This window comes from Lathyrus oleraceus, chromosome 2, assembly GCF_024323335.1.
Source record: "Lathyrus oleraceus cultivar Zhongwan6 chromosome 2, CAAS_Psat_ZW6_1.0, whole genome shotgun sequence".
NCBI lineage: Eukaryota > Viridiplantae > Streptophyta > Magnoliopsida > Fabales > Fabaceae > Lathyrus > Lathyrus oleraceus.
The window spans coordinates 12465039-12537127 of record NC_066580.1 but is presented as its reverse complement, the minus strand read 5'-3'; the positions used below and the strand labels follow the sequence as shown (position 1 = coordinate 12537127).

Sequence of the window (72089 nt, the reverse complement as noted above, 5' to 3'; positions counted from 1 at the left end):
TATGGGAGCTTCTTATATAGGAGACTTACATGGTGTTGAGGAGCTCAGAGGCACGGGTTGCTTATGAGATGCTAAAGATTCTCCTAGCTTATGAGTCCTCTTATTCTTCTTCTTCTCAGAGGGATCTCTCTTCCTCTTCATAAAATTTGGTGGCTGTTCTGGTAGCACGTCCAAGGTGAACCTAAAAATGTCTATTCCTTGGGCCTCTAGATCCTAAAGATAATGGGTGATTACCTCTGAGGGATCAATCTTAGAGAAGAGATACATCATGTTGGGTATCTCCCTCTGATCTTTCAGAGCTTCCCAGGATGTGTCCATAGTGGGTTTGACTCTGACTCTGTTAATTAAACCAATGCTCTTCAGGTTCCTCCTGTTCAGAGGCTTCCCCACATCCACCATGACATCTTCCATCATGTTGAGAGATATGAGATGGTCCACCAACCCACTCTCTATGAGAACATCATAAATTAGTATCCCTAGAGGGATGCAATTTCTGGGCTTCATATTATTTCTAGTATCTCTAACGAAGTCCCTCAAATACTTGAAGAGGTGGGAGGGAGGATTCAGCTTCAGCCATTTGTGCAGACAGTATAGAATGCACTTCTGGTATGTATTGATGTAGTCAGAGGAGCTGGATGCTAGACGATGGTGGATAGTTCCCAGAATGATCTTCAACCAAGCTCTCATATTTTGGTGAAGTTCTTTGTTCTTTGAACTTCTCCCTTTTGGGTTCTAAGAGAAAATAGTAGGGATGATTTTCTAGGACCTATACTTTGCCATAGGATTGATATTATATATCCTTTTTCCCCTACTGTTTCCATGTTCAAAAGCTTAGCAATTGACTTCTCCGTGATCACAGTCTTGATCCCTAGAACGTAGGATACAATGCAGTGGTCATCGCAATTAGCGAACTTTTAGAATTCCTTCACCAGGAATGTATAAACTGGACCGTAAAGTTGTTTGAAGTATTTTACCCACCCTTGGTTCTCCAGTTCTTCAGTTAGATCAATGCCACTCCTCTCGAGGTTGTCAAAATCAACCAAGAGTTCACACAAAACTTCCAGTTTTTCAAAATGGGTGGCAAGATTTATGTGAGGAGGGCGATCAAGAACATGATGTTCTTGATATGAAGTTGTTGAAGGTGTAGCAGTTGTAACCTTTTGTGAAGCTTCAGCTGGTTGCTCAACATCAATCATTTTGTTGAGAGTATTCGAAAACCTGTCGTTGTTGAGGACTCATGTTGCAGTTGTTGTAAGAGATGAGATGCAAAGGAGATGAAGTTTCAAGGAGGTTCAGGTTGCAAGGAGGTTGAAGTTGCAAAGAGAATGAAGGAAAGGGTTTGTGTACGTTGTGAGAGTGAAAAGTGTGAAAGTGGGAATTATGGTAATATATATACACATTCAAAGCACATGCAAAATGACAATGTTAGGGGACAAAAGTAATTATGATTGCTAAAATCTTAGTTGACAAACGTGGGGAGAATTAAATGCATCTAATGATGGTTGTCTAATCTCAAAAATATGCACACTGCACGAGGAGGTCTCAATAGTTTGGCTCTTGAGTTCTGAGCTAGGCAATTGTCTAGAAGATCCAAAGCCACGCATTTGAGAGACCACGCTTTGATGTTTCTGGAGTCAATAGTACTAAAAGGTTTCTGACTCAGAAGGTTTCTAATCCAAATGTCATCTAACTTGTAGAAGTATCAGAACTAGAACCAAATAAACAACATATGTTTAAGTCAGAGTTTGTTTTAACATTAGAGAGGAGGCACATGTTTAGATTCATTCTGGGCAATCTGCCATATTTAAATATTTTAGAATGAAAATAAATTTATCTTCATCTAAGGATTTTGTGAAGATGTCATCCCATTGATGGTATGTATCTATGAATTTTAAAATGATTATCCCTTTCTGAACATAGTCTCTGATAAAATGATGTTTAATTTTTATGTGCTTCGCTCTAGAATGTAAAATTGGATTCTTACTTAAGCATATAACAGTAGTGTTATCACAAAAGATAGGGATGTTACTCTGATAGATCTGAAAGTCCTCAAGCTGATTTTTCATCCAGAGCATCTGAGTGCTGCACAGTGAAGCTGAAATGTATTCTACTTCTGCAGTTGACAGTGCAATGGTTTTATTGTCTTTTGCTTTCCCATGAGATGAGGTTTCCTCCCAGAAACTGATAGTTCCCAAATGTGCTTTTGGGTTTCAACCTGTCTCCGGCGTAATCTGCTTCACAATACCCAGAAAGCCTATACTCTGACATTTTCTTATACATCAGACCAGGGTTAGGTGTTCCTTTCAGATATCTCAGGATTCTCTTAATAGCAATTAAGTGAGATTCCCTTGGGTGTTACTGAAATCTAGCACAAAGACATACGCTGCATAATATATCTAGACGCGTAGCAGTCAAATAGATAAGAAAACCTATCATACCATAATAGAGTTTCTGACAAACCTTTTGACTCACCTCTTCTTTCTCCAGAATGCAAGTAGGATGCATGAGAGTCTTTGTTGGTTTGCTTTCTGACATGTCAAATTTCTTCAGAATGTCTTTTATGTATTTGCTTTTATATACATATGTGGCTTCGGATGTTTGGTTGATTTGAATCCCCAGAAAGTGTTAGAACAAGATTTTGTGTCTACAATTCATCTCCAAGGTTTTGATGATAACAAAGGATGAAACAAATTGGTACCATAACAAATTTATCTAAGTTTGTAGGACTCTAAGAGAAAAAGGATCAGATAGACAAATATCTGACATCATGAAAGTCCAGAATAGTCAACTTAGAATAAATTGAAGCAGACACTCTGACTCTGAAGAAAAGGAAGTTCACACGGTTTGACGGTAGTAGACTCAGGCCCTCTGAATATGAAGAGTTCCACACAGCTAATCTGATGATTTGTACTCTGAATAAGGCTCTACAGAAAAACATATCAAGAACTTCTGAAGTAAATCTACTCTCAGCAACTATCTAAAGTATACACGCTGAACAAGAAAATCTGAACTCCACGTACTCTGAGTTAAGGTCAACCACAAAGACTTAGCTACGAAGTCTTTCTACTTTTGGTATGAATCCTTATTTGGAAAAGATTAAACACTCTCCAAAATTGCTATGGAAAGGACAACGGACTTAATGCCATTAAAATTCCATCATTGGCAAGATATTCATGAATGCCTCAGCTAACGGTCTCTTGTTCAAATCACTATATAAAGGCAGGATCATCATCATACAAGGCACGAAGCATACACACAAGAATACTGCAAACAAAAATTCTATATTCTCTTACATTCTTGTTCAAATCTGTTCACACGAGTTATTGCTCAAAGTGTGAAATATTTCAGTTCTTATATTGTGTTACTACTGCTTACCTAGAAGTACTAAACACTTCATTGTATTTTCAAAATAGTTGTTGAACATTTCCTCAAGTGAATTATGAAGTCTATAAACTTGAGAGGGCTAAGAGATATTTACTGTCTTAGACGTTTTTGTTGTAATATCTCTAGATTATTGAATTAAGTCCCTGTTGAAGGCGAGATCACCTTGGTCGGGTGGACTGGAGTAGCTTTGAATTTCAAGCGAACCAGGATAAACTTCTGTGTTGATAGCTTTATCTTTCATGTGCGTTTTATTTGCAAAAGTTTTTATTATCTGGGAAAAAAACTCAAACCCCCCTTTCTTGTTTTTATCTACCTTCAATTGGTATCAGAGCTTCGGCTTTGTCATTGATTTTCAAATCAAACACTTAATAGTGTAGAGAGATCCAGCGTGAGAGAAACATTATGGCTAACACCAATGAAAGAGACAACTACAATGCCAAACCTCCAGTGTTTGATGGAGAAAAGTTTTATTATTGGAAAGATATAATCGAAAGTTTCTTTATGGGTTATGACGCTGACCTATGGGATATAGTTACAATCGCCTATGTACCACCTGTATCTGATGCTGGTATTGCTATTTCCAGAAATAAAATGACTGATGATTAGAAACGTTATTTCAAAAATCAGCACAAAGCAAGAACAATACTACTGAATGTCATATCCTATAATGAATATGAAAAGATCACCAACATGGAAACTACTAAAGAAATACTTGACTCCCTAAAGATGACCCACGAAGGCAACTCTCAAGTCAAAGAGGCAAAGACTCTAGCTCTAATTCAGAAATATGAAGTTTTCAAGATGGAGGACGATGAAGTAGTAGAGGTAATTTTTTCTAGATTTCAAACTTTAATTGTAGGACTCAAGGTTCTGGACACGGGCTACACAACTGTAGATCATGTCAAAAATATTTTCAGAAGCTTGCCAAAGAAGTGGAGACCTATGGTCAGTGCCTTAAAACTATCAAAAGATCTGAACAACATAAGCCTGGAAGAACTCGTCAGCTCCCTCAGGAGTCATGAGATAAAACTTGAGGAAGATGATCCCTAAAAGAAAAGCAAATATGTGGCTTTGAAGTCTAGATCTGAGAGACGCAAACCAGAAAGGAACAAAGCTCTCCAAGCTGAAGAAGAAGAAAATGATGACTCTGAAAAGGATAATTCTGATGATGAAAAAGAGTTATCCCTCTTAACCAGAAGAGTCAAACATCTCTGGAGAAAAAGAAATAACAACTTCAGAAGACCAAGACATAAGGGAGATTGCTCAGAATCAACTTCCAGAGGCAAACCAAACAAAGAGGTAACATGCTATGAATGTAAAGAACCAGAACACTATAGAAACGAATGCCCAAAGCTCAAGAAAGACAACTCCAAAAAAGAAGTATTCAAGAAAGATTCCTTTAAAACCAAGAAGGGACTCATGGTCACTTGGGATGACTCTGAATATGATGCCCCGGAATCAGACTCTGAAGAAGAACAGACAAATGTGGCATTCATGGCTACCACATCTGGAAGCTCATCAGAAAGAGAATTTGATCTTGAAGAGGTATTTTCTAATCTCTCTCATTCTAACCTTGAATCTTGTTTATCTGAATATCTAAGCTCATATCAGAAACTTCGACAAAAATTCAAGGCTTTAAAGAAAGTCCTTGAAGGAACCATTAAAGAATGTGATAAGCTTGAGATGGAAGTTTCTAAATTAAAAGACAACATTTTGGTTTTAGAAAGAGAAAAAGAATCTTCAACTAAACAATGTTTAAAACTTGAAGAAGCTTTATCTTAAGCCCCTAAAACTTCTAACACAATCATATACAAATATGAAAAAGCTTTTCAAAAGTTTCTGAAAAATGGGCTAGAAAGAAGCAGAATGGCTTCTATGATTTATGGAGTTAGTCAGAATAAGAAAAGAGGAATAGGATATGACTCTGATGAAGACGAGAAAATACCTTATGCAGATGATAAACCTAAATCCCCTTTTTCTTATCACTACACACATGCACAAACACAAAATTTCACTAATGCAAGAAAACCCAAAGTTTCCAGAAACTCTGGGAGAACTAATCACAGAGGACCCAAAAGATTTTGGGTACCAAAGGATAAAATAGTCTATGTTGCAGATATCCTATGCAACAGAGTTAAGACACCAATCATGGTACCTGGACTATAGATGCTCGCGACACATGACGGGAAGAAAGCATATGTTCCAAATCCTGGAACTTAAAGATGCTAGCTTCGTAGTTTTTGGAGGAAATCAAAAAGGAAGAATCAGAGGCTCCGGAGCAATTGAGTCAAAAGTGATCATGGTGGATAATTCAAAAATAAGTTTTTTGAAGAACTTTTTGATTCAAATGGAATATCCCATGATTTCTCCTGTCCTAGAACTCCACAGCAAAATGGTGTTGTAGAAAGGAAGAATAAAACTCTCCAAGAAATGGCCAGAACCATGATCAATGAAACAAATATGGCTAAGCACTTTTGGGCTGAAGTAGTAAATACAACGTGTTATATTCAGAATAGAACCTCTGTAAGACCTATTCTGGAGAAGACTCCTTATAAACTGTGTAAGGGAAGAAAACCTAACATTTCTTATTTTCATCCCTTTAGACGCTCTTGTTTTATCCATAACACTAAAGAACATCTGAACAAGTATGATTCAAAAGCACAAAAAGGTATTATATTAGGATACTCAAAGCACTCTAAGGGCTACTGAGTATACAATACAGAAACTAAAATTGTGGAAGAATCAATACATGTCAGATTTGATGATAAGCTTGACTCTGAAAAGTCAAAGCTAGTTGAAAAACTTGCAGATCTGGAAATATCACTTGCAGGTTTTGACGAAAACACTAAAGAATCTGAGGAAGCTGAAAGGAAAAACCCAGAAACAACTAAAATCTCAAATGTACAGAAAAGATCAAGAACCCGTCAAACCATCTTTGAAGAATTGATTCTGGGAAAAAAGGATGAACCTGTCAGAACAAGGTCTACATTCAAAGTATGTGAGGAAACCCCTCTGGAATTAGTGTCTCTGATAGAGCCTACATCCTGTGATGAGGCACTTCAAGCTAATGAATGGATTCTGGAAATGGAAGAAGAACTTGATCAATTTGCAAAGAAAGACGTCTGGGATCTGGTACCAAAGCCAAAAGGAACCCACGTTATTGGAATAAAATGGGTGTACAGAAACAAACTAAATGAAAAAGGAGAAGTGGTCAGAAACAAAGCACGACTGGTAGCACAAGGTTATAGTTAACAAGAAGGCATTGACTACAACGAAACCTTTGCTCCAGTCGCCAGGTTAGAATCTATTTGTTTACTTGTATCGTTCGCTGTAAATCATTCCATCAAATTATATCAGATGGATGTCAAGAGAGCATTTCTGAATGATTCTATCTCGGAAGAAGTGTATGTTCACCAACCTCCAGGCCTTGAAAACTCTAATTGTCCAGAACAAGTTTTTAAACTGAAAAAAATATTTGTATGGTATAAAACAAGCTCCTAGAGCTTGGTATGAAAGACTAAGCACCTTTCTTCTAGAACATGATTTTATTAGAGGCAAAGTTGACTCTACACGCTTCTGTAAAAACATCAGAAATGATCTCATGATATGTCAGATATACGTTGATGATATAATTTTTGGTTCAGCTAACCCTTCTGTTTGTCAAGAATCCTCTGAGTTAATGCAGGCTGAGTTTGAAATGAGTTTGATGCAAGAACTAAAATTCTTTTTGGGAATTCAAATCAACCAAGCTTCAGAAGCCACATGCGTATATCAAAGCAAATACATTAAAGACATTCTGAAGAAATTTGAAATGTTAGAAAGCAAACCAGCAAAAACTCCCATGCATCCTACCTGTATTCTGGAAAAAGAAGAAGTAAGTAAAAAGGTTTGTCAAAAGCTCTATCGTGGTATGATAGGCTCTCTTCTCTATCTGACGGTTACACGCCCAGATATTCTCTTCAGCATTTGTCTTTGTGCCAGATTCCACTCAAATCCAAGGGAATCTCATCTAACAGCAATTAAGAGAATCCTAAGGTATCTGAAAGGAACACCTAACCTTGGCCTGATGTATGAGAAAACATCAGAGTATAGGCTCTCTGGATATTGTGATGCAGATTATGTTGGAGATAGATTAGAGCGAAAACGCATATCTGGGAACTGTTAATTTCTGGGAAACAATCTAATATCTTGGGCTAGCAAAAGACAGTCAACCATAGCACTCTCTACTACAGAAGCAGAATATATCTCAGTTTCATTATGCACTACTCAGATGCTCTGGATGAAGAATCAACTACAAGATCTTCAGATATATGAGAGTAATGTTCCTATCTTTTATGATAATACTGCTGCCATATGCTTAAGTAAGAACCCTATTCTATATTCCAGAGCAAATATAATAGAAATAAAACATCATTTTATCAGAGACTGTGTTCAGAAAGGGGTAAGTTCTTTAAAATTCATAGATATAGATGATAACATTGAATCACAACGCGTATTTGACTCGGATTACACATGTTTATTAGGTTTTTTTTATCATTTTGCTTATGTTATGCTTTTTTTTTGTGTTGTTTTCAGGTATTTAGCTCTTTCAGGACCTTTGTAGAAGAAACGAAGCAAAAAGACCAAAAAATTAGGGTTTTCGGAAAATATTGTACTCGTGGCGTTCTGCATAGCGGCCACTATAGGAGAAGCCATGACACATCAGCCCTCAACCAGGAGGAAACTGCCACGATCCCATGAACTTCCCCATTTACTCACATGGCGGGCGCCCTGGAGGGGTGGCGGGCGCCACCTTTGAATTCCACATTCCCACGCAATTGAAGGGCGTCCAGGTCTTTGCATGTTGTTGAGTTCCTCTATAAATAGGTCGTTCTAGTTCACTTCCAAATCATCCAACTTAGTTTATAACACTAAGACTATAATATCATCTGTAAAAGCGGTAATCTGTTACATCGAGGGGTTATCGCACCTTAGTGTAATTCAGTTGGAGCACTTTGATTTTGCCGTCATCTTTATTTTCAAAGTCAAAGGTTCATTTACTTCCTTGTACCAGATTTAAAACCTCCGTTTGGAGCAGGTTCTAATTTATTCGCCTTTTTATTTTACTTTCCATGCCTTACTTTATTTAATTCCTTGCCATGCTTTACTTTATTTAATTTCCTGCCATTGTTTTTACTTTATTTAATTTTCTCGCCATTATCTTTATTGCTCGTTTTAATTGTTTTACACGCTTTACTTGTTCTTCACGCCTTACATTCTAAACATCTTTTCATCATGTTCAATATTGTTGTATTTGTTTGTGTTACCATGTCTGGCTAAATCTTTCAGAGGTTAGAATGTAAGGATCGCGGTTAAAGAGATGTTTCACATATTGCATATGTAGAAATACTTTAGGGGCTATTTTGATTTTTAATTCGAGTTTTCTGAAACAAACTTGCTTAATTTTAACTACTCAAGGAGTGCGAAAGCACCCTGGCTTAGTTAACTAGGAATTTTTATCACTTTAAGGAAAAATGATTTTTGAAACTGTTTTCGCACGCGTTGATGGATTTAAAATCAGGAAACTCCTTGGGTAAACTTTCTGAATCAAAATCACTTTTCAACTAAGCTTACGAGTCTTATTTCTTAAAAATAGGTTTACTACTTTAGCGTCTTGCACACCTTTTATAAGTGACAATAAAAGGCCTTAATTTAAGGGTAAACTCAGTTCTAAATACACGAAAGCGATAGTTCCTGTTAAATGGATTCTTTTCAAGAGTAGAAAATATTTCCCCATAAGTAGTTCTATTTAGACAATCGAAGCATCGTTTAACTAACGTGAAATACATTCAAGCATATCTTTATCTACACTGTATTTATCATTTTCTTTATTTGCTGTTATTTTGCGACATCAATATCTCATTTGTACCACCTTAGATAAACATCGTAACAATATTAATCGATAGATTGACTATTTGGTCTCTGTGGGATCGATAATCTTTTATATTACTCTGACGCGATTCGTGCACTTGCGAATATAGCGATCAAGTTTTTGGCGCCGTTGCCAGGGACCAACTTCGTCAAATTTCGTACCCTGTTGTTACACCGTCTAGACTAAGGCATTATTAGCCGGTAAATGCGAAGAACCCGTAGTACTGGAAATTTAGTAGATCCTTTAGCGGAACCCGAACGTTACACTCGTACACCCCTCTTACTCGTCCGAATTAAGAAAGTTATGGCCGAGAATCGTGACCGGAGGCCTCTTAAGGAATTTGCCCAACCCTCTGATGAGGAACCTAGTTCTAGTATAGTAAACCCCCTCATCCCTGCCAACAATTTCGAACTAAAACCATCTTTACTGCAATTAGTGCAACATAACCAATTCGCGGGTCTCGCTACTGAGAACCAAAATCAACATTTAAAAGTCTTTATCCAACTGGTTGACACCTTTAAATCCAACGGTGCTTCACCTGATGTGATTCTTTTAAGATTATTTCCTTTCTCCCTCAGAGATAGAGCACGTTCGTGGTAAGATTCACTTCCAGCTAACTCAATAACTACCTGGGAAGACCTTAGAAGAGTATTCCTTGCTAGATATTTTCCCCTTAGTAAGACTGTTGTCCTTCGAAACCAAATAACTAGATTTACTCAAAACCAAGGAGAATCACTTTTTGAAGCTTGGGAGAGATACAAGGAGTTGTTAAGAGTCTATCCACGCCATGGCCTAGAACAATGGCTGATCGTTCATACCTTTTACAATAGACTCCATTATAACACAAAGATGAGCATCAACACTGCCGCTGGTGGCGCGTTAATGAATAAACCTTACCCTGAAGCTTGTGACCTAATTGAGGATATGGCCGAAAACCATTACCAATGGGGAACTGAACGAGCATCAGTAGAGAAAAAGGAGACCCAAGGTGGAATACATGAGATAAGTTCTATGGATATGATGCAAGCGAAAATGGACGTTTTAGCTCTTAAGGTCGAACATATTTCTACAAACTCTAACACCGCAGCGGTAGTCCACACAGAGTGTGAACTTTGTGGATCTAAAGGACACGAATCGGCGAAATGTAACCTTTTGAACGACCTGAACACCGACCAAGTGAATTACGCCCAAGGTAACCCATTTTCAAACACTTACAACCCTGGATGGAAGAATCACCCGAATTTTTCCTATAAAAACCAGAACCCTATCCAAAATTTTGCACCTCAAAGACCACAAGGTTTTCAAGCCCAAAAACCAAATCAACCTATGCAAGTTATGCCCCAGAAGCCTAACCTTGAGAAGATCATGGAGAACTTTATATCAGGCCAGACTCAGCAAAATAAAGAATTCCTAAACCAGAGCATTCACGTAAACAAACTGATAACGCAATTAGGGACTAAGGTTGATCAGATAATTACTCACAATAAGATGCTTGAAACCTAGATCTCACAGGTAGAACGAAACCAAGCCCCGCAAACTACACCTGGAGGACAATTCCCTGGACAACCTCAACTCAACCCTCGAGGGCAAGCTAACACTATCACAATACGAAGTGGGACCGCTTACGGAGGGCCTTATAACCCAGCAATGAGCGAGTCCAAAGCTTCTAAAGAAAATATACCTACCAACCAAGGAGGGGAACCAGTGGAACCCGAAAAACAAACCGACCAAGAAGGAGAAGCCAAGGATAAAACTTACAAACCACCACCCCCGTACAAACCACCACCCCCATATCCGCAAAGACTTAAACAAACCAAAATCGACAACCAATACCAAAAGTTTATGAAAGTAATAGAGAAGCTTCATGTAGAGATTCCTTTCACCGAACCCATCACCCAAATTCCATCTTACGCCAAATTTCTCAAAGACATCTTAACCAACAAGCGTAGGCTTGATGATTCAAAACCCTTGGAATGCAACTTTATTTCCGAGAATAAACTTGCTAAGAAGGAGAAAGACCCTGAGAGTTTTTTTATACCTTGCATTCTAGGGAGTCATGAGATCGACAAAGCTTTCCTAGACTTAGGCTCTAGTGTGAGTTTAATGCCCTTAGCTATGTGTACAAGGTTAAACGTAGGAGAATTACAACCAACTAAGATGTCCCTCAAATTAGCCGATAGATCTGTTAAGTATCTTGTAGGCATATTAGAAGACATCCCCGTTAGGATCGGTCAACTTTATATCCCGAAAGACTTTGTGGTCAAGGATATCGAGGAAGACGATGATATCCCTATCCTTTTAGGTAGACCATTTTTATCAACAGCCGGAGCTATAATAGATGTTAAAAAAGGAAAATTAACTTTCAAAGTAGGAGATGAAAAGATAGAGTTTATTCTTTCGAAGTTCCTGATGGCACCAATCATAGAAGACGCATGTTACGCGATTGATATCATAGATGAATGCATAAGCGAATTTGATCAAGAAGAACCTATGATCGAACCTTTTTCGAACCCGAATGAAAAGGATGACGAGCTAAAGGAAACGGAACCTCACACTAACGAATGTTTGGCCCTTACTCCAGACCTTTCACCAAACTCTCAAAAACTAGCTCAAGAACTTAAGGAATTGCCCAAGAACCTAAGATACGAGTTTTTGGATAAAGAAATGAATCGCCCAGTAATAGTTAGTGCCACCTTAAACCAAGATGAGACAAACCAACTCTTGAATGTTTTACGAAGATACCCCTCCGCCTTAGGATACAACATCTCTAATTTAAAAGGTATAAGCCCATGCGTGTGTATGCACAGGATCTCGCTAGAGGAGGATTCAAAACCTTCCAGAGAACATCAGAGAAGAATCAACCCTGTAATGAGTGAGGTGGTAAAGAAGGAAGTCCTTAAACTGCTAGAAGCTGGTATAATCTATCAGATCTCCGATAGTAAATGGGTAAGTCATGTACATGTGGTACCCAAAAAAGGAGGCATCACAGTTGTGCAGAACGAGAAAGGCGAGCATGTGGCTAAACGTATAGAAGACGGATGGCGTATGTGAATAGACTATAGGAAACTCAATAAGGCAACTAGGAAAGACCATTTCCCCCTTCCATTCATAGATCAAATGCTTGAGCATCTTTCCAGACACTCTTACTTTTGTTATCTGGATGGATATTCTGGATTTTTCCAAATACCCATACACCCCGAGGATAAAGAGAAAACAACTTTCACATGTCCTTACGGAACATTTGCTTATAGACGAATGTCGTTTGGACTCTGCAATGCGCCAGCTACTTTCCAACTTGTATGATGTCAATCTTCGCATATTTTCTCAACGGAATTATGGAAGTGTTCATGGATGATTTCTCGGTATGTAGGTTTAACTTTGAGAATTGCCTCATTAATCTTGAGAAAATCCTAGAAAGATGCGTAGAAGTTAACCTTGTATTAAACTGGGAGAAGTGCCACTTTATGGTTAAAGAAGGCATAATGTTAGGACATATAATATCTGAGAGAGGCATTAAGGTCGACAAAGCAAAGATAGAAGTGATAGAAAACCTTAACCCTCCTAAGACTGTTAGAGAAGTCCGAAGTTTTCTTGGACACGCGGGTTTTTACCAACGCTTTATCAAAGATTTCTCTAAAATAACATAACCCCCTGACCGCCCTTCTGATGAAAGACGTGGAATTCATTTTCAATGAAAAATGTATCGAAGCCTTTAATCATTTAAAACAAGCGCTAATTTCAGCACCCATTTTACAAACTCCGGATTGGACTCAACCTTTTGAAATAGTGTGTGATGCTAGCGATTTCGTTGTAGGAGCTGTTTTAGGACAAAGAAAAAATAAGAAATTACATGTGATATATTACGCTAGTAGAACCCTAGATGCCGCTCAACTCAATTATACGACAATAGAGAAGGAACTCCTAGCTGTAGTTTTTGCAATTGATAAATTTAGGTCATATCTTGTCGGATCTAAGATTATAGTCTATACAGACCATGCAACTATCCGTTACCTTCTAAGTAAAAAGGATGTGAAACCTAGGTTACTCAGATGGATCCTTTTGCTACAAGAGTTCGACTTAGATATCCGAGACAAAAAAGGAACAGAAAACGTAGTTGCTGACCATCTTCCCAGACTAGAGCATTTGAAGCCAGACCATTTACCTATAAATGATGATTTCATCTATGACATATTGATAGCCAAGTTAGATACCGTTCCCCTTAAACCTGATAGAGATAACTTTGGAATAGTTTCAGAGATTAGCAGAGTACCATGGTACGCTGATTTTGTGAATTATCTAGCCGCTGATATCATACCACCTGACCTAAATTATCAACAAAAGAAGAAGTTCTTTAAAGATGTAAGACATTTCTATTGGGACGAACCACTCCTTTTTAAAAGAGGAACATATAACATCTTTCGACGTTGCGTCCCGGAAGAAGAAGTTAGAAATATCATAGAGCATTGTCACTCTTCACCCTATGATGGACATTCAAGCACATCCAAGAGATATGCTAAGATCCTTCAAGCTGGTCTTTATTGGCCAACACTATGGCGTGATGTTCGTACTTATATTGTCCAATGTGATCGGTGCCAACGTGCTGGAAACATCTCAAGACGCGACGAAATTCCTTTGAAGAACATCCAAGAAGTGGAATTATTTGATGTTTGGGGTATTGATTTCATGGGACCATTTCCATCTTCGATGGGAAACAAGTATATTTTTGTAGTCGTCGACTATGTGTCCAAATGGATAGAAGCTATAGCCTCACCCACTAACAATACAAGAGTAGTCATCAAGTTGTTTAAAAACAATATTTTCCCCAGATTTGGAGTACCACGACTTGTCATAAGTGATGGTGGATCACATTTTATATCCAGGGTATTCGATAAACTCTTAAGAAAGTATGGAGTAAAACACAGAGTAGCAACACCATATCATCCCCAGACTAATGGTCAAGTGGAAGTATCAAATAGAGAAATTAAGCAAATCTTGGAAAAAACTGTGTCAATATCCAGAAAAGATTGGTCTGAAAAGCTAACAGAAGCATTGTGGGCTTACAGAACTGCTCACAAAACCCATTGGAACTACACCATACCAGTTAGTCTATGGAAAGTCATGCCACTTACCTTTTGAACTTAAGCACAAAGCATATTGGGCCATAAAGACCCTGAATTTGGATTACCTAGCATCTGGAGAGAAGCGAATCCTCGATATCCACAAATTAGAGGAACTCCGCCAAAACGCTTACGAGAATGCCATTATATACAAAGAAAGAACCAAAGCATGGCATGCCAAAAGGATTATGAAAAAGGACTTTAATATAGGTGACTCTGTTCTCCTTTTCAATTCCAGATTACGACTTTTTCCAGGTAAGCTGCGTTCGAGATGGACAGGCCCCTTTAAGGTTTCTAAAATCCTCAAATCTGGAGCAGTTGAAATCCGGAACAATTCCTATAATCCGTTTGTGGTAAATGGACAAAGACTGAAGCAATATCAAGGAGGTGACATTCCCACAGAATGTTGTGGCCATACTCTAATCGACCCTCCGGTTCCTACCTCTGATATATAAAGTTCAAATCGTCAAGCTAACGACGTTAAACAAGCGCTGCATGGGAGGCAACCCATGATTTCTTTTTCCTTTACTTCACTTTTACTATTTCGATTTATATTTTCATATATATATATATATATATATATATATATATATATATATATATATATATATATATATATATATATATATATATATATATATATATATAATATATATATATATATATATATATATATATATATATATATATATATATATATATATATATATATGTTTAGACTAACAGTTGCAATAATTGCGATTTCAAGTGTCCTTTGTTTTTAACCTAACTTTTTAGGATGGAGAATTTCGACACTATGCTAGTGATCTTTCGTGACCCAGTATAGGAGCAATGCTACGCCATGCTTTCCCAGCGTCCAATGATGCCCACCAGATATCCTGATTCAAGCTGCATGGAAGCATTAGGCATTGAGCCTAGTGTCAGGCATTCGTGCAGTCAATTGCAATGGGATGAGTATACTGAAGTGATGCATATGACTTACAGGAACCTCATTTTAGAGTTCTTGAGCTCGCTGAACTACGAGCCCTATGTTGGTCACGCTAGTGATGGTGGCTACATTAATTTCAAGATGTTTGGGACATAGTACACCTTCAACCACAAGTGTTTCGGTGACTTACTTGGATTTCAGACCACTTATGATGCCTCATCTGAGCTCCCCATGAGCTATTTCCTGAGTAGAGACATTGAGAAGTTCTAGAGTGACATTACATGTGAAGGTAGCCCTGACCCTTCCACCCAAATCTCTTACAAGATCCATAATCCTGCTTTCAAATATTTTCAAATGATTATTGCCCACACCTTCCTGGGGAAGAGTGACACTAATACACACGTAAGCGCTGAAGAGGTTTTCTTCATGTACTATACCACTCAGTCACGCCCAATAGCTTGCGGGGATTTTCTGATCGAGAGTCTCTATCTTAATGCTCGCTCTGCTGCGAGTCTTATACATGTTGGAAGCACGGTAACCCATATAGCTCCACCCTAGGACTTGATAGAAGGTTATTTCACCTAATATCTTACTGCAGTTATACTTTGATGGATATTGACTTCTGTCTGGACGGTGGCCTCATGAGGAGATCTTCTTTCCACCCAGATCAATACAGGCTCTTGATCGAGGGTAAGACTATCCACTACTTTACTTTACCAGACCCTCAGGTAACTTGTGTTTATAATCAGGCCAACTGGGCCTATGCCATAAAAGGCCAAGACGAGACAGTAGATGAGCAGAGAATCCCACCTGAAGCAGAGCATCATCCAGCACCTACCACGATCAAAATCCTCACCAATAATCCAAATCTTCAGAGTCCAAGCATGCATTCTGAGCTTGTTAAGCTTCGTATGGAGATAGCCCAGCTCCGCCAGGAGCTTGCTGACGTTGCTTTGCAGGTCGAAGTGTCAGATGCCACACATGCCACTGAAGCCGATATACTGAACAATGAGATCGCTGACCTTAGACACCAGATTGCAGAGCTCCGAGGATCCGAAGTTGAGGAGACTCCATTATTCCCTGGACATTGATGATATCACCGACCGAGAGACGTCGTTTGCTTTACTTATTTCCCATTATTAGACTTATTATGTATTCTTGTTTTTTCTTCTTTTTGACTTTATCTCGACCTGTGAGTTATTACTATCTATTCATATATATATATATATATATATATATATATATATATATATATATAGATATATATATATATATATATAGATATATATATATATATCTATATATATATATATATATATATATATATATATATATATATATATATATATATATATATATATATATATATATATATATATATATATATATATATATATATATATATATATATATATATATATATATATATATATATTATATATATATCTATATATATATATATATATATATATAGATATATATATATATATATATATATATATATATATATATATATATATATATCTTATATATATATATATATATATATATATATATATATATATATCTATATATATATATATAATATATATATATATATATATATATATATATATATATATCTGTGTGTGTGTGTGTGTGTGTGTTAGTTACTATATTATGTTTTTTATTTCCTTTTTTACTTTACTTTACTTTTTTATTTTGTCATTTATCAAGCTTAATCAAAATCAAAAAGGCAGCATGTTATGGAAGCCTATGTACACCCCCTTTGCAAAATGAGAAAAAAGTTGTAGCCCAAGAGCAAGGAACAAGCCCAGCCCAAACAACAAGTTCGGACTCATGGCGGGCGCCATGGGGTCTGTACCATTTACGGGACAAAATCCCTAAATCCCCCATTTTTGCCTTCTTCAACCTCTCAAAATCCATTTTTTCCTCCTTCCACCTCCATTGAAGTCCACGAAAATTCTCAACTTCATCATTCTAACTCCAACCCATTATCATTCCCAAACTTCACTCATCAATTTCCTCCACCAAAAACCCACTACAATCCCATTTTCACTTCCTTACCATAAAAACCCATTTTCTCTTCACTCACCATCAATGGCTGGAATAGAATTCAACAATATCATCCTTCGCGGAGGGAAACCTGGAGAGCGTCAGAACAAAATTTTACAGAAGTTGCAAACACAGGAAATTCTCGCCACCAGGTATGTAGATGAGGATTGTTTGTATACTTTAGGGATGTATCATAGTGTTTTTCATATGCTAGATAATTTAGGACTGCATGAGATTTTTGCTAATAAGGAACCCACCTATGATAGGATGACCAGAGAATTTCTGAGTTCCCTAATTTACACCGTTCATCCTGGCACTGCTAGCGCGGTTGGTATCGTATGTTTTAGAATGTTCAACGTTGAATATGAGTACACTACCGACGCCTTAGCAAGTATGTTAGGAATACCTTACGGAGAGGGTGCCATTTATGAGACACCCTTAGATACAAAATGGGCACTCGAAGCATTTAACTTTTGGAATAAATTATCGAATGTGGATGCCACTTCTTTTGAAGGAATTTTAGCCTCCACTATTCATAACCCAACCATCTGTATTTTTCGATATCTTTTGGCATGTACTATTTTTGGTCGGGAAAATTCTAATAAAGTAAAGAATCAATCATGTTCCTTTTATAGGGTTGCCTTACTAATAGAAAGATCAATCATGTTCCTTTTATGCTTGCACATATGTCCGCCATTTTGAAAAAAGGAGGAACCATTTCTTTTGGTGGATTAATTACTTATTGCTAGAGCACTAAATCTCAACGATGAGTTAGCTACCTTAGAATCGCTCCCTCACCGCACCATTAACTTGAAATTTTTGAAGGATATGAAATTGTGCAAGGTGCGGCGAGCAGGCGGTTATAACCTCATGATCCATGGTGTAGTTATACCGAGTGTTAGTTTACCTTGCTCTCAGCGTACAGATGTGCAACATGCAAGGAACTGGACATATGATCTCGATGCTCCACCTTTTACCGGTCCTTTGCCACCTAATGTCCCTATGGACGATGGGCAAGGGACCGATGATGAGTATGACCGGCGTGACCAGTCCCCTGCTCATGATATTCCTACACACACTGCATCACCTACACACACTGCACCTTCTTCTTATGACCATTTTGGAGGTACCACTCCAAGTTTTTACATCACTGAGGAGATGTGGCGCGGGCACCTGGCTCGGGAAGAAAGGCGTGGCGGCCTTCTAAATATCATACACCAACAATTGACTGATAATATAAGTTTTATGGTAGCCTCCCAGCAGCGCACTGAGCAAGCACATCAGACTATCACTGAGTCCTTGCTTGTGATCACTAATGAGCAGCATCGCCAGTAACAGGCTAATCACCGGCACTTCGCACTTATCGAGGCCAACCAGGGGTCTCTCTTAGGTCGCTCAAGGCAGCTGCAGGAAGGTCTTAGCTGTCGTAGCAGGAGTCGTCGACCCAGGCATCCTGACTAGGGCGGTGACGGTGTCGGTGATCATCCATAGTTCTCTCTCTTTCAGGTTACTCCTACCCTATCTCATATCGAAACATTGAGGACAATGTTCGGTTTAAGTGTGGGAGGAGATTTTTATCGCTTTCCTTTATTTTCAGTATGTTTTGTGTGTTTTAGTTGTTTGCTTTTCTTTCAATAAAATAACATGTGTTTGACGAGTCATCTGTGTGGTGTATCCGTACTTCTCCCATTTTTTTAGCCTTACCAAAAAATTTGTGAGCAAAGAAAACAATGTATTTTGAATATTCAGGCTATAAGACACGTTTATGACAGGATGTAAAAGATTTGGGAAAACTTTTTCTAAAAATCGATATCGTCTTGACACCGTAGGCTTCATGATTATAAGAGTCGATCCCGATACCCCATATGTTGTGGCCCTAATTTTTGTTCCAAATAAGTCCTTAAGTAGTTTATCCTTGCAGTCAGCTCTGACTTAAGCATGCTCTACGTAGGGGACCGATGAAAATAAGTGAATGATCATAAAAATTTCTGCTTTGTTCTCTAGTTGTATGAAATTTCGAGCTAGGTGACTCTCACACAGCCATTTAACCCAGCAAAATAAAGAGGTTTGCGAACCATGCAGAAAAATAAAAAATATATAATAATATGCCCATTGTTGGTTGGTTCAGAGGTATCTGGTGCTGAACTTGGTAGGGTGGATTATGATCCAATCCCCCACAACTACAATTGGGTTAAATAAAGGGATTACACCAACTTATGTACCAGAGCCCCATGCTTAAGATCATAATCACTAACCGGTCACCTTATTATGAGTATGTACAGATAACGGGCTTAATGTGATTACACTTGAATGAAAAAAGGACTTGAAGAAGATGAAAAGAAGGCCTAGGTATGGCGGGGTGATATGGATTGATTTGTATAGGAACGAAGCCTATGACCACATTTGCAGAAAGTGTCACTACAATATCCTTAGTTCGATTCGTTAGTACCTATCGATACATTCCTCGAATGAACTTATAAGCCTTTTTAGCCTTGAATTAACTCTGGTTGATACTGTTTTTCTTGCATGAGCTATAAAGAGTTTTGCTTGAGGACAAGCAAAGGTTTAAGTGTGGGAGAATTTGATAACACTGAATCACACCGCGTATTTGACTCGGATTGCACATGTTTATTAGGTCTTTTATCATTTTGCTTGTGTTATGCTTTCTTTTGTGTTGTTTTCAGGTATTTAGCTCTTTCAGGACCTTTATAGAAGAAACGAAGCAAAAAGACCAAAAAATTGGGGTTTTCGGCAAATATTGTACTCGTGGCGTTCTGCATAGCGGCCGCTATAGGAGAAGCCATGACACATCAGCCCTCAACCAGGAGGAAACTGCCAGGATCCCATGAACTTCCCCATTTACTCACATGGCGGGCACCATGGAGGGGTGGCGGGCGCCACCTTTGAATTCCACATTCCCACTAAAGAGCAGTTGAAGGACATCTTGGTCTTTGCATGCTGTTGAGCTCCTCTATAAATAGGTCGTTCTAGTTCACTTCCAAATCATCCAACTTAGTTTATAACACTAAGACTATAATATCATCCGTAAAAGCGGTAATCCGTCACATCGAGGGGTTATCGCACCTTAGTGTAATTGAGTTGGAGCACTTTGATTTTGCCGTCATCTTTATTTTCAAAGTCAAAGGTTCATTTACTTCATTGTACCAGATTTAAAGCCTTCATTTGGAGCAGGTTCTAATTTAATCACCTTTTTATTTTACTTGTCATGCCTTACTTTATTTAATTCCTTGCCATACTTTACTTTATTTAATTTCCTGCCATTGTCTTTACTTTATTTAATTTTCTCGCCATTATCTTTATTGCTCATTTTAATTGTTTTACATGCTTTACTTGTTCTTCACGCCTTACATTCTAAACTTCTTTTCATCATGTTCAATATCATTGTATTTGTTTGTATTACCATGTCTGGCTAAATCTTTCAGAGGTTAGAATGTAAGGATCGCAGTTAAAGAGATGTTTCACATATTGCATCTGTAGAAATGCTTTAGGGGCTGTTTTGATTTTTAATTCAAGTTTTCTGAAACAAACTTGGTTAATTTTAACTACTCAAGGAGTGCGAAAGCACCCTGGCTTAGTTAACTAGGAATTTTTATCACTTTAAGGAAAAACGATTTTTGAAACTGTTTTCGGACGCGTTGATGGATTTAAAATCAGGAAACTCCTTGGGTAAACTTTCCGAATCAAAATCACTTTTCAACTAAGCTTACGAGTCTTATTTCTTAAAAATAGGTTTACTACTTTAGCGTCCTGTGCACCTTTTATAAGTGACAATAAAAGGCCTTAATTTAAGGGTAAACTCGGTTCTAAATACGCGAAAGCGACAGTTCCTGTTAAATGGATTCTTTTCACGAGTACAAAATATTGCCCCATAAGTAGTTCTATTTAGACAATCGAAGCATCGTTTAACTGACGTGAAATACATTCAAGACTATCTTTATCTGCACCGTATTTATCATTTTCTTTATTTACTGTTATTTTGCAACATCAATATCTCATTTGTACCATCTTAGATAAACATCGTAATAATAGTAATCGATAGATTGACGATTTGGTCTCTGTGGGATCAATAATCTTTTATATTACTCTGGTGCGATTCGTGCACTTGCGAATATAGCGATCAACAGACCACCAATGGGCTGATATCTTTACAAAACCCCTTGCTGAAGATAGATTATCATTCATTCTTAAACATTTAAACATGGAAAGTTGCCCAGAATGAGTCATATATGTGCTTCTTTGAAATAGAAAAATAGGCTCTAACTTAACATTTGACGTCTATATCTTACCCTGATATTTCTACGAGTTAGAAGTTATCTAAATCAAAAATCCTAAGGACCCAATCTCTTGGTATTCCTGAAGATCAGGTATATCAACATGTGGCCTCTCTTGCGTATGACCTTGGATCTTCTAGACAACTGTCTAGCACAAAACTCAAGAGACGGACTATTGATATCTCCTCGAGCAGTGTGCAGATTTATGGGATTAGACATCCATCATTAGCTGTAATTAAATTTCCCCTTAGCGTGTCAACTCAATTTATGTGCCATTATTCAATTGTTGTTTAATATTCCCATGAAATGGTGTCGTTTTGCATGCTAATCTTGTGTACTAATACTTGCCACAATTCTCACTTTCACACTTTTCACTCACTTCCTACACAAACCCTCACTCTCAACTCTCTTTCAGTCTTCAAGCATCCTTCAAGTGTTCATCAATCTATTCTTCATCTTCTACATGGATTCTCAATAACAGTCAGTATACAACTTCTCCCAACAGATGGAATCAACGGAACAACTTTCAACCTCTTCCCAGCAAACAACTACTATAACTGCTACCATTTCCACTCCCATCTACAAAGAACCCCATATCTTGGATCGTTCCCCTCAAATTCATCTTGAAACTCCATTCGATAAACTTGAAGATCTCTGCGAATCGTTGGTAGATTTTGACAATATGAAGAGAAATGGGATTGACCTCACGGAGGAGTTGAAAAAGCAAGGTTGGGAAAACTATTTTCAAAGACTCTGTGGTCCAATCTACACCTATATGGTCAAGGAAATCTAGAGATTTGCGGATTCAGACGACCACTGCATGGTCTCACACGTTTCAGGGGTGAAATGGTGATCACTGAGAAGTCCATAGCCAAACTTCTGAATATGGAGAAGACAGGGGAAAGAAGAATTTAAAACATAAACCCTAGGGCAAAATACATGTCTTGGGAGATTCACCCAACAATCTTCAAACAGAGCGCTGAAGGAAACTCGTCCAAGAATAAGGAACTTCACCAGAATCTAAGGGTCTGGATGAAGATCATTCAGGGGACTATTTATCATCGCCCAGCATCTAACTTGTCAGACTACATCAACACTGACCAAAAATGCATTCTCTACTGCCTACACAAAGGGCTCAAGCTGAATTTGCCAGCTCTATTGTTCAAATATCTTAGGGACTCTGTCAGGGACACCAGAAACAACATGAAGCCTAGAACATACATTCCCCTATGAAGGTTTATCTCCGTTGTTCTGATAGAGAGCAGCTTGGTGGATCATCTGATTCGCCACAATCTGATGGAGGATGTGATAGTCGACACCGGAAGGCCTCTGAATTCAAGGAATCTGAAAAGCATGGGAATCATAGAGAAATTTTTGGTCAAGACTTCTCTAGACACCTCCTGGGAAGCTCTGAAGGATCAGAGGAAGATACCCAACAATCTCTACCTGTTCTCCAAGATAGACCCCCCAAAAGTCATCGCCTACTATCTGTAGGATCTGGCAAATCAAGGGGTAGACATCTCTGATTTCTCAGTGGATTGGCTACCTGAACATCCACCAGATTTCATGAAGAGGATGCAAGAGCCATCTAAAATAAAGTCAAAGAAGAAAGCTGAGAAGCTGGGGAAAACTTTCGTATCCAGACCATCTATGCCTCTGGTCTCCACCTCCTCTCCAAGTAAGTCTCAACCCTCTGACTCTCCTACTTTGCAATTAAGGCAACTGTCTTCTTCCTTACCTCAATCTTCCCCCATATATACACACTCTGAACCTACAACCTCCACCACAAATCCCTCTAAAACACCCACATATAACTCACCATCACCTCCCCTTCAAAAATTCAATCTCACCACCACATATCACCACCCTCCTCCACACCCTCATCCCCACCTTACTATACCATCTCCTCTGATTCTGACCCATCTGACCCTCAATCCCCTACTCTTGCTCAACTTCATGCTCAAGTCCTCTCTGCCCAAAACCCACATTAGCAAGAAATCAACATTCCTTCACCATCTGAACAACCACCAACACCACCCTCTAAACCTCACATAGAAACCCCCTCTGAAAACCCTCATTACCCATCAATCTGAACCTCCAACTGAAACCATCCCCACACCACTAACACCTACATCTCCCACCTCTGAACTTGAACCCACCTTTCCCACCCTGGAAGAGGCAGTAGCCTTATTTGCTGAGTCTTAAGTGGAGAAGATCATATCGCTATCTGAAAACTCTAGAATCAATGATGATCCCTCTGTAGTGAGGATTCACTATAATAGAGTGACCAGATGGATGAAATCTGAGGCTTTCAAACTGAAAGGCCTCTCTGAACAAGTCCGAAACGACTTCATCAGAGAAGTTGGAGAGAGGTTACAGGACCGTCTGGCCAGAGAGGCAGAAGAAAGAGCTCGTAGAGAAGGTCAGGAAAAGGCTCGTATGGAAGAAGAAGAAAGAACAATAGAAGCTGCAGAAAAGGTCGTCGCTAAGGCTGTTGCTGCTACTGAAGTTGAAGCCAAGGCCAAGGCTGATGCTGAAGAAGCAGCACACATAAGTGCGAAAGAAACTGCCAAGGCTAGGGATGCTGCTCTGACTCAAGGGGAGAAATCTCACTTTGATTTTTCTCCTCTAATGTTGAAGACTCTGGAAGAGCTATAGAAAGAGCAGCAGATTGTGAGAGCAAGATTGGATCAACAGGACTCCGTCAACTCCAACATTCAGAACCTGCTGACTCAGTTGTTTCAGAGGATGCCGCCTCCTCCGAACCCTTAGGCACTTAGGATTTTCTTGTTGTTTTCTCTACGTCCTTATCTTCCATGTTTCTCTAAGGGTTTTCCCTCTATTCTTTATATTTTGTCATCTTATATGTACTTCTCTTTCATAAATGAACTATGTTTTGCCTACTCTCTTTACTAAGTCTTTTTGAGTCTGACAAAAGGGGGGAGAATAAAAACAGCTCTGATGAAATATTATCTAAGCCCACTGCTGCACTGCACACATTTAAAACTTTTATGAAATACTATACTCTACAGGAAGTATCTAAGCTAAAAACAAGATATACTATGTAAGGAGATCTGGTAAGAACATCTAAAACATCTAAATTAAGGGGAGATTGTTGATCTCAGGGGGAGTCATCTTTATCTGACTTTGAGACAACTCTTCTAATTTTTCGAAGTATCACTGTTTCATCATTAGTCTGAAGTTTTTGTCATCATAGAAAAGGGGGAGATTGTTAGAACAAGATTTTGTGTCTACAATTCATCTCTAAGGTTTTGATGATAACAAAGGATGAAACAAATTGGTACCTTTACAAATTTATCTAAGTTTGTAGGACTCTAAGAGAAAAAGGATCAGATAGACAAATATCTGACATCACGTAAGTCCAAAATAGTCAACTTAGAATAAATTGAAGCAGACACTCTGACTCTGAAGAAAAGGAAGTTCACAGAGTCTGACGGTAGTAGACTCAGACACTCTGAATCTGACGAGTTCCACACAGCTAATCTGATCATTTGTACTCTGAAGAATGCTCTATAGAAAAACATATCAAGAACTTCTAAAGTAAATCTACTCTCAAAAACTATCTGAAGTATACACGCTGAACAAGAAAATTTGAACTCCACATACTCTGACTCAAGGTCAACCACAAAGACTTAGCTACGAAGTCTTTCTACTTTTGGTATGAATCCTTATTTGGAAAAGATTAAACACTCTCCAAAATTTCTATGGAAAGGACAACGAACTTAATGCCATTAAAATTCCATTATTGCCAAGATATTCATGAATGCCTTAGCTAACGGTCTCTTGTTCAAATCACTATATAAAGGCAGGATCATCATCATACAAGGCACGAAGCACACACACAAGAATACTGCAAACAAAAAATTTATATTCTCTTTCATTCTTGTTCAAATTTATTCACACATATTGTTGCTCAAAGTGTGAAACATTTCAGTTCTTATATTGTGTTACTACTGCTTACCTAGAAGCACTAAACACTTCATTGTATTTTCAAAATAGTTGTTGAAAATTTCCTCAAGTGACTTGTGAAGTCTGTAAACTTGAGAGGTCTAAGAGATCTTTACTCTCTTAGACATTTTCATTGTAATCTCTCTAGATTATTGGATTAAGTCCTTGTTGAAGGCGAAATCACCTTGGCCGGGTGGACTGGAGTAACTTTGAATTTCAAGCGAACCAGGATAAACTTTTGTATTGATAGCTTTATATTTCATGTGTGTTTTATTTTCAAAAGTTTTTATTATCTGGGAAAACAATTCAAACCCCCCTTTCTTGTTTTTCTCTACCTTCAGAAAGAACTTTAGTTCTTGCATCAGACTCATTTCAAATTCTGTCTGCATTAACTCAGAAAATTCTTGACAAACAAATGGGTTAGCAAAACCAAATATTATGTCATCAACATATATCTGACAAATCATAATATCGTTTTTGATGTTTTTACAAAAAAGTGTGGAGTCCACTTTGCCTCTTATAAAGTCATTCTCTAGAAGAAATGGGCTAAGTCTTTCATACCAAGCTCTGGGAGCTTGTTTTAGACCATAAAGAGATTTTTTAGGTTTAAAAACATGTTCTGGACATTTTGAGTTTTCAAAACCAGGGGGTTGATAGACATACACCTCTTCAGAAATATACACATTCAGAAACACGTTTTTGACATCCATCTGATATAATTTGATGGAATAATTTACTGCAAAAGATACAAGAAGACGAATAGATTCTAACCTCGCGACACTGGAGAAAAAGTTTCATTGTAGTCAATACCTTCTTGTTAACTATAACCTTGTGCCACCAGTCGTGCTTTATTTTTTTACCACTTCACCCTTTTCATTTAGTTTGTTTCTGTAAACCCATTTGGTTCCATCACATGGGTTCCCCTGGGTCTTGGTACAAGATCCCAGACATCATTCTTGGCAAACTGATCAAGTTCTTCTTTCATTGCCATAATCTATTCTTTATGTTTAAGAGATTCTTCACAGGATATTTGCTCTATCAGAGATACTAGTCCCAGAAGTGTTTCTTCAGAAACTTTGAAGGTTGATCTTGTTTTGACAGGTTCATTTTTGTTTCCCAGAATCAGTTCTTCAGAAACATTTTGTCTATATCTTGATCTTTTATGATTGATTGTTACTTCAGGTTCTTCTGACGTTTCTTTTTCTGCTTCTTCAGATTCTTTGGTCTTTTCGTTGGAGCCTGCAAGTGTTATCTCCAAATCTGTATAATTCTCAACTAGCTTCGACTTTTCAGAGTCAAGCTTATCATCAAATCTAACATGTATTGATTCTTCCACAATTTTTGTTTTTGTATTGTATACTTTGTATTCTTTAGAATGTTCTGAGTATCCCAACATAATACACTTTTGTGCTTTAGAGTCAAACTTGTTCAGATTATCTTAAGTATTCATAATAAAACAGGAACATTCAAAGGGATGAAAATAAGAGATGTTGGGTTTTATTCCCTTGCATAAATCATAAGGAGTCTTCTCCAGAATAGGTATGATAGAGATTCTATTCTGAATGTAACACGTTGTATTCACAGCCTTAGCCCAAAAGGGCTTAGCCACATTTGTTTCATTGATCATGGTTCTGGCCATTTCTTGGAGAGTCTTATTCTTTCTTTCTACAACTCCATTTTGTTGTGGAGTTCTAGGACAAGAGAAATCATGGGATATTACATTTGAGTCAAAAAGTTTATTTTCAAATTCTCCACCATGATCACTTCTGACTCTGATGATCTTAGAGTCAAATTCGTTTTGCACTTTTAAACAGAAACAAGTTAACACAGAATATGACCCATTCTTGTGCCTTAAGAATTTTACCCATGACTAACGACTATAATCATCAACAATGACAAGTCCATACTTCTTACTATTGACTGATGTTGCCTTAACAGGTCCAAACATGTCAATGTGTAAAAGTTCTAGAGGCTTAGAGGTAGAAACAACATTTTTGTTTTTGAAAGTTGTTTTAGAACATTTTCCTTTCTCACATGCTTCACAAAGAGCATCTGAAGAAAACTTCAGCTCAGGTAGGCCTCTGACTAACTCAAGTTTATTTAGCGGAGAAATCCTTCTCAAGCTAATGTGACCCAAGCGTTTATGCCACACCCATTGCTCTTCATTTACAGACATTAAACATTTTATGTTTTGATCTTTTAAATCTAAAATCTTTATTTTGTAATGTTGTTCTTCCTCTTTCCAGTGAAAAGGATTCTGCCATTTTTCTGATTAATAGCTTTGCACGTTTTTTTTATTAAAGATTATATAATAACCGTTATCACTTAATTGACTTATGAATAACAAGTTATGCCTTAATCCCTCAACATAAAGAACATCAGACATAAAGGGAAGAAATCCATTAACAATTGTTCCAGGTTTAAGTTCCAGGTTTTGGAACATATGCTTTCTTCCCGTCATTTGTCGCGAGCATCCAGAGTCCAGGTACCATGATTGATGTTTTAACTCTGCTGCACAAGATATCTATAACATATACTATTTTATCTTTTGGTACCAAAAATCTTTTGGGTCCTTTAGGATTAGTTCCCAGAGTTTCTGAAAACTTTAGGTTTTCTAGCATTATTAAATTTATGTGTTTGTGCAGGTGTGTAATGATAAGAAAAGGGAGATTTAAGTTTGTTTTTTGCAGAAGGTTTTAGATCATCTTCATCAGAATCATATCCAATTTCTCTTTTATTATTATGACTAACACCATAAATCATAGAAGCCATTTTACTTCTTTCAAGTCCGTTGTTCAGAAATTTCTGAAAAACTTTTTCATATTTGTATATGATGGTGTTAGAAGTAAGTGGAGCTTTAGAAAGAGTTTCTTCAAGTTTTGAACATATTTTGGTTGAAAATTCATTTTCTTTTTCAAGGATAAAATTATTTTCTTTAAGTTTAGAAACTTCTTTCTCAAGCTTATCACACTCTTCAATAGTCTCTTCATGAACCTTTTTCAGGTTCTTGAATTTCTGTCGAAACTTTTGGTATAAGCTCAAAGATTCTGATAAGCAGGCTTCGAGATCAGAACGAGAAAAGTCATAGAATACCTCTTCAGAGTCAGACTCTCTTTCAAATGAGCTTCCAAAGGTGGTGGCCATGAATGAAACGTTTGCTTGCTCCTCTTCAGAATCAGATTTTGAGGCTTCAAATTCAGAGTCATCCCATGTTGCCATGAGTCCCTTCTTCTTTGCTTTGAAAGAGTTTTTCTTGAAGCTTTCCTTTCTGGAGCTGTCTTTCTTGAGCTTTGGACATTCATTTTTGTAGTGTCCAGGTTCTTTGCATTCGTAGCAGGTTACTTCCTTGTTGGGTCTGCCTCTGGAGGTTGACTCTGGACTATCTCCCTTCTGTCTGGGCCTTCTGAAGTTGTTATTTCTTTTTCTCCAGAGCTGTTTAATTCTTTTGGAAAGAAGAGATAACTCCTCTTCATCATCAGACTTTTCATTCTCAAAGTCATCGTCGTCTTCTTCTTCAGCTTGAAAGGCTTTATTCCACTATGGCTTTCTTCTTTCTGATCTCAACTTCAGAGCTACTGATTTGCTTTTCTTCTGAGGTTCATCTTCCTCTAGCTCTATCTCATGACTCCTGAGGGGGCTGATAAGTTCTTCAAGGCTTATGTTGTTCAGATCCTTGGATAACTTTAGAGAAGTAACCATAGGTATCCATTTCTTTGGAAGACTTCTGACTATCTTCTTGACATGATCTGCTATAGTATATCCTTTGTCTAGAACCTTGAGTCCTGCAACTAAGGTTTGGAATCTTGAGAACATTACTTCAACAACTTCATCATCTTCCATTCTGAAGGCTTCATACTTTTGGACTAAGGCCAGAGCCTTAGTCTCTTTAACTTGACTATTGCCTTCGCGAGTCATCTTCAAGGAATCAAAGATTTCTTTAGTTGTTTCCCTGTTGGTGATCTTCCTGTGCTCATTGTAGGAGATTGTGTTCAACATAATAGTTCTAGCTTTATGGTGATTCTTGAAATCTCGCTTCTGATCATCACTCATTCTGCTTCTTAGAATAGACATACCAATAGTAGAAATGGGTGGTTCATAACCATTTGTGACAATGTCCCATAGATCAGAGTCGCATCCTAGGAAGAAGCTTTCAATTATGTCCTTCCAGTAGTCAAATTTTTCTCCATCAAAAACTGGAGGTTTAGCGTTGTAGCTATCTCTTTCATTTGTGTTAGTCATGATGTTTTTCTCACGCTAGATCTCTCTACAGTATTAAGTGTTTAATTCACAAATCAATAACAGAGCCGAAGCTCTGATACCAAATGAAGGTAGAGAAAAACAAGAAAGGGGGGGGGGGTGAATTGTTTTCACAGTAATCAAAAACTTTTGCAACACTACACACACGAAAATAAATGCTAATAGCACAATAATTTTATCCTGGTTCGCTTAAAAATCAAATCTACTCCACTCCACTCGGCTAAGGTAATTTTTTCCTTCAATAAGGACTTAATCCAATAATCTCAATAGATTACAAAAAACGTCTAAGAGTTCAACAATCTCTTTGCCCTCTCAAGTCTACAGACTTAAACAAGTCACTTGAGGAATATCAACGAATTAGAGAAGTATAAGTGTTTACCTTAGTGCTTCTAAGTAAGCAGTATAAACACAATTAAGAACACAGATCAATGATCACACTATGAACAATAACTCTTGTGTGATTACTGAATTTTACAATGAAAAATATTGAGTATATATATCGAAGTGTATTGTCAAATTCTTGTGTAATTGCTTGTTTTTTTTTTACATGATGATGATGAGGCCTTTATATAGTACTTTGAGATGATACCGTAGGAAGGAAATTAAGGGTGATTTCTTGTCAGTTATGAGACTTAATGACATTAACTTTCTTATCCTTTCCATAGCAGTCTTGGAGCATAATACATAATTTCCTTATATAGATTTATACCATACTTAGAATACTTCTTAATTAAGTTTATGATTTTGATGAGTCAGATGATCTGTTGAGCATGAACCAGAGTGAGCGAAACCTGAGTCCTTCAGCAGAAGCTTGTAGTCTTCAGATATTCTCATAACTAGTCTTTAGATAGTTGTTTGTTGAATAGTCTTCAGATAGATGTTTGTTTAATAGTGTTCAGATAGATGTGTCTTCTGATGTTGTCTTGCAGAGTCATCAGATGTAGAGTCTTCAGACATTAGATATGAACTTCAACGTCAGATTTTGTATGTGATTCTTTCAGAAGTGTTCTTGTTTGGAGTCAGATATGATTTCTTCATTACTGGATCAACTATTCTGGACTACGTTAGATGCCAAATATTATTTTCCTCAGATTCATTTTTCCTTAGAAACCTGCACACTTAAAGAAAATTATTAGGGTACAAAATTTTTTCATTCTTTGTTATCATCAAAACTTAGAGATATATTGCAGAACCAAAATCTTATTCTAACACAAATATCATAACTCATTGCCACTCTGCTCCTTAGAGTGGGTGATCACACTGAATCACACCGTGTTTTTGACTCGGATTTCACATGTTTATTAGGACTTTATTATCATTTTGTTTGTATTATGATCTCTTTTATGTTGTTTTCATATATTTATCTCTTTCGGGACCCTTTTAGAAGAAACGAAGCAAAAAGACCTAAAATTAGGGTTTTTCGGCGAATATTGTACACATGGCGTTACACATGGCGACCGCTATAGGAGAAGCCATGACTCATCAGCCCTCAACCAGGAGGTAACCGCCACGTTCCCATGATCTTTCCCGTTTCCACACATGGTGGGCGCCATGAAGGGATGACGGGCGCCACCTTTGCAAATCACGTTCCCACTAAGGAGAAGTTGGAGGGCACCATGGTCTTTGCAAGCTACTGAAATCCTCTATAAATAGTTCGTTCCATTTCATTTTCAAATCATCCAACTTAGTTTACAACACTAAGACTATATTTAACATTTGTAAAAGCGGTAATCCGTCACATCGGGGGGTTATCGCACCTTAGTGATATTGAGTTGGGTCACTTCGAGTTGCTGTCGTCTTTATCTTCAGAGTCGGAGGTTTATTTTTCTTGTACCAGATTTAAAGCCTCTGTTTGGAGCAGGTTCTTATTTATCGCTTTTATTTATTTACTTGTCTCGCTTTATTTTATTTATTTATTTGTCTCGCTTTACTTTATTTAATTTCTGTCTATGCTTTACTTTATTTAATTTCTATCTACGCTTTACTTTATTTAATTTCTGTCCACGCTTTACTTTATTTATTTTACACGCTTTACTCGTTCTTTACGCCTCACATTCTAAAACAACTTCTCATCATGATCAATATCGTTGTGTTTGTTGGTATTACCATGTCTGGCTAAATCTTTTAAAGGTTAGAATGTAAGGATCGCGATTAAAGAGATGTTTCACATATTGAATATGTCGAAATACTTTAAAGGTTGTTTTGATTTTTAACTTGAGTTTTCTGAAACAAACTTGGTTAGTTTTGACTATTCAAGGAGTGCGAAAGCACCCTGGCTTAGTTAACTAGGAATTTTTATCACTTTAAGGAAAAACGATTTTTGAAATTGTTTTCGGACGCGTTGATAGATCTAAAATCAGGAAACTCCTTGGGTAAAACTTTCCAAATCAAAATCACTTTTCAACTAAGTTTACGAGTCTTATTTCTTAAAAATAAGTTTACTACTTTAGCGTTCTACGCACCTTTTATAAGTGACAATAAAAGGCCTTAATTTAAGGGTAAACTCGATTCTGAATACGCGAAAGCGACATTTCCTGTTAAATGGATTCTTTTCAAGAGTAGAAAATATTGCCTCATAAGTAGTTCTATTTAGACAATCGAAACATCACTTAACTGACGTGATATACATTCAAACCTGTCTTTATCTGCATTGCATTTATTATTTACCGTTATTTTATAACACCAATATCTCTTTTATACCGCCTTAGATAAACATCGTAACGATAGTAATCGATAGATTGACGATTTGGTCTCTGTGGGATCGATATTCTTTTATATTACTCTGACGTGATTCGTGCACTTGCGAATTCACCAATCAAGTTTTTGGCGCTGTTGCCGGGGACCAACTTCGTCAAATTTCGTACCCTGTTGTTACACCGTCTAGACTAAGGCATTATTAGCCGGTAAATGCGAAGAACCCGTAGTACCGGAAATTTAGTAGATCCTTTAGCGGAACCCGAATGTTACACTCATACACGCCTCTTACTCATCCGAATTAAGAAAGCTATGACCGAGAATTGCGATCGGAGACCTCTTAAGGAATTTGCCCAACCCTCTGACGAGGAACCTAGTTTGAGTATAGTAAACCCCCTTATTCCTGCCAACAATTTCGAACTAAAACCGTCTTTGTTGCAATTAGTGCAACAGAACCAATTCACGGGTCTCGCTACTGAGAACCCAAATCAACATTTAAAAGTCTTTATCCAACTGGCTGACACTTTTAAATCTAACGACGCTTCACCTGATGTGATCCATTTGAGATTATTTCCTTTCTCCCTCAGGGATAGAGCACGTTCATGGTTAGATTCACTTCCGGCTAATTCAATAACTACCTGGGAAGACCTTAGGAGAGTATTCTTTGCTAGATATTTTCCCCCTAGTAAGACTATTGTTCTTCGACACCAAATAACTAGATTTACTCAAAACCAAGGAGAAACACTTTTTGAAGCTTGGGATAGATATAAAGAGCTATTAAGAGTCTGTCCACACCATGGCCTAGAACAATGGCTGATCGTTCATACCTTCTACAATGGACTCCATTATAACACCAAGATGAGCATCGACGCTGTCGCAGGTGGCGCGCCGATGAACAAACCTTACCCTGAAGCTTGTGACCTAATTGAGGATATGGCCCAAAACCATTACCAATGGGGAACTGAACGAGCATCAATAGAGAAAAAGGAGACCCAAGGTGGAATACATGAGATAAGCTCTCTGGACATGATGCAGGCGAAAATGGACACTTTAGCCCTTAGGATCCAACATATGTCTACAAACACTAACACCGCAGCGGTAGTCCACACAGAGTGCGAACTCTTTGGATCTAAAGGACACGAATCGGCGGAATGTAACCTTTTGAACGACCTGAACACCGACCAAGTGAATAACGCCCAAGGTAACCCATTTTCAAACACTTACAACCCTGGATGGAAGAATCATCCGAATTTTTCCTATAAAAACCAGAACCCTATCCAAAATTATGCACCTCAAAGACCACAAGGTTATCAATCCCAAAAACCAAATCAACCTATGCAAGTTGTGCCTCAGAAGTCTAACCTTGAGAAGATCATGGAGAGCTTTATATCGGGCCAGACTCAACAAAATAAAGAATTCCTAAACCATAAAATTCACGTAAACGAATTGATAACACAATTAGGAACCAAGGTTGATCAGATAATCACTCACAACAAGATGCTTGAAACCCATATCTCACAGGTAGCACAAAACTAAGCCCCACAAACTACACCTGGAGGACAATTCCCTGGACAACCTCAACCAAACCCTCGTGGGCAAGCTAACGCTATCTCGTTACGAAGTGGGACCGTTTACAAAGGGCCTCATAACCCAACGATGAGCGAGTCCAAAACTTCTAAAGAAAATATACCTACCAACCAAGAAGAGGAACCGGTGGAACCCGAAAAATAAGTCGACCAAGAAGGAGAAGCCAAGGATAAAACTTACAAACCACCATCCCCGTACAAACCACCAATCCCATATTCGCAAAGACTTAAACAAACCAAAATCAACAATCAATACCAAAAATTTATAAAAGTAATAGAGAAGCTTCATGTAGAGATTCCTTTCACCGAAGCTATCACCCAAATTCCGTCTTACACCAAATTTTCCAAAGACATCTTAACTAACAAGCGTAGGCTTGACGATCCAAAACCCTTGGAATGCAACTTTATTTCCGAGGATAAACTCGCTAAGAAGGAGAAAGACCCTGGTAGTTTTTCTATAGCTTGCATTTTAGGGAGTCATGTGATCGACAAAGCTTTCCTAGACTTAGGCGCTAGTGTAAGTTTAATGCCCTTAGTTGTATGTAAAAGGTTAAACTTAGGAGAATTACAACTAACTAAGATGTCCCTCCAATTAGCCAATAGGTCTGTTAAGTATCCTATAGGCATTTTAGAAGACATCTCAGTTAGGATCGGTCAACTTTATATCCCAACAGACTTTGTGGTCATGGATATCAAAGAAGACGAAGATATCCCTATCCTTTTAGGTAGACCATTCTTATCAATAGCTGAAGCTATAATAGATGTTAAAAGAGGAAAATTAACCTTCGAAGTAGGGGATGAAAAGATTGAGTTCATTCTTTCAAAATTCCTGATGGCACCAATTCTAGGAGACGCATGTTATGCGATCAATATCATAGATGAGTGCATAAGGGAATTTGATCGAGAAGAACCCATGATCGAACCATTTTCAAACCCGAATGAAAAGGATGACGAGATAGAGGAAACGGAACCTCACACTAACGAATGTTTGGATCTTACGCCAGACCCTTCACCAAATTCTCAAAAACCAGCTCAAGAACTTAAGGAATTGCCCAAAAACCTAAGATATGAGTTTTTGGATAAAGAAATGAACCGCCCAGTAATAGTTAGTGCTACCTTAAACCAAGACGAGACGAATCGACTCTTGAATGTTTTAAGAAGATACCCCTTTGCCTTAGGGTATAACATCTATGATCTAAAAGGTATAAGCCCATCTGTGTGTATGCACAGGATCTCGCTAGAGAAGGATTCAAAACCTTCAAGAGAACATCAAAGACGAATCAACCCTGTAATGAGTGAGGTGGTAAAGAAGGAAGTCCTTAAACTTCTAGAGGTTGGTATAATCTATCAAATCTCCGATAGCAAATGGGTAAGTCATGTACATGTGGTACCCAAAAAGGGAGGCATCACAGTCGTGCAGAACGAGAAGGGCGAGCATGTAGCTAAACGTATAGAAGGCGGATGGCGTATGTGCATAGATTATAGGAAGCTCAATAAGGCAACTAGGAAAGACCATTTCCCCCTTCCATTCATAGATCAAATGCTTTAGCGTCTTGCCAGACACTCTTACTTTTGTTATCTGGATGGATATTCTGGATTTTTCCAAATACCCATACACCCCGAGGATCAAGAGAAAACAACCTTTACATGTCCTTATGGAACATTTCCTTATAGATGAATGTCGTTTGGACTCTGTAATGCGCCAGCTACTTTCCAACGTTGTATGATGTCAATCTTCGCAGATTATCTCGACGGAATTATGGAAGTATTCATGGACGATTTCTCGGTGTGCGGGTTCGACTTTGAGAATTTCCTTATTAACCTTGAGAAAATCCTAGAGAGATGCGTAGAATTTAACCTTGTGTTAAACTGGGAGAAGTGTCACTTTATGGTCAAAGAAGGCATAGTGTTAGGACATATAATATCTGAAAGAGGCATTGAGGTCGACAAAGCAAAGATAGAAGTTATAGAAAACCTTAACCCTCCTAAGACAGTTAGAGAAGTCCGTAGTTTCCTTGGACACGCCGGTTTCTACCGACGCTTCATCAAAGATTTCTCTAAAATAACAAAACCCCTGACCGGCCTTCTGATGAAAGACATTGAATTCATTTTTGATGAAAAATGCATCCAAGCCTTTAATCAGTTAAAATAAACGCTAATTTCAGCACTCATTTTACAACCTCCGGATTGGACTAAACCCTTCGAAATAATGTGTGATGCTAGCGATTTCGCTATAGGAGCTGTTTTAGGGTAAAGAAGAGATAAGAAACTACATGTAATATATTACGCTAGTAGAACCCTCGATGCCGCTCAATTAAATTATACAACAACAGAGAAGGAACTCCTAGATGTGGTTTTTGCAATCGATAAATTTAGGTCTTATCTTGTAGGATCTAAGATTATAGTCTATACAGACCATGCAGCTATCTATTACCTTCTAAGCAAAAAGGATGCAAAACCTAGATTACTCAGGTGGATCCTTTTGCTACAAGAATTCGACTTAGATATTAGAGACAAAAAAGGAACAAAAAACGTAGTTGCTGACCATCTTTCCAGACTAGAGCATTTGAAGCCAGACCACTTACCTATAAGTGATGGTGGATCACATTTTATATCCAGAATATTTGATAAACTCTTAAGGAAATATGGAGTAAAACACAGAGTAGCAACACCATATCATCCCCAAACTAATGGTCAAGTGGAAGTATCTAACAGAGAGATTAAACAGATCTTGGAGAAAACTATTTCAATATCCAGAAAAGATTGGTCTGAAAAGCTAACAGAAGCATTGTGGGCTTACAGAACTGCTTACAAAACCCCTATTGGAACTACACCATACCAGTTGGTCTACAAGAAGTCATGCCACTTACCTTTTGAACTCAAGCACAAGGCATATTGGGCCATCAAGACCCTGAATTTGGATTACCTAGCATCTGGCAAGAAGTGAATCCTTGATATCCACAAATTGGAGGAACTCCGCCAGAACGCTTACGAGAATGCCGTTATATACAAAAAAAGAACCAAAGCTTGGCATGAAAAAAGGATTGTGAAAAAGGAATTTAATATAGGTGACTCTGTTCTCCTTTTCAATTCCAGATTACGACTTTTTCCAAGTAAGCTGCGTTCGAGATGGACAGGCCCCTTTGAGGTTTCCAAAATCCTAAAATCATGAGCAGTTGAAATCCGAAACAATTCCTGTAATCCGTTTGTGGTAAATGGACAAAGACTGAAGCAATATAAAGGAGGTGACATCCCCACAGAATTCCCTGACCAAACTCTGATCGACCCTTCAGTTCCTACCTCTAACATATAAAGTTCGAATCGTCAAGCTAACGACGTTAAACAAGCGCTGCATGGGAGGCAACCCATGATTTCTTTTCCTTTGCTTTACTTTTACTATTTCAATTTATATTTTTATTTGTTTTATATATATGTAGACTAACAGTTATAATATTTTCAATTTCAGGTGTCCTCTGTTTCTAATCTAACTTTTCAGGATGGAAAATTGCGACACTATGCCAGTAATCTTTCGTGACCCAGTTCAAGAGCATCGCTACGCCATGCTTTCCCAGCGTCCAATGATGCCCACCAAATATCCTAACTCGAGCTGCATGGAGGCATTAGGCATTGAGCCTAGTGTCAGGCATTTGTGCAATCAGTTGCAATGGGATGAATATACTGATGCTATGCATGTTGTAAGACCCTAATTTTGACCCTAAGATCCCTCATGGCATCATATCATTGCTCATTGCATTGCCTCAAGGATCGTAGCATGTTTGGCTACTTAACCCTAGGGTTGGGACTTGTGTGAGTTGGTTTGAGACCACCAAGCATGCTTGAATTGTATATTATTGCCTTTCTTATTTTGTTTACTAACCAAAAGCACAAAAATATGTCACTAACTTGTTTTATTTTGAAGCTCTAGCAATCATGTGCGCCCTTGCTCCTAGGAGGCTCCTATGCTCAATGAAGTGGCCAGATTAAGATGAAAGCAAGCATGAAAATGGTTCACAAAGCTCTCAATCATCATATATGTCTCCCAAGTATCTCAATTTTCCAATTTTATCAAGATAAACCAAAGGGTTTGAGGCTTGTTTCCCAAGGAAACCCTAATTCAACTGTGCATTGATTGTGCCTTGCTTATGAAGCAACCTCAACCTATGATAAATTAAATCAAGGGAAGTTGTTCCATTCATTATTTTATGCGTATATGAGCCTATGTGAGTATGCTCAATCATTCATTCATCAATATTTGAAGTTTGGACTTGAGAAGTTGACCAGTCAAGTCATCTGACTAAATTGAGAATCACTGAGACCTAACTTTTGATGTGTTTGTCAAATGAAGATGACCCCAAGAGAAAATATGCTCTTAAGACCCATATGAACAACTTTAATGTTCATCAAAAATTCATTTGAAACTTGGAAGGTCATCATCCATTTCAAAACATTATAGGTCATTTTGACTGAAACCCTAATTTTGGGTCAACTTCCCAAAGACCTAACTTCTTCATTTTTTATGATTTTGAGATGAGACAAAATGCATTAGAAACATTAAGATGTCTAATTCAAATGTTAAGTTGGATAAAATTTCAGAATCCTAAAATAAACACATGTGATAAAACAAAACATTATAGGTCACTTTGGACCAAAGCCATTGAATCTTGAAAAAATCCAACTTCAAGTGCCCATAACTTTCTCATAAAAAATCCAAATGATGAAACATTTAAGTCTAAATTGATCATCTTGAAAAGATCTACAACTTTTATGTTGGAGTATTTTCCATTTGAGGCTTGCATCATTGAAACAGAAGGGTTTGAAGTTGGCCACTTTTGGCAATTTTTTCAAAGGCATGTTTTGTACATCAAACTTCATGACCTGTTTTCATAAATTTCCAAACTCAAAATGGATTTTTGCCTAACATAGCTTTTGTTCCTTATGTCAAGACCTTTCCAACCATTACTCACATGCCTATGTTTGGATTTTCCATGAGTGACTTTCGAAGAGGGGAACATTTATGCCCAATTATGCATTTCACATTGAATTTCCATGCACAAGCTATTACAGTTGCAATTGCAGTCCAAACCTTCTTCGAATGAGCTCAACATTCATTTCCAATTGGTTTTGGACCTCACATGCGCCTGTACAGGCCCATGCATGGAGGACCCAATGATCATGCACACGAGTATTTTCCCTCATTGCCTTGCAGCTCAGCTATAAATGCCATGCTTGCTTCATTCAATTAAGAACCCTGGATTCAACCTGAAGCTCTACTGAAATTCAAACTCAGCCACACTAGAGGAATTCTAATTTTATTTTCTCAAATTCAAACTTGAATTTCAACTTTCTTGGTTGATCTTCAAGTTCAAATTCCTAAGCCTATCATCATCATCATCATCTCCTGATCAAGTTGGAAGCAAGAATTAGAGCAGATCGGGCTGTTTAAAGCTGCACTTTAAAGGTTTATGATCCAACTGTTTTGATCTATATCTCATAATATATTGTGAATTACTTGTGTTCATTTGGTTTTCTAAAGTCCTCGTGTGAGAGGCAATCCAGTGGTGGCTTTGATTTTGTGTTTTGAAGCATTTCAGTTCATGCACCTGGAAATTCAAGCTCAGATTTCTCATTCCATAGAGATCTTGAGAGAAATCCAATGTTACAGGGGTGATGTACATCACCCCAACTTCATTTTGGTATAAGGATCATGCATTTTGGTTGAGGTTTGAAAACCTGCAACTGGTGGCCGGAATCAGTTGGCTCACCGGAGAAGACGGTGGTTTCCACCACCATCCCCTCGTGGATGTCTTGTGTCCATTGGATCTCATGTGCACGACCTAATCTCAGCCTTTGTTTTATTTGACTTTTTTAAATACATTGTGTTACGTGTTGGACTAGAGAACACAATGGAAGCGCGCCTCTGAGCCTGTGATTTGTCCATTTCAATTAATGAAATGGATCAAACGCTTCCTGATTTTTCATATTTTCTAATTTCTGTTTTATTTTCTTTTATTCCATTTATTTTCAAAAAAATCATAACTCTTCTATTTGGAATCACAAAAATATGAGACCAATTGCAAAAAAATTCTTTAAAAATCTAGTTTCATAATCTGATTTTTAATTATTTTTATGATTCCATTTAATATTTTTTGTGAATTATTTTATTTTTGATAGTTTTTAATTCATTTTAAATACTTTTTGATATTCAAAAATTCCAAAAATATTTTCTTAACACATATGAATGATGATAAGTCTATGAAAAATATTTTCATCAATTTCTTAATTGATTTGAGATTTATTTGAGATTTAAATTCATTTGTGTTATTTTTTCTTGATTTTTAATTGTTGAAAAATAGTTTCTGTTTTCAAAAAATATTGAGAAAAATTGTCAAACTTTGTTTGACCGTGTTAGACTTATGATGATTCAATTGGACTTATCCAAGTTGATTTGAATTGAATTTGAAGTTTGACCTTATTTTATTCATTTTATTTTATGTTTTATTTTAATTTCAAAAATACCAAAAATATGTTTGACCTTTACTGACTTCTAATATTCATTTCTCCTCTGTTTACCATTGGTTGATGTTGATTTCATTCACATATGATCATTGTGTTTTGGTTATGTCATTTAAATTCTCATTTTGTCCATTTCATTTCATCTTCATCTTCTTCTTTTTATTTTGGCCAATGAGTTAATAATTTGTGGTTAGCCTTGACATATGAGAGGCTTAACCTTCTTTGATCTAAATCAAATTGAACTTGATCAAAGATCAAGTGAATTGCTTTGTGTCCAAGATAGGTTGCTTCTTGGTCAAGCAAAAAACCTAAAATCCATGCAAGGCCTTTCCTTCTTTTCTTTTGGCATGGCAAGTTGTAGGAGCTTGGCTTACTAGTCATGATCTCTAACTTGTGTTTATTTGCCTATAGTTTTATTGACCGACCTCAGATAGGTGTGACTACTACATTAGTCCACTTACGATTGCTTAACATAGCGCTAAATTGCCTTATGGCACACTAACACTAACTACTAATGACTAACTTTTAAATTCAAGCATTTAATTCTTGCAATTTACTTTTAATGCACTTTAATTCTTGCTCATTTATTCATATTGTCTTTTGCCTTTGCTCACTTGAGCACATATTTTATGTTTATGCCATTTGCCTTTTGCTCACTTGAGCTCATTATTGTATATAAATATATTGTTGCTTTGTGTTTGTTTTGTGATTGTTTGTGTGAACCCAATGCAAAAAGGAGAGAGGACTTAGAATTAGGACCTTACCTATGCTTAAAGGAGTTCAATAGAAACTAGGCCTCATGCCTTTAGAATGCTAAATTGATTGAAGAGCAATTAGGCCACATGCCTTTAGAATGCTAAATCTTGAAAGTTAACTTCAAAGGACCCCTATTCTGAACTCATTCTTTGTCCATTTCTCTTATTGTGTTGTGAACCTTTTGATTGTTTGTTCTTGTGTGATAGGAATTCCAAACTTGAGATAGTAAGAAGGACCATTGTCATGAATAGCCAAGTTAAGAGAGACAAGCTAAATGGAGATCCTAGGAGCTTGAATGAATATTTGTTTGATTGCTTGAGTTAATTGCTAAGTCCAAAGGAAAGGAGCATCTTGAATCATCTTTATGATCTCAAGAAAGGAACTCCAAGGGTTTTATCTCTTCTCTTATCCTTTCATGTTTAGGACTAGCCCTTCTCTTCTTCTCCTCACTCTAACCCAAGCCAAACTCATTTTGTGCAAACATTGCCATTGTTTTCTAAATTAGAAACCTAGGCCATATGCCTTCGATTTTTTTCAAACTCTTTTCATTAATACTTATCTTGAATGAACCTTCAGTCAACTTTGACTTCATTTTGTGAATACTTCTAACTTGTAAATACAACTCACTCAAGTTGTTTTTTTGTGGTTCCAATGACCACCTTTGTTAAAACCTTTTTTCATAAACATTAGCCATATGTTTGAGTTATCATAGTGGTTGATGTAAACCTCACCTTATCCTTAGTGATTGGACTATAAGTCTTCCATACTTATTATAGGGTGGATCCCTCACTAGTATGTTGAAGCTCTCCTCGCATGGTGGATTGTTGGTTTAGGATGAGTTTTCTCCCTTTGATAACAAAAGACCTTAAGGCTTTTGATCAAATCAATTCACCAATATTTTGAGATTTTTACCCCGAACTACGATGTTTTGATCCTACCTTTGTGATGGTACGTAGGCAATGGGTTCATCCATTCAAACAACAAAATTGTAAATAATATGTATATTCTTTTCTCATCTCCCCAATCATGTTTGCACAAATATTTTCACAAATACCAACCTACAATACAACTTTGCAAAAAGGGCTCCCTTAGAGTACTAAGGATGTTTTGGGTGCTTAAAACCTTCCCATTGCATAACCAACCCCCTTACCCAGATCTTTGACATTTTTATTAGTTTTTGATTTGATAAAACTTCTTACTTGGTTTTTGTTCGCTTTCTAACCTTTCCTTTGGATAAATAGAAGTGTGGTGGCGACTCGAATTGTATGATTTACTTTTGATTTAGTCAATAAATCTAAAGGTAACGAATACCCCGCTACACATGTGACTTACAGAAACCTGACTTTGGAGTTCTTGAGCTCGCTGACCTACGAGCCCTATGTTGGTCACGCTAGTGATGGTGGCTACATTAATTTCAGGTTGTTTGGGACAGAGTACACCTTCAACCACAAGCGTTTCGGTGACTTGCTTGGATTTCAGACTGCTTATGATGCTTCATCTGAACTCCCCATGAGCTATTTCCTGAGTAGAGACGTTGAGAAGTTTTGGAGTGACATTACGTGTGGAGGTAGCCCTGACCCTTCCACCCAAATCTCTAACAAGATCCATAATCCTGCTTTCAGATACTTTCAGATGATCATTGCCCACACCTTCCTGGGGAAGAGTGGCCCTAATACGCATGTAAGTACTGAAGAGATCTTCTTCATGTACTGTACCACTCAGTCACGCCCAGTAGATTGCGGTGCTTTCCTGATCAAGAGTCTATATCTTAATGCTCACTCCGCTATGAGCCTTGTACACGTTGGAAGAACAGTGACTCATATATCCTCAGCCCTGGGACTTGATAGAAGACTATCTCACCTGATGTCTTACTGCAGCTACCCCTTGATGGATATTGACTTCTGCCTGGACCGTGGCCTCATGAGGAGATCTTTCTTCCAACCGGATCAATACAGGCTCTTGATCGAGGGTGAAACTATTCACTACTTCACTTTACCGGACCCTCAGGTAACTTGTGTTATTGATCATGCCAACTGGGCATACGCCATAGAAGGGAAGGGAGAGACAGTAGACGGGTCGAAAATCGCACCTATCAGAATCAAAGTCCGCACCAACAATCCAAATCTTCAGAGCCCAAGCATGTAGTCTAAACTGGTTAAGTTTCGTATGGAGGTAGCCCAGCTTCGCCAGGAGCTCGCTGACGTTGCTTTGCAGGTCGAAGTATCAGTCGCCTCACATGACACTGAAACCGATATACTGAATGATGAGATCGCCGACCTCTGACGCCAGATCGTAGAGCTTCGAGGATACGAAGTCGAGGAGACTCCACTATACCTTGAGCATTGATGCCATCACCAACCGAGAAATGCCGTTTGATTTTCCTATTTTCCCGTTATTTATTATTTATGCTTATTTTTATTGTTTCCTTTGACATTATGCTTGCTTTATCTAAGATCTCTGGACCCGTGACTTATTATTAACTTTTCATATATATATATATATATATATATATATATATATATATATATATATATATATATATATATATATATATATATGCATTATTATTATTATGTTTCTATGTCCATTTTATTTTATTTTATTTTATTTCATTTTACTATTTTATTTTGTTTTGTCAAGCTTAAATAAAAAAACAGCATACCATAGAAACCTATGTGCACCCACCCCCCCTTCTTGCAAGAATGAAGACAAAAGTTGAGGCCCAAGAAGCAAATCCGGCCCAACCAATTCCGAAGACATGGCGGGCGCCATAAGCTTCATGGCGGGCACCATGATGTCTGAAACTTTAACGGGACAGAATCCCTAATTTCACCATTTTCACCTTCTTCAACCTCTCCAAACCCATTTTCTCCTTCTCCCAACTCCACCAAAGTTCATGAAAAATCCCAACTTTCTCATTTTAACTCCAAGCCATTACCATTTCCAAATTTCGTTCATCCATCTCTCCACCAAAAACCCACTAAAACTCCATTTTTCACTTCCTTTCCATAAACACCCATTTTCCTCTTCAATCACCATCAATGGTCGGAATGGAGTTCAACAACATCATTCTTCGTGGAGGAAAACCCGGAGAGTGACAAAACAAGATTTTACAAAAATTACAATCTCGGGAGATCCTCGCTACCAGGTATGTAGACGAAGATTGCTTGTACACTTTAGGAACATACCATAGTGTTTTCCACATGCTTGATACTTTAGGATTACATGATATTTTTGCTAGTAAAGCACCCACCTATGATAGGCTGACTAGGGAATTTTTGAGTTCCCTAATTTACACTGTTTACCCTGGCACTGCTAGCACGGTAGGTACCGTTTGTTTTAGAATGTTTAATGTGGAATACGAGTACACTGCCAATGCCTTAGCGGGTTTTATAGGAATGCCTTACGGTGAGGGTGCCATCTGTGAGACACCCTTAGATACTGAATGGGCACTCGAAGCATTTACTTTTTGGAATAGATTATCAAATGTGACTGTCACTTCCTTTGAAGGAATTTTAGCTTCTAATATTCATAACCCGACCATACGTATTTTTCGATACCTTTTGGCATGTACTATATTTGGTCGGGAGAATTCTAATAAAGTAAATACTCGTGAGTTGCTATTTTTACAGGGTTGCCTCACTAATCGCAGGATCAATCATGTTCCTTTTATGCTTGCGCATATGTTCGCCATTCTTAAAAAGGGAGGAACCATTTCTTTCAGTGGTTTGATTACTTCCATTGCTAGAGCGTTAAATCTCAATGCTGAGTTAGCCACCTTGGAACCACTCCCTCACTCCACCATTAACTTAATTTTTTTGAAAGATATGAAATTATGCAAGGTGCGGCGAGCAGGTGGTTTTCACCTCATGATACATGGTGTAGCTATACCCAGTGTTGTTTTACCTTGCTCTCAGTGTACAGATGTGCGACATGCAAGGAACTGGACGTATGATCTTGTTGCTCCACCCTTTAATGGTCCTTTGCCACCTAACGTTCCTATGGACGATGAGCAAGGGACCGATGATGAGTATGACCGGCGCGACTAGTCACCTGCTCATGATATTCCTACTGCATCACCTGCACACACTGCACCTTCTTCCTCTGACCATTTTGCAGGTACCACTCCCGGTTTTTACATCACCGAGGAGATATGGAGTGAGCACCTGGCTCGTGAGGAAAGGCGTGACACCCTTCTGAATACCATAAACCAACAACTGACAGATAATATGAGTTTTATGGTAGCTTCCCAATAGTGTAACACCCCAACTAAAATAAGCTAATTATTTAATTTAAATTAATATTTTATTTATTAATTTAATTGAATAATTGGAAGTTTGGATTAATATTATTATTTTTAGGAATAATAATTATTGGGATTATTATTATTGGATTATTATTTTATAATTGGAATAAAAGTGGAAATCAGTAAAAAGGTCCCATTGGGTAAAAAGGTTTATTGTTTCACGTGGAAAGGAAAAAGAGGCAGAACGTGGAAAAGGGCAAAAAGAGAACCAGAGAACAAGGGATTGAAGGGAGGAAAAGCTTGAAGCTGCAGAATTTGCCGGATTAACTCAGGTAAGGGGGGTTTATCGTTGATTAACGGGTATTGTATGATAATATGTCATGGGTAGTGATAGACCTTTAATTTACCTTTGAATTGGATGATTATGATGAATTTGCGGAAATAATTGATGAACGAAATTGGGTGATAATCGAAAGAAATTCGTAGGGATTGTATGTGATAATGTTAGGAGTTGTGAAATCGAATAGAGAATGATTCGGGTTAGATGATATGAGTGATTTCTGTGTAAATTTGGACTGTGGAAGGTGAGATCGAATAGAACTCGTAGCAGGAAAAACCATAGCAGATCTGGAAATCTGGTTTCTGGTCATACGCGTATGGCACTAGGCAATACGCGTATGGGATGGCTGGTACGCGTATGGCGCTAGGCAATACGCGTATGGATGAGGAAGATGAAATTTTGAACGTAAAATGGTCTCTGGTGGTACGCGTATGGGGAAGTGATACGCGTAGCATACGCGTATGGAATTGGGCAATACGCGTATGGCTTGGTCAGGATTTAGGCAATACGCGTATGAGCATAGGCAATACGCGTATGGGCAGGGTTGTGATTTCCTGTGCTGTTGTCGTGCAGTTTTTGACTGTTCGGGCTGAGTAGTGAGACTTAGCTGAGGTATGATGTAATAGGGATCGTTTCTCGTTGTTTTGAGTAGTATAGGTATTAGTAGAATGTGCTAATACTGTGTTTGATTTTATGGCATGTTGTGATATGCTTTTGGGATAAATGTGTTGACAATATGTGTTGGTTGGTATGCTTTATACTGTAAATGTATCAGTGATGTATGCATTAGCGAATAGACTGTTTTATGGCTTAGAGTGTGAGCATATGTCTATTCTTGAGTTGATGTTGTTGTTGCATTGCTAGGTGATTAGCATGCATAGTTTAGCCTTTGGGGCTGTAGCTAATTCCCATTGTGAGGAATTAGTGAGTTGTGGATTGTTGTTGATGTTTGCATACTAGATGAGTAGCGTGCATAGTCTAGCCTTCGGGGCTGTAGCTAATTCCCATGGTGAGGAATTAGTGAGTGAGTCACTAGATCTCAATGAGTGGGACTAGCGAGCTCAGTAGCCGTATCCAGAGGGATCGGTGAGCTTGAACTATATGTTCGAGAATAGTCGGTACCGCATGTGTAGAGTCTCATTGCATAATGAATGCATGGCATAGCCGGTGGGGCTGTAGCTAATTCCCATTGTGAGGAATTAGTGAGTAAATCGTTGTGTTGTGTTGGAGTATGGGTTGAGATTATATATAGATATATATGCTATATGTTATTGCTGAGTATGATGTTGCGTTGATACTGCCGTTATGGAGTGTGTAGTCTGGTTGGGGTGATTTGATGCGTCATTTACTTAACATTACATAATGTCGTATAATGCCTGTTATATTGATTGAGGAACTCACCCTTACAACTCTTTTTCAGGTAACGAGCAGTGAGTCGAGTAGAAGCTAATGATTGGAGTCTAGTGTAGTCTCCTAGTGGGTCATGCTCTGATAGATGTAACATCGGGGTGGGATGTTTGAATATTTTATCGATTGGTTGTGAACCATTTTGCATGTAATATGTTACATGTTTGGAATAATTGAATTGATTTCTATCCGCTGCGTATTATGCAGATACTTTATGTTTTGAATTAAATAAATGAGCATGACAGGACCTATTTGATGGTTATTGTTTGATGATCGTGTGACACCCTTCGGGGCATAATTACTCTGATTATTATATGTTATTATTTTATATTATTATTTTTGGGGTATTTAGAAGGGTGTTACATTAGTGGTATCAGAGCATAGTCGGTCGTGTCGAGTCGTAGTTATTCTGTTTCCCCTGTACGGGATAGGTGTTGTGTAACCCTATCAGTACTTACTATTTTAGCTTGTTGGGTTTTCAGAATAGAGATGGCTGGAAGAGGTAGAGATGATGCTGCGATTGCTGAGGCTCTGGGTATGCTAGCTGGAGTACTTGGAGGAAATCCGAATGTGGTGGGAATGGGAGCTGCTCGTCAGTTGAGTGAGTTCCAAAAGAACAATCCTCCAATGTTCAAGGGAGCATACGATCCAGATGGTGCTCAGAAGTGGTTGAAGGAGATTGAGAGAATCTTCAGAGTAACTGAGTGTGCTGATAACCAGAAGGTCAGGTTCGGTACGCATATGCTGTCAGAAGAAGCTGACGATTGGTGGGTTGCTACCCGCACTGAGTTGGAAACTGCTGGAGATGCTGAGATTTCTTGGGCTGTGTTCAGAGAGAGATTTCTGAGGAAGTACTTTCCCGAGGATGTCAGAGGAAAGAAAGAAATTGAGTTCTTGGAATTGAAGCAGGGTAACAGGTCCGTTACGGAGTATGCTGCCAAGTTCACAGAGCTGTCGAAGTATTACACTCCCTATGCTGAGGCTGCTGGGGAATTTTCCAAGTGTGTGAAGTTTGAGAACGGGTTGCGTCCCGAGATCAAGCAAGCGATTGGATATCAGAGGATTAGAGTGTTTTCTGACCTGGTTGACTGTTGCAGGATTTTTGAACAGGATTCCAAGGCCAGAGCTGAGAGCTATCAGCAGAGGGTTGATAGGAAAGGCAAGAATCAGATTGATCGTGGAAAACCGTATACAGCTGGCAAAGGTTTTCAGAGGCAGAGTGGGATGAAAAGGCCTAGTGGGGGAGACTCTAGTGCTCCTGTTAAGTGTTACCGATGTGGTCGGGCTGGACATCGTGTTCATGAGTGTACCAGTGCTGAGATGAAGTGTTTCAAGTGTGGAAAAGGTGGTCATTTGGCTGCAGAGTGCCGGTTGAAGACTGTGACTTGTTTCAACTGTGGAGAGTTGGGTCATATCAGTCCACAGTGTCCAAAGCCAAAGAAAGAGAATCAGTCAGGAGGCAAGGTTTTTGCTTTATCGGGTTCTGAGACTTCTGCAGATGATCGTTTGATCCGAGGTACGTGTTATATTAATGGCTTTCCTCTTGTAGCTATTATTGACACAGGTGCGACTCATTCTTTTATATCCTTGGATTGTGCTGTGAAACTTAAGTTAGAGATATCTGAGATGCGTGGTAGTATGGTGATTGATACTCCTGCGAAGGGTTCAGTGACTACTACTTCTGTTTGTTTAAGTTGTCCCTTGAGTATTTTTGGTAGAGCCTTTGGGATAGATCTTGTGTGTCTTCCATTAGTGCAGATTGACGTTATTCTGGGTATGAACTGGTTGGTGTTCAACCGAGTTTCTATCAACTGTTTTGATAAGACTGTGATATTTCCTGAGATTGAAGAAGGAAAGAGTTTGTTTCTATCAGCCAGGCAGGTGAATGAGGAAGTGGCAGATGGGGCAGAGTTGTTTATGCTGTTAGCGACTTTGGAAGCTAAAGATAAACTGGTGATTGGCGATCTAGCTGTAGTGTGTGATTTTCCTGAGGTGTTTCCGGAAGAAGTGAATGAATTGCCACCGGAACGTGAAGTTGAGTTCTCGATTGATTTGGTACCTGGTACTAGACCAATATCGATGGCTCCGTACCGTATGTCTGCTGTTGAGTTAGCTGAATTGAAGAGTCAATTGGAAGATCTGTTGGATAAGAAATTTATTCGTCCGAGTGTGTCACCGTGGGGTGCACCAGTGTTGTTGGTTAAGAAGAAAGAAGGTACTATGAGGTTGTGTGTGGACTACAGGCAATTGAATAAAGTGACGATCAAGAATCGGTATCCTTTACCGAGGATTGATGATTTGATGGATCAATTGGTTGGTGCTAGTGTGTTCAGCAAGATAGACTTGAGATCTGGGTATCATCAGATACGTGTGAAAACTGAAGATATTCAGAAGACTGCTTTCAGAACGAGGTATGGACATTATGAGTATTCTGTAATGCCTTTTGGTGTGACTAATGCGCCTGGAGTATTCATGGAGTATATGAACAGGATCTTTCATCCGTACCTAGACAAGTTTGTAGTAGTGTTTATTGATGACATTTTGGTGTATTCGAAATCTGAAGAAGAGCATGCTGAGCATTTGAGAGTGGTTTTGGGAGTTCTACGAGAAAAGAAGTTATTCGCTAAACTGTCGAAGTGTGAATTTTGGTTAGAAGAAGTTAGTTTTCTTGGCCATGTGATTTCCAGAGGTGGTGTTGCCGTTGATCCTTCTAAGATAGAGGCGGTATCTAAATGGGAAGCTCCGAAGTCAGTTTCTGAAATAAGAAGTTTTCTTGGACTTGCAGGTTATTATAGGAAATTTATTGAGGGATTTTCTAAGTTGGCGTTACCGTTGACAATGTTGACTAGAAAGGGACAAGCGTTTGTTTGGGACTCAAAATGTGAAGAAGGGTTCCAAGAGTTAAAGAGAAGGCTAACTACTGCTCCTATTCTGATATTACCGAGTTCGTCGGAATTATTTGAGGTTTATTGTGATGCTTCATTGTTGGGTTTAGGTGGTGTGTTGATGCAGAATAAGCAGGTGATAGCTTATGCTTCGAGACAACTAAGGGTTCATGAGAGGAACTATCCGACACATGATTTAGAGTTGGCAGCTGTGGTATTTGTTCTGAAGTTGTGGAGGCATTATTTGTATGGGTCAAGATTTGAAGTTTTCAGTGACCATAAGAGTTTAAAGTATTTGTTCGATCAGAAAGAGCTGAATATGAGACAGAGAAGATGGTTAGAGTTTCTGAAGGATTATGACTTTGGTTTGAATTACCATCCGGGTAAAGCAAATGTAGTGGCTGATGCATTGAGTCGGAAATCATTGCATATGTCTATGTTAATGGTTAAAGAGTTGGACTTAATTGAGCAGTTTCGAGATTTGAGTTTGGTGTGTGAGAGTACTCACAATAGTGTTAAATTGGGAATGCTGAAGTTAACAAGTGGTATTCTGGATGAGATCAGAGAGGGTCAGAAATCCGATATGCTTTTGGTTGATAAGTTGACTTTAGTGAATCAAGGTCAAGGTGGTAAATTCAGAGTTGATGAGAATGGTGTTTTGAGATTTGGTAATCGGGTGTGTATTCCGGATGTTACTGAGCTTAAGAAGAGCATTCTTGAAGAAGGACATCGTAGTGGTTTGAGTATTCATCCTGGAGCTACGAAGATGTATCATGATTTGAAAAAGTTATTTTGGTGGCCGGGAATGAAGAAAGAAATTGCGAGTTTTGTTTATTCTTGTTTGACTTGTCAGAAGTCAAAGATTGAGCATCAGAAGCCGTCTGGGCTAATGCAACCGTTGGCTATTCCAGAGTGGAAGTGGGATAGTATCAGTATGGATTTTGTTGCTGGTTTGCCGAGGACAAATAAGAATTTTGAGGCTATTTGGGTGATTGTTGATAGATTGACGAAGTCGGCTCATTTCATTCCGATCAGAATGGATTATCCGTTAGAGAGGTTGGCTGAGTTGTATATTGAGAAGATTGTAAGTTTGTATGGTATTCCGTCGAGTATTGTTTCGGACAGAGATCCTAGATTTACATCAAAGTTTTGGGATGGGTTGCAGAGAGCTTTGGGAACTAAGCTGAGATTGAGTTCTGCATATCACCCGCAGACTGATGGTCAGACTGAGAGGACGATTCAGTCATTAGAAGATCTTTTGAGAGCTTGTGTTTTGGAAAAAGGAGGTACTTGGGATTGTTATTTGCCTTTGATTGAATTTACCTACAACAATAGTTTTCATTCGAGCATTGGTATGGCACCGTTTGAAGCTTTGTACGGTAGGAGATGTCGGACGCCTTTATGTTGGTATGAGTCCGGTGAGAGTGCTGTGGTTGGACCGGAGATTGTTCAACAAACTACGGAAAAGATTAAGATGATTCAGGAGAAGATGAGAATTGCTCAGAGTCGTCAGAAGAGTTATCATGATAAGAGGAGGAAGTCACTTGAATTCCAAGAGGGAGATCACGTGTTTCTTCGTGTTACTCCGATAACTGGTGTTGGTCGAGCTTTGAAGTCGAAGAAGTTGACACCTCGATTTATTGGTCCTTATCAGATTTTGGAGAGGATAGGAGAGGTAGCCTATCGTATCGCCTTACCACCGTCGCTTGCGAATTTGCATGATGTTTTTCATGTGTCTCAGTTGAGGAGATACATTCATGATCCGTCGCATGTTGTCCAAGTAGATGATGTACAGGTGAGAGATAACCTGACTGTTGAAACATCACCTATGAGGATCGAGGATCGAGAGTTGAAGCAGTTGCGGGGTAAAGAGATTGCCTTGGTGAAGGTAGCTTGGGGAGGACCAGCAGGTGGCAATGTGACTTGGGAACTCGAGAGTCAGATGAAGGAGTCTTATCCGGAGTTGTTCGCTTGAGGTATGTTTTCGAGGACGAAAACTCTTTTAGTGGGGGAGAGTTGTAACACCCCAACTAAAATAAGCTAATTATTTAATTTAAATTAATATTTTATTTATTAATTTAATTGAATAATTGGAAGTTTGGATTAATATTATTATTTTTGGGAATAATAATTATTGGGATTATTATTATTGGATTATTATTTTATAATTGGAATAAAAGTGGAAATCAGTAAAAAGGTCCCATTGGGTAAAAAGGTTTATTGTTTCACGTGGAAAGGAAAAAGAGGCAGAACGTGGAAAAGGGCAAAAAGAGAACCAGAGAACAAGGGATTGAAGGGAGGAAAAGCTTGAAGCTGCAGAATTTGCCGGATTAACTCAGGTAAGGGGGGTTTATCGTTGATTAACGGGTATTGTATGATAATATGTCATGGGTAGTGATAGACCTTTAATTTACCTTTGAATTGGATGATTATGATGAATTTGCGGAAATAATTGATGAACGAAATTGGGTGATAATCGAAAGAAATTCGTAGGGATTGTATGTGATAATGTTAGGAGTTGTGAAATCGAATAGAGAATGATTCGGGTTAGATGATATGAGTGATTTCTGTGTAAATTTGGACTGTGGAAGGTGAGATCGAATAGAACTCGTAGCAGGAAAAACCATAGCAGATCTGGAAATCTGGTTTCTGGTCATACGCGTATGGCACTAGGCAATACGCGTATGGGATGGCTGGTACGCGTATGGCGCTAGGCAATACGCGTATGGATGAGGAAGATGAAATTTTGAACGTAAAATGGTCTCTGGTGGTACGCGTATGGGGAAGTGATACGCGTAGCATACGCGTATGGAATTGGGCAATACGCGTATGGCTTGGTCAGGATTTAGGCAATACGCGTATGAGCATAGGCAATACGCGTATGGGCAGGGTTGTGATTTCCTGTGCTGTTGTCGTGCAGTTTTTGACTGTTCGGGCTGAGTAGTGAGACTTAGCTGAGGTATGATGTAATAGGGATCGTTTCTCGTTGTTTTGAGTAGTATAGGTATTAGTAGAATGTGCTAATACTGTGTTTGATTTTATGGCATGTTGTGATATGCTTTTGGGATAAATGTGTTGACAATATGTGTTGGTTGGTATGCTTTATACTGTAAATGTATCAGTGATGTATGCATTAGCGAATAGACTGTTTTATGGCTTAGAGTGTGAGCATATGTCTATTCTTGAGTTGATGTTGTTGTTGCATTGCTAGGTGATTAGCATGCATAGTTTAGCCTTTGGGGCTGTAGCTAATTCCCATTGTGAGGAATTAGTGAGTTGTGGATTGTTGTTGATGTTTGCATACTAGATGAGTAGCGTGCATAGTCTAGCCTTCGGGGCTGTAGCTAATTCCCATGGTGAGGAATTAGTGAGTGAGTCACTAGATCTCAATGAGTGGGACTAGCGAGCTCAGTAGCCGTATCCAGAGGGATCGGTGAGCTTGAACTATATGTTCGAGAATAGTCGGTACCGCATGTGTAGAGTCTCATTGCATAATGAATGCATGGCATAGCCGGTGGGGCTGTAGCTAATTCCCATTGTGAGGAATTAGTGAGTAAATCGTTGTGTTGTGTTGGAGTATGGGTTGAGATTATATATAGATATATATGCTATATGTTATTGCTGAGTATGATGTTGCGTTGATACTGCCGTTATGGAGTGTGTAGTCTGGTTGGGGTGATTTGATGCGTCATTTACTTAACATTACATAATGTCGTATAATGCCTGTTATATTGATTGAGGAACTCACCCTTACAACTCTTTTTCAGGTAACGAGCAGTGAGTCGAGTAGAAGCTAATGATTGGAGTCTAGTGTAGTCTCCTAGTGGGTCATGCTCTGATAGATGTAACATCGGGGTGGGATGTTTGAATATTTTATCGATTGGTTGTGAACCATTTTGCATGTAATATGTTACATGTTTGGAATAATTGAATTGATTTCTATCCGCTGCGTATTATGCAGATACTTTATGTTTTGAATTAAATAAATGAGCATGACAGGACCTATTTGATGGTTATTGTTTGATGATCGTGTGACACCCTTCGGGGCATAATTACTCTGATTATTATATGTTATTATTTTATATTATTATTTTTGGGGTATTTAGAAGGGTGTTACAAATAGCGTAGTGAGCAAGCACGTCGGACTATCACTAAGTCCTTACTTGCGATCACTAATGAGCAGCATCGCCAATGACAGGCTAATGAGTGTCAGTTCCCACTTATCGAGGCCACCCAGGGGTCTCTCTTAGGTCACTCTCAGCAGCTACAGGAAGGACTTAGTACTCGTAGCAGACGACGTCGACCCAGGCATCCTGCCCAGGGCGGTGACGGTACCGGTGATCACCCATAGTCCTCTCACTCTCTCTTCCAGGTTACTCCTACCATATCTCATATCGAAACATTGAGGACAATGTTTGGTTTAAGTGTGGGAGGAGATTTTTATCGCTTTTTATCGCTTTCCTTTATTTTTAGTATGTTTTGTGTGTTTTAGTTGTTTGCTTTTTCTTTCAATAAAATAACATGTGTTTGACGAGTCATCTGTGTAGTGTATCCGTATTTCTCCCATTTCTTTAACCTTACAAAAAAAAATTTGTGAGCAAAGAAAATAGTGCATCTTGAATATTCAGGCTATAAGACAGGTTTATAACAGGATGTAAAAGACTTGGGAAAACTTTTTCTAAAAATCGGTATTGTCTTAACACCGTAGGCTTCATGATTATAAGATTCGATCCCGATACCCCATATGTTGTGGCCCCAATTTTTATTCCAAATAAGTCCTTAAGTAGTTTATCCTTTCAGTCAACTCCGGCTTAAGCATGCTCTACGTAGGGGACTGATGAAAATAAGTGAATGATCACAAAAAAATTCCTGCTTTGTTCTCAAATCGTATGAAAATTCGGGCTAGGTGACTCTCACGCGGTCATTTAACCCAGCAAAATAAAGACATATGTGAAATATGCAGAAGAAAAATAAAAAATAATAAGCCTATTTGTTGGTTGGTTCAGAGGTATCTGGTGCTGAACTTGGTAGGGTGGATTACAATCCAATCCCCCACAACTGCAAATTGGGTTAAATAAAGGGGTTACACCAACTTATGTACCAGAGCCCCATGCTTAGAAAAATAAAAAATAATAAGCCTATTTGTTGGTTGGTTTAGAAGTATCTGGTGCTGAACTTGGTAGGGTGGATTACGATCCAATCCCCTACAACTACAAATTGGGTTAAATAAAGGGGTTACACCAACTTGGTTCAGAGGTATCTGGTGCTGAGCTTGGTAGGGTGGATTACGATCCAATCCCCCACAACTGCAAATTGGGTTAAATAAAGGGGTTACACCAACTTATGTACCAGAGCCCCATGCTTAGAAAAATAAAAAATAATAAGCCTAATTGTTGGTTGGTTTAGAAGTATCTGGTGCTGAACTTGGTAGGGTGGATTACGATCCAATCCCCTACAACTACAAATTGGGTTAAATAAAGGGGTTACACCAACTTATGTACCAGAGCCCCATGCTTAAGATCATAATCACTAACCGGTCACTTTACTATGAGTATGTACGGATAACGGGCTTAATGTGATTGCACTTGAATGAAAAGGACTTGAAGAAAATGAAAAGAAGGCCTAGGTATGGTGGGGTAATGTGGATTGATTTGTATAGGAACGAAGCCTATGACCGCATTTGCGGGAAGTGTCACTATAATATCCTTAGTTCGATTCGTTAGTACCTATGGATACATTCCTTGAATGAACTCATAAGTCTTTTTGCCTTGAATTAACTCTAGTTGATACTATTTTTCTTGCATAAACTATAAAGAGTTTTGCTTGAGGACAAACAAAGGTTTAAGTGTGGGAGAATTTGATCACACTGAATCACACCATGTTTTTGACTCGGATTTCACATGTTTATTAGGATTTTACTATCATTTTGTTTGTATTATGCTCTCTTTTATGTTGTTTTTAGATATTTAGCTCTTTCGGGACCCTTTTAGAAGAAACGAAGCAAAAAGACCTAAAATTAGGGTTTTTGGGCGAATATTGTACACATGGCGTTGCACATGGCGGCCGCTATAGGAGAAGCCATGACTCATCAGCCCTCAACCAGGAGGTAACCGCCATGTTCCCATGATCTTTCCCATTTCCACACATGGCGGGCACCATGAAGGGATGGCGGGCACCGCCTTTGCAAATCATGTTCCCACTAAGGAGAAGTTGGAGGGCACCATGGTCTTTGCAAGCTACCGAAATCCTCTATAAATAGTTCGTTCCATTTCATTTTCAAATCATCCAACTTAGTTTACAACACTAATACTATATTTATCATTTGTAAAAGCGGTAATCCGTCACATCGGGGGGTAATCGCACCTTAGTGAGATTGAGTTGGGTCACTTCGAGTTGCGCTCGTGTTTATCTTCAGAGTCAGAGGTTTATTTTCCTTGTACCAGGTTTAAAGCCTCCGTTTGGAGCAGGTTCTTATTTATCGCTTTTATTTATTTACTTGTCTCGCTTTACTTTATTTAATTTCTGTCTACGCTTTACTTTATTTAATTTCTGCCTACGCTTTACTTTATTTAATTTCTGTCTACGCTTTACTTTATTTAATTTCTGTCTACGCTTTACTTTATTTAATTTCTGTCCACGCTTTACTTTATTTATTTTACACGCTTTACTCGTTCTTTACGCCTCACATTCTAAAACAACTTCTCATCATGATCAATATCGTTGTGTTTGTTGGTATTACCATGTCTGGCTAAATCTTTTAAAGGTTAGAATGTAAGGATCGCGGTTAAAGAGATGTTTCACATATTGAATCTGTAGAAATACTTTAAAGGCTGTTTTGATTTTTAACTTGAGTTTTCTGAAACAAACTTGGTTAGTTTTGACTATTCAAGGAGTGCGAAAGCACCCTGGCTTAGTTAACTAGGAATTTTTATCACTTTAAGGAAAAACGATTTTTGAAACTGTTTTCGGACGCGTTGATAGATCTAAAATCAGGAAACTCCTTGGGTAAAACTTTCCAAATCAAAATCACTTTTCAACTAAGTTTACGAGTCTTATTTCTTAAAAATAAGTTTACTACTTTAGCATTCTGCGCACCTTTTATAAGTGACAATAAAAGGCCTTAATTTAAGGGTAAACTCGATTCTGAATACGCGAAAGCGACAATTCCTATTAAATGGATTCTTTTCAAGAGTATAAAATATTGCCTCATAAGTAGTTCTATTTAGACAATCAAAACATCACTTAACTGACATGATATACATTCAAACCTGTCTTTATCTGCACTGCATTTATTATTTACCGTTATTTTGCGACACCAATATATCTTTTATACCGCCTTAGATAAACATCATAACGATAGTAATCGATAGATTGATGATTTGGTCTCTGTGGGGTCGATATTCTTTTATATTACTCTGACGCGATTCGTGCACTTGCAAATTCACAGATCAGTGGGCATGCTGGCACATCCAAAACCTACACTAAAGTCCTTCAAGCAGGCCTTTACTGGCCAACTTTATGGCGTGATGTGCATGCCTTCATAATCAAATATTACCGATGCTAATGCACTAGAAATATATCAAGGCGCAATGAGATGCTCCTAAAGAATATTCAGGAAGTAGAAATCTTTGACGTCTAGGGTATCGATTTTATGGGTCATTTCCCTTCATCTAAAGGAAACAAGTACATATTCATTGATATTGACTACATGTCCAAATGGATTGAGGCCATTGCCTCACCTACCAATGACCCACGAGTAGTGATTAGGATGTTTAAGAACTACATATTCCCTAGATTCGGAACACCTCGCCTAGTTATAAGCGACGGTGGATCTCATTTTATTTCAAGAATTTTTAAAAAACTCTTAAATAAATATGGCGTGAGACATAGAGCAGCCACACCCTATCATCCACAAACCAATGGACAAGTTGAAATATCAAACAGATAAGTAAAACAAATTCTAGAAAGAACTGTCTCACTTTCCAGGAAAGATTGGTCCTCTAGACTACAGGACGCACTGTGGGCTTATAAGACTGCCTATAAAACCCCTATAGGGACAACACCCTTTAATTTAGTTTATGGGAAATCATGTCACTTACCCTTAGAACTAGAATACAAAGCCTATTGGGCCATTAAGGCCTTAAACATGGACTATTTGGAAGCTGGTAACAAACGAATGTTAGATATCCAAGAATTAGAGGAACTCTGACGCGATGCCTATTAAAATGCTATAATCTACAAAGAACAAACCAAAGCATGGCATGACAAGCTACCGACATTAAACAAACGATGATTTATTTTACTCCTACTAACAAGATTAACTTTTAACTGATTATGTTACATGCCTAACTCAGACTAATTTTTCCTATTAACCATTTAGATATGGATAGTACAGATAACATGTGAGTTATTTTCAGAGGCGAAACTCAAAGAAGACGCTATGAAGTCTTGGTTGTAATAACCATTTCACCAACCTGATATCCTGACTTCCCTAGCTTAATAGCTTTAGGTCTCTGTGATAGTGTGAAGTGCATGTTTAACCAGCTCAGTTGGGACCATTTATCTGAAACACCCAACCTATAAGAACCTAACATTGGAATTCCTAAGCTCCTATCAATACAACCCTAGTTTAGGAATAGACTGAGTCCAAGGCTTTGCTACCTTCAGACTCTTTGGGAAGGAATACTGACTCACACACGATGAGTTAGCCAGACTCTTAGCTTTTCAGTGTGGATCCCAAGCCTACACGAAAGTACCAGTAGGTGATGATATGCAATGGGAACTAGATTTTTTCTAGGTTAGCACTACTGAAGATTATCCACCTGATTATGAAAGAATGAACCTCCCTCTAATCCATAACCCTGCCATCAGGTATTTCCAGATGGTTGCGGCCCAAACCTTTTTTGGAAAAGCTGAAAATATTAGACCAGTTAGTAAAGAAGAAGTATTTCTCATGTTCATTATTTTTCAGTCCCGCTTAGTACACTCTGCTACCTTCTTGATGGCAGGTTTAGCCAAAGTAGCCACCCAGGTTGTCAAGAACATCTATGTTTGTGGTATGGTCACCCAAATCCCCATAGCTTTAGACCTTCACAACCGAGTCACACATCTAGAACCTTTCTGCGGTTATACCCTGATCAACTTTGAACATTGCCTAAATAGAGGATTAGTGAGGCAAGAAGGACCCGATACCTTTAAGATTCTAGTCCTCTATGAACCAGTCCACCAATTAACTATCCCAAACCCGGAAAGGACTAACATACATAACCGTGACAACTAGCGATACTTTTTGGGAAATCAAGAAGAGTACCACTCTTCTTCTACTGAAAACACCCTCTCATCACCTCTGACTGAACCCAATAATCCTGACCCACTTACCGCTGAACTTAATGCCATCCAAACTGATATCACAACTCTCAGTAACGTTCTCTACCACTTCATGGATTCTATGTCGGAACAGATGGACCATGTCTATCAAGAACTCTACTCCATCCGCATATTTTTAGGCATTGAGGATAATGCTTAGTTCTTGTATGGGGGGAGAACTTATTTTCACCGTTATTAGATTTACTCTAGATTTATTTCTTTGCAGTTATTTTACTCATTTCCATTATGCACCTTTGGATTTTTGCTCATTGTTTTTTCGAATCTTTAATGCATGTTTTGATTATTTCCCTTGCTTTCTTTTCCTGATTTACTGATTTTTAAAATAATTACTTAGGTTTTCTTTTCTAGTTTTAACTTGTTCACTGAGTCATTGCATGTGCTGTCAAGTCTTTATGCATGGTTTTTGCTGTTTATTAATCCTTCCATTTCATGAGCCATACAAAAAAATTCTTTAAGAAAACAAGTGTTATTTGAAATTCGAAGGCTATTAGACAAGTAACGAATAGGTTATAGAGACTTGGGAAAGCCCCCAAAAGATCAGTATCGTCTTAACACCGTAAGTCTCCTAATTATAGAGATCGATTTGGATACTTGTTATGCCACGACCTCGAAATCTCGCCCCTAAATAAGTCTTTGAGTAGTTTATCCTAGTAGTCAGCACCATCTAAATTACCATTGAGTAAGCGGACCGATGCAAATAGGTGAATGATCCCACGATAAAGAGAAAGAAAAGAAAAACAGAAATATGGAAAAGTAAGAAATTGAAAAAGGAATTTGCCTTGACCCTCACCCGGTCATTTAGCCTAACGACTGTGAAACCTCTAAGAATATCACATATTCACCAGAATTATTGACATAATATGGATCATGGTTACTAACAGGTTCGTTTGTCGTGTGTGAATAGATAACAGGCTTAATGTGATTGTGCCTGAATGAAAAATGGGATGAGTAAGTTAGGCATGGGCGTAATGACATGATGCAAATTGGTTTGTATAGGAAGGAGATTTATGACAAAAAATGCAGAATGTGTTGTTACGGTACCCTTAGTTTGCGAGTTAGTACCTATCAATATGACCTTGAGTGAATTAGAGTCTTTAGCCTAAAATAGTTGTAAAAGCACCACTGTTTTTCTTTGTATGCTCATGAATGTTTGCTTGAGGACAAACAAAGGTTCAAGTATGGGGGTTGATAACACCAAATTACACCGTTATTTTGACTCGTTTTGTACATGTTTTATTATCGTCTTACCTCCATTTCCAATGTTATATGGGTATTTTGTCTGCATTTCAGGTATTTGACCATATAGGAGCCATGTGCGAAGAAATGAAGCAATTTGAATGCAAAACGAAGAAAATATGGGAAATTACACACAAGGCGATCTACATGGCGTTTGCCATGGAGAATGCCATAAGAAGAATGACATGTCCCACTCACCAATGGGCAGATTGACCCACTCTTCCATGCATTGGGAAGGTGGCGTTCGCTACCTTGGCATGGTGTTCACCATCCTTTGTGAAGGCCATGCGGTTAGAAAATGGACTTGCTTGGTCTCCCACTCTCTCCATGAACTCCTACATCCTCTCCCATGAATGAAGAAACTTCCCACTTGAAACTTTGGACCTTGGAACATTATAAATAGGCGATAAGCTTCATTTTCCGAGGCATCCAAGTTTAACACAATCTTAAGCACTAGAATTACTGATTAAAGTCATAACTCGTCACATCGAGGGGTTATAGCACCAAAGGGCATTGAGTTTGTATGAAGTTTAAAGCACTTTATTTTCCTACAGTTTAATCCTGTCGCCATTTATATTTCTTTACTAGTCTTCAGAAATTTATTTTGTACCAGATTCAAGCCTCCTTTTGAAGCATGTTTTTATTATATTACGCATTTTTATCATATCGCTTTGTTTATTTACTCACACTTTACTTTACTCGTCTCGCACTACTTCTTTTATTTTCAAGTCTTATTTCTCGTGCCATACTGGTTTACTTTTGTTAATTGCATGTTGTTGTTGTTTCATTTTCAAAACCAATTTCTAAATTGCTCTCTTCAATTGAATTACTTTTCGAAAATGTTTACTTCTAAGCTTCAAATATATGTTTTTATGTTTGTCATAAGCATGTCCAACTAAGCTATTGATGCTGGGATGTGAGGACTGTCATTTGGTGGTACTCTAACTGTTGTTTCTTTAGGATTTCAATTGTGGGTTGTTTTTGGTTTTAATATAATTTTTCTGAACTTAATTTAATCGGTCACTACAAATTAAAAACGTCGGGTAAGATCGAAAGTCGTCCGAAATTAAAGAATAAAATTGGTTTATTTTTTGTTAGTAAATATCACGGAAGCACTTTGTTAATCAATTAGAAAAGTCTAATATTTCTAGAAAGAGGTTTTAAAACTATTTGCGGATGCGTTTATAGGCTTAGGATCCGGTTACCAGAGTGAAAGGCTGGAGCCCTTTTAAGTTAAATTTTCCAATCAAAATTACTTTTCAACCGAGTAAAGAGTCTGATTTTGGTCACGGGTGACAGTGAACGGTATAAATTAGAGAGTCAAATCCGATTCTGAATACGTGAAAGCGACAGTTCCTATTCAATTACATTCTTTTCAAAGTAGAAAATGTTTCCCCGTACAACAATCCTATTTAGAAACAATCAAGAGTATTGTTGTTTGATGCGAGTCACATCCCATTATTATTTGTCTGAAATTTATTTCATCTCTCATTTTCTTAATTCATCCGCCTTAGATAAACACCATAGCAATTAGAAACGATATATTGACATTTAGGTCTTTGTGTGATCGATATCTTTTAAAACTACGTGATGGACTATACACTTTCAGTTAGGTAATCCGATAGACTCATAATCTCGTGAACATATTCAAAACCCTTTTCACAAACAAAAGGTATTTTTTTCTCGAGACGATGCAAAATAATACTTCACATACAATCGTGTAAGTTGACATAAGTGATGTTTTCCCGTGAATGTTGATATGTAGAAATCTATTCAATGTTATGCAAACGCCCGCTCCTCACATATTTTGGGTAACAAGCAATGTTTTTCCGTCAATTAAGACAAAATAGATTTGGCTAAAATTGACCAACAAACAAACAGTTTTCTACCCATAACTATGTAAGCCATGAGTTCTCTATTGCACCCCGAGATACGTAAGAGCGAGATTTAAAGTCTCGTTAGGCACCCTAATAAAAAAATAAACTTTTTTGTCCTATTCTTATTTTCCCTTTTAATAACTTGAGAAGCCTAACAATTATAGGCAAACACTAACACACACAACTAACCAAATGGTTTCCGTTAATTACAACGGACGTGAGGGATGTTAACACCTTCCCTTGTGTAACCGACTCTCGAACCCTGATTTGGTTACGACGAATATTTCATTTTCGTTCTTTTTGGGTTTTATCTATATTTTCTCTTCCCATCTTTGGGAATAAATAAGTTTCAGTGTGACTCTGTTAAGTCCATCCCACGAGTGTGTGATTGCGCTTCGTGAGCGTCGTGTTATTATTTTTCGATGTACGACAACAAGTAACAAATTTTAGTATGCAATTCCATTATCCATGTTAGCATTTAGATTATCATATTCACATCACCCTTAGTATATTATGACTTTGTTTACTTGCATGAAAACATCAAAACATATTATGCTGAGATAACACACATTGTGTCAACCAGGAAAAGAAAGGATATTATTGAACATGCAACATAATTAGATGTTATTGTCACAAACAAATTGGCCAGGCTGCACAACCAACGGAACAAATGATTTATTTTCCAATATATTTCAAATTTATTTGATATTATTGTTTGTTGTATGGTACATGACAAAATATCCTCAACATTGTTGTCTGACGGATTCTAGTTTTTAATCTAGAGTTTAATATTGACAGTCTAAGTTATGATTATTAAGTCTTTTTACAGTCATCTTTTGCTCTCTTGTCATATTCCTAATACCAATATCTTTAGTGCTTTTTGCACCCATATTTTGTTGGTAAGTCTGAATTGCATAGTAAATTTATCCATCTCTTTTTCCCTCACATAAATTTGGTCATGGTCAAATGATTAAGGTATTAGCTTATGTAATAGAGTTGTAGTGTGAAAGAAGTGAACGATGATTTTTATTACAACTAGTAAAAATAATAAAATTATAACATGCAGTTAGAATGACTTTGTTGGTAAGTGTTTGTTGTGTGATAACTATACTAAGATTAAGAAACAAAGAGGTTTCAAATATTATTTTTTTGACAAAGGAAGTAAATGGGAGTATTCTTGCCCTTCCTTGCTTCAAATTTTCTCCTTTGACCCTTAAATTGTTTCTATGTCTACTTCTCCTCTGGTATTACTCTTAAGTTCTTAATATATATTTATGTGTATAGTTATATGCATTGAGTCAGTAGAGTATTCATTTGAAATATTAATGTGTTTTGTGCATAGGTATGGATCATCTGACTGTTGTTTTCTACATGTGTTGAATTTGTGTATGTATGCGTTTATATACTATGTAACTAGTCTCATATATGTGCATATGTACAAACTAAGTATATATATAAATTCTCTCAAATAGCCTTATAAGTGCTTATTTATATAGATGAGTTCAAATACATCAATACAATTTGATTCTAATGTAAAGTGACACATATGAAGATATGACTCTTTTTTTTTTGCATTCTCTTATGGTTTTAACTGAGAATTTGTTACTTATTATACACTAGTTTTGTTATTATTATATAATAATTTTGTTATATGATTTTGTGTATTCGTCGCTATATGATTTATTGATTAAACCATAAGCAAAGCATACAATGAATCGAGTCGCCACTGCACTTTTATTTATCCAAAGGATTGGCTAAAAAGCGAACAAAAGCCTAAGAAGTTTTACACCTAGAAAACTAATAAAAAGATCAGAGAATCTGGGTAAGGGGTAAATTACGCAATGGGAAGGTGTTAGGCACCCATCACGTCCTAGGTACTCCTAGGGAGCCCTTTTCACTCTTGTTGTATAAAAAATATTTATTTGTTTATGACATATTGTGCAAACATGAATGGGAAGATGAGAAAAGAATGTACATTTTTATTATTTTTGTGTTCGAACGGATGAACCCGTTGCCTACGTACCTTCCATCAAAGGTAAGGATCAAAACGCCGTAGTTCGGCTAAAAGATTTCCAAAAATTAGTGAGTTCATTTTTAAACACAAGCACTAAGGCTTTTCATTACCAATGGGGGAAAACTCAACCTGAATCAACAATCCACCATGCGAGGACGACTTCAACATACTAGTGAGGGGTTAACCCTATAATAAGTATGGAAGACTTACAATCAACTCACTAAGGATAAGGTAAGATTTACATCAACCACTATGGTAATTGAAACCTATGGCTAATGCATGAAAACATATTAACAATGGACAAAGCCAAAACAATTGAATGGGTGAAGTTAATTGATTATGATTATTCACAAAATATGGTCAAGGTATGATTAAGGTTCAATTCAAAGAAGTGTTATGAAATGGAGTTTGAAAAGTCAAGGACTTAAGGTCCAGGTTTCTGATTTGAAAAGAGATGAGAATGTTTGCACAACATGTATTTGAAGGTGAGAAAAACAAGAAAGGGGGGGTTTGAATTGTTTGGAAAAATAAGCGCTTTTTCAAAATGAAAACCACACAATAATTTTATACTGGTTCGCTTATAACACAAAGCTACTCCAGTCCACCCCGCCGAGGTGATTTCGCCTTCAACAAGGACTTAATCCACTAATCTTGAAAGATTACAAACAACGTCTAAGAGAAAGATCTCTTAGTCCTCTCAAGTATACAGACTACACAGAGTCACTTGAGGAAATAAACAAACAATAGATAAAAGATTTATGTAATCTAGAGTGCTTCTAAGATAAGCAAGTATTACAATAGTAAGAACAAAGTGATTCACGTTATAAGCAAAAGCTTCGTGAAGATTTAGAGAGCAAGAGTGTTTTCTTGAGCGTTGATGTTTCAGTATAATTTTTGCTTGTATATGTTGTATACTGGATATTGATTTGCAGTCCTTTATATAGAAGAGAAGTAGTGGTTGAAACTGGTGGATATTAAAATGAATTTACGCCATCACTTAAATAGCTTCTGCAGGATAACTTTCTCTCCTTGAAATGACTACTTACCACATATAGTATCTTCTTTATTGAAATTGGAGATTAACGTCTCTTTCTGTATTAGGAAATCCATTTGTAAACCTTTACTTGACTTTAACGTTACTCTTTCATAATTAGCAATTCCATGATCAGAGTCTTCGTGTATCTGAGAATCTTGGAGTCTTGCTTCTGATGTTGATCTATTTTGGATTCTGATGGATTCTTCAGATAGCGCTGAGAGTTTCTAAAGTTTGACATACTGTTGTTCAGAATCAGAACTTCTAGAGCGTACTTCTTGTTCAGATGCTTCTGATACTTTGCTGTTTTGCTCAGAGTTAGACTTTCTTGAACGTGTTTCAACTTCAGATGCTTCTGATCATTTGATAATTTGTATCTGATCTGGTTCTGTATCTGATGACGTCATCAGATTTCTTCCTTCTTTCTTTAGAACCCTGCACACTTAGAAACTTTTCGTTAGGGTGCCATTTTTGGTTTCATCCTTTGTTATCATCAAAATCAAGGAATCTGTTGTAGAACAATTTTTGTTCTTACAATCTCCCCCTTTTTGATGATGACAAAACAAACTTAATTAGCAGATGAAACATGAATAATATTAGATCAGATAGACAGAAGCTCCCCCTGAGATAGTGCTAGGGAGTTCAGATGTTCTTACCAGAGCTTCTAAGTAAAGAGGTTTCTTGATACCTTCTGCAATTTCTTAAGTCCAGGTTAGATAAATTTATTTTTAAGAAAAATATGTTGCAGAATGCTTAAGGTATTTAGACAATATTTTCATCAGAGCTATTAATGACTTCTCCCCCTTTTTGTCAGAATCAAAAAGCCATAGCAAAAAAATAAGGAATTTAAGAGAAAAACATTGTATTCAGATAAAAGCACAAAGGCAACAGGAACAGGAAAACATCAGAATCAGAGAAAGCAATCAAAACAACAGGCAAGCAAAAAAAAAATATCCTAAGTGCCTAGGGGTTCAGAGGCGGAGGCATTCTCTGAAGCAACATAGCCAGCATGTTCTGAATGTTGTCGTTGACAGTGTCTTGCTTATCCATTCTGGCACGGAGTTCATTCTGATCTTGCTTAAGTTCTTTCAGCGTCTGGAGAACCATAGGGATAACAGAAGAAGAAGACTCCCCCTGAGTCAGAGCCTGTTGTGCTTCAGCAGCAGCTAGCGCTTCAGCTTCAGCAGCAGCTTGTGCTTCAGCTTCCTTTATCCTTAGAATTTCAGCTTCTCTTGCTCTTTCTTCCTCCAGCCTTCTAGCCTCTTCTTTAGCTTCTCTTGCTAATCTCTCTTCTTCCAGCCTTCTGGCTTCAGCTTCTCTTGCAAGTCTTTCCTGAAGTCTTGCCTCAGCATCTCTGATGTAGCCATTTCTGACTTGTTCAGAGATGTTCTTCAGTCTAAAAGCCTCAGAGGTCATCCAGCCAATGACTCTGTTCCAGTGTGTCCTTACAGAGTCAGGATCATCACTGACTTCAGAGTTAGTGGTCAGAGACTTGACCTTTTGTACTGAAGCCCCTGCGACCAGCATTATGGCTTCCTCAAGGGTAGGTACAGAAAGGTTTGGTTCAGAGGTTTGAGGTGAAGAAATTGGAGGGCTGAGATTTAATGTGAGAGGTTCAGATTCTGCTTCAGGTTGAGGTTCAGATCTTTGGGGTGAAGCGTAAAGAGGGTTTAAGTCTAAAGGTTCAGTTTCAGGTTCAGCGGAGGTGTTTGGAGGGGTGATATCAGAGGTGTGCAGGTCAGAGGGTTGAGTTTCAGAGGGTTGGTCCTCAGAAGTAATGTTGGTTGTTTGTTCTGGTGGAGGTGAAGTTGCTTCAGAATGTGTTTGTGTTGGTTGTTGTGAAGCAAGGTTTTGAGCCTGAATTTGGGCTAAGGTTGGGGAGTCAGGGTCAGAGTATTCTTGGTCAGAGGAGATTTGAAGGTATGGAGGTGATTCTGGGGCTGAAGATGATGAAGAGGAAGTGGTAGTGTGAGAAAGATTAACATTTGGTGGAGGTTGTGAAGTTCTGGTGGTTGAAGGTGGGATTTCAGAGGTTGTATAAATGGGTGGTGTTGGGAGAGGATTAGAGGAAGGAGTAGAGGAAACCATCAGAGGTGCAGAGGAAATAGGAGGAACAGACGTACCAGTAGAAATTTGCAGAGGAGTTGGAGATCTACTTCCAGAAGATTCTCCAAGTCTTGCCTTCTTTGCCTGTGATGTTATCTTCTTCTCAGAGAGACCTCTCTTGTACCTGACGAAGTCTTCTTCTGAATCTAGACAATCGTCGAGGCTGAAGTCAGAGATGTCAACACCTTCATCCAGCAGACGATTAAGATAGATAGCAACCGCATCTCTGGGTTCATTCTTGTAGAACCTAGCAAGACCATGAGGCAGCTTCCTCTGATCTTTCAAGGAATCCCAGGATGTGTCCAGCGTGGGTCTGACTTGAATCTTCTTTATTATTCCCATACTCTTGAGATTTCTGGCGTTCAGAGGCTTCCCAGTATCTATTGCCAGATCTAGCATCAGCTTGGCCTTCTCCAGATGATCTACCAGCCCATTCTCGATGAAAACATCAGATAACAATCTTCCCAGAGGGATGTAGGATCTGGGCTTCATGTTGTTTCTGGTCTCCCTGACAGAGTCTCTTAGGTATCTGAAGAGTAGTGCAGGAAGGCAGATCTTCACACCCTTGTGAATGCAATACAGAATGCACTTCTGATCTGCATTGATGTAATCAGAGGAGTTTGATGCTGGGCGGTGGTGAATAGTTCCCAGAATGATCTTGAGCCACACTCTGAGGTTCTGATGCAGCTCTTTGTTCTTTGAAGGATTTCCTTCAGTGTTGGGTTTGAAGATGGTTGGATTGATTACTTCAGCAACGCGCCTTGATTTAGGGTTGATGTTGTAAATTCTTTTTCCTCCATCTTTCTCCATGTTCAACAAAGAAGCAATTGACTCTTCAGTAATTACTATCTTTACCCCCAAAACATAGGAGACGATGAAATGGTCATCAGCATCTGCAAATCTCCAGAACTCCTTGATGAGAAGTGGGTAAACAGGGCCATAGAGCCTTTGGAAGTAGTTTCCCCAACCTTGTTGACGAAGTTCTTCAGTAAGATCAACTCCATTTCTTCTCAAGTTGTCAAAGTCCACCAGTGTTTCACATAACACATCCAATCCCTCAAAGGGAGTTGATAGGTTGATGTGAGGTAAACGATCAAGGATATGGGGTTCTTTGTAAACTGGGGTGATGGAGACTCCTGTAACAGTTGGAGTTGGAATGCTTGAAGTTTGAGCAGTTGAGCTTGATTCCATTTGTTGAGAAAAGTTGAAAACTTGTTGTTGTTGAGCGTCCATGGTTGAAGAAGAAGATGAAGAGTTTGCAGAAATGCTTCAGAGAGGTTTAGGGTTTTGGAGAGGGTTTGAGAGTGAGTGAGAGTGATAAGTGTGTGAAAAGTGAGAAAAGTGTTTAAATACCCTAAGTTAAAACACATGCAAAACGACACACAATATTGCGTTAGCACAAAGCTCAAGTAAGCACGCTTGGGGGAGAAATGATTAAGGCTAATTAATGAATGTCTAATCCCAACAGTATGCACACTGCTCGAGGAGATCTCAAACGTTTCCCTTTGATTTTCTTCTGGACAACTGTCTAGAAGTTCTAGGGTTGGACGCTAAGTGCTCCACGTGTTGATGTATCTGATCTTCAGGAATACCAAAGGATTGGTTCCTGGAGATTTCTAACTCAGATATCTTCTTAACTTGGTAGAAGTATCAGAGTCAGAGGCAGAAACACATTTGTTTATGTCAGAGTCTCATTTTACATTTTCAGAGCCACACTTCATTCTGGACAATTTTGAATGTTCAGATTTTCTAAGATAAAAAGAAATCTATCTTCAGCTAGAGGCTTAGTAAAGATATCTGCCCATTGATGATCTGTATCAATGAACTTCAATGTTACTATCCCTTTTTGAACATAGTCTCTGATAAAATGATGTTTTATTTCAATGTGTTTAGCTCTGGAATGTAGAATGGGATTCTTACTTAGACAAATGGCAGCAGTATTATCACAGAAGATAGGAATGTTACTCTCAAAAATTTGCATATCTTCTAACTCATGCTTCATCCAGAGCATCTGAGTTGTGCACAGTGATGCTGAGATATATTCTGCTTCTGCAGTTGATGGAGCGATAGTTGACTGTCTTTTGCTAGCCCAGGAAATTAGATTGTTTCCCAGAAGCTGGCAATTTCCAGATGTGCTTTTCGTTCTAGTCTATCTCCTGCATAATCTGCATCACAGTAACCAGAAAGTCTATACTCTGATGTTTTCTTATACATCAGGCCCAGGTTAGGAGTTCCTTTCAGATACTTAAGAATTCTCTTAACTGCTGTTAAATGAGATTCTCTAGGATCTGATTGGAATCTGGCACAGAGACAGACACTAAAGAGAATATCAGGACGAGTAGCAGTCAGATAGAGAAGAGAGCCTATCATACCTCGATAGAGCTTCTGACAAACCTTTGAGCTTACTTCTTCTTTTTCAAGAATGCATGTTGGATGCATTGGAGTTTTTGCAGAGTTGCAGTTAACCATGTCAAATTTCTTCAGAACATCTTTAATATATTTGCTTTGATGAACATATGTAACTTCTGAAGTTTGGTTAATTTGAATTCCCAGAAAGAACTTTAGTTCTTGCATTAGACTCATTTCAAATTCTGCCTGCATTAACTTAGAGAATTCTTGACAAACAGAGGCGTTAACTGAACCAAAAATAATGTCATCAACGTATATCTGGCATATCATGAGATCATTGTTAAGGTTCTTACAGAAAAGTGTGGAGTCAACTTTCCCTCTGATAAAATTGTGTTCCAGAAGAAAATTGCTTAAACGTTCATACCAAGCTCTGGGAGCTTGTTTAAGTCCATATAAAGATTTTTTAAGTTTAAAAACATGTTCTGGAAAGTTTGGATTTTCAAAACCTGGAGGTTGGTTGACATACACTTCTTCTGATATATAACCATTAAGGAATGCACTTTAGACATCCATTTGATATAATTTAATAGAATGGTTAATAGCAAAAGATACAAGAAGACGAATAGATTCTAACCTTGCGACTGGAGCAAAGGTTTCATTATAATCAATACCTTCTTGTTGACTATAACCTTGAGCTACCAGTCGAGCTTTGTTTCTGACGACTTCTCCTTTCTCATTCAGCTTGTTTCTGAATACCCATCTGGTTCCAATAACGTGAGTGCCTCTGGGCTTTGGAACAAGATCCCAGACATCATTCTTTGTGAATTGATCTAATTCTTCTTGCATGGCTGAAACCCAGTCGTTATCCTGAAGTGCTTCATCACAGGACATAGGCTCAATCAGAGACACTAGTCCCAGAGGAGTATCTTCAGAAGTCTTGAAGGTAGATCTGGTTCTAACAGGTTCGTCCTTGTTTCCCAGAATCAAATCTTCAGATACGTTGATACGACTTTTAACTTTCTTTGGGATTTCTGGGGATTTAATTTCTTCAGAGTTCTGAGTGACAGTTGCTTCTGGAGCTTTATCAGAACCTGCAAGGGTGATTTCTAAATCTGCAAAATCTTCAACTAGCTTTGACTTTTCAGGGTCAAGCTTATCATCAAATCTGACATGAATTGATTCTTCCACAATTTTGGTTTCTGTGTTGTATACTCTGTAGCCTTTAGAGCGTTCTGAGTATCCTAACATAATCCCTTTCTGTGCTTTGGAATCAAACTTGTTCAGATGTTCTTTAGTGTTTAAGATAAAGCAAGAACATCCAAAAGGATGAAAATATGAAATGTTTGGTTTTCTTCCTTTACACAGTTCATAGGGAGTATTTTCCAAAATAGGTCTTATAGAGATTCTATTCTGAATGTAACATGCTATATTTACAGCTTCTGCCCAAAAGTGCTTTGCCACATTAGATTCATTGATCATGGTTCTGGCCATCTCTTGGAGTGTCCTATTCTTCCTCTCTACAACTCCATTTTGTTGTGGAGTTCTAGGGCAGGAGAAATCATGGGATATTCCATTAGAGTCAAATAATTCTTCAAAATCTTTGTTTTCAAATTCCCCACCATGATCACTTCTAACTCTAATAATTTTAGAGTCAAATTCTTTTTGCACTTTGGAGCAGAAACTAGTGAATACAGAGTGAGACTCACTCTTGTGCTTTAGGAATTTTACCCATGTCCAGCGACTGTAA

General features: G+C 38.0%; 2 non-coding genes across 2 annotated transcripts; both read right to left on the bottom strand.

Moving 5' to 3' along the window:
- Positions 1-9982: 9982 nt before the first annotated feature.
- Positions 9983-10089, bottom strand: LOC127125083 (small nucleolar RNA R71). The gene has a single exon (XR_007804545.1). It is a non-coding gene; the product is annotated as a small nucleolar RNA R71 (small nucleolar RNA).
- Positions 10090-33303: 23214 nt separating this feature from the next.
- On the bottom strand, positions 33304-33410 carry LOC127124237 (small nucleolar RNA R71). The gene has a single exon (XR_007803857.1). It is a non-coding gene; the product is annotated as a small nucleolar RNA R71 (small nucleolar RNA).
- Between the last annotated feature and the right edge of the window lie 38679 nt (positions 33411-72089).